We start from the raw sequence: 60,948 nt of genomic DNA on the forward strand, positions 1-60,948 counted from the left end.
GATCCTGATATCTGCAACTTCAGAAAAACGTTGTCGTCTTCTCTTAATTTTCCGTTAACCTTGAAATCCACACTTCTGGCCCGATCTTCTTTATGGCAAGCAAGCGGTATTGGTTCTGTGCTTTGAGCCACCTTTGGGTGGTCCCCTGTTTGAACTAATTTTGAGTCCCATGCCGAGCATACACGTCCATCATTAACATCATATAAGTAAGCAGGTAGTGTTTCCTTCAGTACATAGCTGATCTGCACCGTTGCTGATATACCATGTGGCTCCTCAGCACTAGCTGCTTTGTCATCCATACCATTAGCCATACGTATCATCCTTCCTAAATGTGGTGACGATTCTAATGCTCCTCTAGAGCCCTCGGGCTGAAGGAAAGGATCTATTAAAAGCTCTCTTGCTGGAAGCCTCTTTGAGGCTGGGGCCAAACACTTTTCAATAAATTGACGTACTTCAGGATCCTTGATCTGCTTTAGAGCTTCTGGCTTTTTTCCCTAAAATGATATACCAAAATGAATATCAGAAAAGGACTACTACAACATTTTCCTAAATAGGTCTATGGATAAGAAGCACAAAATATACCTGTGTAACTTTCTTGTAAATTTGGGCTGCATTACTGCACTCGCTATATGGATACTCAGATGTGACCATCTCAAGGAGACACATCCCAAATGAATAGATGTCTACCAACTCGGTGTATTCTTCCTCATAAAGTTCTGGTGCCATAAACTCGGGTGTGCCTACAAACAACAAAACAGGTCATTACTCATGAACAAGCATTGGAACCATTTCTAATAAAAAAAGTCACAATAAACTTTATTAGACACTGACTTAATACCTGCAAGGACAAAAAACCTGGCCTAATATGCAAATAAAAAAATTTCAATTTTTCGAAAGGAAATTCATGGCGTACAACCAAAAAATGTGAGGCCATATAGATATGTGAAAATAAAGAATAAACAACCCTTAAAGAAGTTAACCTATGACACTGCGAGCATGGGCATGTTGTAGGATAGCTGCAAGACCAAGATCTCCTATTTTGACCTCTCCTTGATTCCCATTGATGAATATATTATCACACTTCAAATCACGATGAATAATGGGAGGATCATGACTATGCAGGTAAAGCAATCCGCGAAGAATTTGTCGAGACCAGTTTTTCACAGCTTTGATATCAACATGCTTGTGCCTTTTGCGATACCTGAAGCAGAATAAGATTAATCAAATAAAGAACGCTCCATGAAAAAATCATGGTATGATAGATCGGCATTTATTTATGAAACAAAATCTTCACCAACACAACATAACATGCTTAGAAGATGCAATCATGAACTCTAGCTTCAGAAGAACAAATTAAATCTTTAGTCAACTTTTATTTTGTAAGTCAGGGAGGAAACTGACTCTTCTGGGCTACAGTTTCTGAGGATGAACACCCTTGAATCTCATCATCCAACAATCATGAGAGTTTTTTGTCAGGAAATGCTAAATAGATAAATAAAACAAGTTTTTTCTTTTCCCTGATTAAAAACGAGTCATTGACTATTCATACACAATTTAAGAAAACAAACTGAATATCAACACTGAACCATGCTACCGACGAAAAAACCAGAAGTGGGAGTTGTAGGATCATACTGTCTGAGTGTCCCTGATGTGAAGATCTCTGTGATAAAATTAACTGTGCTTGACTGATTGTCTACCCAAGAATGATAGAGCTTTATGATGTTCTTGTGCTTCAATGTGCTTAGTAGATGCACCTCCGAACACAATCTATCTATATCCTCTGAGGTTTGTAAGAGGACACCTTGAACTTGGTTCCATGCAACCTCAATTCCATCTTCTTGATCAAAGGCCCTATATCTGCAATAAATATGTCAAGGACATACATAGAAAGCCCAACATTACACCTTGGATGTAACCTCTATCCTTACACCCAGAAAACAAGGATATAAAAGTATGGGATGTCCTTACATCTCAAGCGAAAACCTCTATAAAGATGTAGGTATCATTCTTTCTTGGCAATAGCCCCTATATAGAGTCCTTCAACATACAGATGACAAATCTTAGAAACTCTCCCATTGTGATTCCCACGTCATGTATTAGGACTAACAATTTACATAATATGAGAAGTGGTTCCTTCCCACTATGGAAAATGACAAAACATCTTGTGATAAAAAGAATTTGATTAACCCCGAAAATGTAAACATAGCATTTTTTAGGATACACAGTCTTGGAGGCGCCTTTTCCCAGCACTTCCTTGTACTATAAAAACAGAACATGAATCAGGATTACGCTTGCATCCAATGAACAAGATATCCTACTTCTATAAGTAATTTTTTAAGAACATAATTATGGCAATGAATAGAATTTCTTATTATGATAGCAAAGGCATGTCAATGCAAAAAGAAGAAGAATTGCTCATCTATGTACTATAGAAAAAAAATGGACACAGAGATAGACGCTGAATGAAGCTTCCATTCAATGAATATGTGGTTCTAAGGCATCATCTTCTAAAGATTGTTTTACCAAACTCGGCAAAAAGGAGAAGAATGGCGCATCTTTGTATTATAACATAAAGTGGAACACAGAGATAGAAGCTGAATGAAGCATTCATTTAATTAACAAGAGGCTCTAAAACATCATATTCTAAAGAGTGTTTTTAAGAAACTCTTGAGTACACAATTAGGTCAACGATATAGGACCTTTTAATTAGGTTAATAAAAACAAAACATGGAGAAGGTGGATGAATTAAGCTTTTACATTCAATGAATAACATAACTCTTTATGATGATTTTCCATCCCAACTTTTTAGGACATGATTTGGCCAATGAACTGAATTGCCATGTTAGAGCATCAATAGCAAGTGGATATAAAATCATATAAAAAGGGGAAGTGGAGGATAATTTATCCAGTCATGTCACCTAGAGTACATAATGTATAGAATTACCCTAATTAGAGAATAGATGGCATACAAAAAAAGGAAACGTGATGATTTATCTGGCACTATCACCTACAGTTCCTCATTAATTAGAATTATCCACTAGATATATCAAAGGAAAAAGAAACAATCTACCCAGTCATATCAACCAGAGTACATAATGAAATTATGAATAGAATTACCCTATAAGATGCAAATAAATACCAAAAAGAAGAAAAGGCAAGGAATTATCTCACGGAGTGCACATAATACAATTATGAATAGAATTATCCAATTGGATGCTTATGCATATCAAAAGGAAATGAGAAGGACCATTTATCAGGCCATATATCAGAGAGTTCATAGCCAGTAGGAATATCCCTATCAGAATGCAAAAACTATTTCAAGAAACCAAATGTAAAGATTTACTTATTTACACTTCAAAATCGCCTCAATTATATAATGAATAGAGACTCTCTATGAAAATATAAATGGCTTGTAGAATGCAAAAAATAGGCCATATAGCAGAGAAAGATGAAGATTTATTTACCCGGCCATATCGTCCACTTGGATCCACTTCTACATATTCATAATCTCCATGTTCATCTTCCTTGATGCTTGCGAGCTCGTGTAAGCACAAAGAACTACTCCCACATTTATGAATAGGCATCCTCGTGAATAATGTGTACAAGAAAAAAAATGCTTCTTTCTTGAGCAAGAAAAGGAAGAAATTTTAGTTCTTTCTGGTTAGTCTTTTCTCTTCTTCCTTCCTTCCTTCTTTCGTAGTTCTTTTTCCTTCTCTCTTCTCTATTCCTTCTTTACTTCCTTCCCTCCTTAGGGTCTTCTAGAGAACAAAAGATGAACTGTGATGAAGATACTTGAGGCATGTGCACTGCCGGCGCCCAGTGTGAAAGAGCCCGAAGCAGGCCCTATTTCCCTCCACCTCCGATGTGGCTGGATTAACTACCAAGCATAAGATCATGCCTGCCCTGTTTTTGCCCAGATCTTAGAATCTTGGAAGACGATTTTTATCAATACATAAGCCCGTTGTGAAAATGTTTAGCGACTCAAACCCGTAAATATCTTAAAAACCCTAACCCTAACCCTAACCCTAACCCTATTATTAGTTGCGAGTAGAACCGAGAAGACGACGAAGACGAGAGAGATCGCCGATTCAACTCAAAATCCTATGTTCAGAGAAAAGAATGAAAGAAGATGGGACAAAGCTTAGAACCCAGCAACCTTAGCCCTGATCTAATCTAATGTCACAAGAGATAGAGCTCAAAGACCCTAAGCCTGATTTTTGGGTCAGTGGAGAAAGAAGAAAATTAGACGGCAATATAAAAAAACCCAATAGCTCTAATTTTTTGAGCCAGACTCAGATTGGAAGAGAAAGAAGAAGAACGAGATCCATTTATAAATCCAATGTATGGACCGCGACGATTGGATGGATATGATCAGAGTGGAATATTGGAAGGCTGTATACAGAGGAACAGGGAAGTCGACGAGAATAGATGGAACTGAACTGACGGAGAATGGGAAAGAACCAGATCTGCGAAGAGGAAGAGAGATGTCTTCAGAAAGAACGGATGGGGGGAAGAAATAATAATGGTGAGAACTGATGGCCTACCTATGGCTATAATACATACTGTACAAAGAAAGAGACAGAGTCAGAGACAGAGACATAGACAGAAGGAAGGAAACGAAAAAATCCAAATATATATATATATATATATTAATTATTTAAACTAAATAAAAATATTGTATTAATGCATAAATGATTAAAGGAGACTTTGGAAGGAGACTGCTGCATTATGCATATATGTAATGATGTATGTACATACATATGTACACATACATACATACATACATACATATACATATTGAACGAATGAATGTATGTATTTGAATTTTGTACATATATGTTTGTATGTATGTATGTATCTATGTACATATTGAATGAAGCCTCCTTCCTTCCTGGCCTGTTTCTTTAGCACTTCTTCTTCTTCTTCTGTTCAAAGTTCAAACTCTGTACACATACACACGTGTATACATACATACATATATGATATATATGTAGACAGAAAGAAAACAAACAAAAAGAAGAACATGTGATGTTGACGAAATCTCATAACTGCATACACTCTACTACTACTACTATTTACATACATACATACATACATACATACATACATACATATGTACTAACTAAGCCCACCACCACAATCCATCCCATGCATGCCTCTCGCTTCGAACCCACCACCTTTCCACATCGAAGCCCCCATTGGGATTGATAAATTACTCATGGCACCAAATCTCCCTCCCAAACAAGTTCTCTTATCAACCGTAAAGGAGCCCATCACTTCGATACGCAAGTGATGAAAGTGCCACGAGGATCGCCTAAAAAGCCTTGTACTATATATGTATATACATAGAAGATAGCAACATTGTCTTCATTGCGCAATTTTCCTTTATATTCCCTTGTTTCCTATTTGTATATCCTTTGTTGCTAAAAGAGCCCATCACTATGATGCACGAGAGATGGAAGCGTCACGTAAAAGCCTCATATTATTTGCATAATCTTCTATTGCTATCATGTCTATAATGATATGTCTAAATTGTACTATGGGTATATATTTGACATTTTCCCATAATGACGACGACGTTGCGCTACCCAACTCTTGTCAATCTCTCACACTATCCCTGGCCACACCCCATCACCGCCCAAGCCATGTTTTCAAGACATTCTTGGTGTTAGGAAACGAGTTGCGACCAATGTAAGTTGCAAGCGCAATATATCCAAGATGAGTGTTAAATTAGGGAATTAAGATAGACAAATAGATCATCCTTTAGGTGAATGGTTGACCATGTTTATAGTCTATATGAAAGGACCAATGCACTCTTGATCTTCCTTGATGGTTTACATTTTCCTTGTATCAAGTCAAGCGTGCATAATTTCTTTTGTTAAAACTTTCATTGTGTAAGATGCACCTCACAAATGTTAGGGAATGATCACCCTTGTTCATCCACCGAACTTTGTGTTCCACATCCATTTTATCACGAAATTGATATCAATTGATCTTTCAGTATTTTTTTATCCATGAACTAATTAAGTGATTCAAGTCTCCATACTTATCCACATTGTGTAACTCTTTGACGTCTACTTTGTGATGCTATAAGTACATGCAATGCTCTTGAACAAGATTCACCAAAATGACTGCAATTTGAATGATTTGATATATTAATGGTGCTATATTTGGATAATATACATAGTATTAGCTGGATTTTATGTCGTGTGTTATCTAGATTTGAATTGCTTATATAATGGTGCATTTACGAGAGTTGGATGAGAATGTTGCTTCGCATGTAAATCCGATTCCCATATCAATATGGGAGTTGAATTTCTGTATTTGCTTTGCTACTTGCTATTTCAAGTCATGGAGCTTATGTGAGTCTTAACATGCTTTGGAGTTTATGGAAGCCACCTTTCATTCGTTTTAAGCATTCCAATGTATTAATGAAGATACTCATCTCGTGGCTCAAGTCATGCCTACACATTGTCGCCTACTGCAAACATATTTTTTTCAATAATTGGAACATGACATCTACACATTGTCTTCATTAGACTATCAACTGCATTTATGCTTCGACAACACTCGTGATCGACATACAATCCGCAAATTTTAATAAAAATCGACCATAATGATTATTATGGTGAAAGCAAATGAGCACCACATGTAGGCTATGCAAGCCAAAATCAATGGTTGATAATTCAAAATATATAAGGAATATCCATTTCATGTCACATTTCCATGAATGAACACGACCAAACATGCACATGTTGTCAAATCTTCAGCAATAAAACTCAAGATCGTTGGTTTTTGTGAATACCATACTTTTTATATAAGTAACAATAAATATGTTTAATAGCTCAAATTGGACCAAGGGATGTAATTGAGACAAACGGTGTCATTTGGTAAATATGTTCTATTAGGAGTGAAATGGTAATATTGTACCTAACTTTGTAAAATCTTCAAAACATTATATCAAACCTAACTTGGTTACTAAGGATGATGACTTTTTATCATGTTGTTGGTCCTCATGTTTACACGATGAGGTTGCTCTTCATAATGTTGTACATAAACAAATGCACATGTTATGTGGATCATTGTGTAGAAAACAAACCACATGGTAGCAACTAGCATGTGATAACATTAAGTATCGCCCATACATGTAGTGCAATTCTCTCACATTGGACCTAATTACTCTTACATTTAATGCAATTGTCTCTCCTCATGTTTCTCTATGTTATACCAGTACATGGTTGTTAAAATAATGAAATCTATGATAGCATGTGACCCCATCAGTACATGTGACTAAATGTTGGATGAAAACCAAACAGAGGGTTGCAAAAGGAAACCTCAGAAATAGCAAAAATTTGTAGTCCTATTTTGTGGGTTTCTCGTATCCAAATACTACATACATCATGAGAATAATTGACACCCTATAATATCTATTGTGACCTCGAATTATTATTGTACTTTATCTTGATGTTCAATAATGCACGCATTGTATAGTAACTAGTCATGTCTTCTGCATTTCCATCATATAAGGTATTGGCATGTCCTTTTCCCTTTTTAAATCCAATACACATGGTAATACAATGCAAGTGATCTAGAAACTACCCCTATCCATCCAAAATGAAATGTGAAATATATACAATTAAACCATTTAGTCTTATATACATGCAAGAGGTGCATATGATTCATAAAATCACCATCTACACAAAATGTCCTATTGTGCTCTAACTAAACTTTGATCTTTTTGGAAACATAAATACGAAACCTACTATTATAGGTGTAACCTTCTAGCCAAGTCTATGGCTAATTTCAATGGATTAAGGGAAGGATAGTCAAGAAACTGAGCAAACAAATTGTGAAATATTGTTCATAATTATAGTTTTTCTAATTATTAAAATTGAATGACTTGTAATTTTTGCCTATTTTAAGCACAATCGTTAGGTTAAGGGTCACTTGCACGATAATAACACATCATGTGAGAACTTCCGGTATATGTTTAGTTTTTCTAGTTGAATGCTTTTATGGTTCCTTTATACTATTTTGTTGGTAGTATCCTAACAAGATGGATGATGCTACCCTTACAATTATTAATTCACTAGTGATCATTTCGTGTGTTGCTTGGTAGACCTTGTAGATAATCAAAAGGTTTAAATAATTTAAAGAATTTGATGGAAGGAGTAAATATATAATATTTGTCAATTCTCCAATGAGCAACACAAAAACAAATTGTAGTTCAACATCTTTCAGCGCCATTCAAGGCTTGAAAAATGTGTACAAGATTCTCATTAATATATGTATGCGTTTACTTTTAATGGAATAGTATTTTTCTTTACAATTGCTTGAGTATGTGTGATGGACATGATTGTCGGTGAAATGCTCTTATAGCACCATTAGAAACACTTAAACGTTACCATTGTAACGAACAATTGTTTCAATAAAAGGTCAAATGTAGGATGTTTCGTTAACTTAAAAGGTTGATTAGGTGGCAATCTTGTGGATGCAACCGTGAGTACATTGGATACTCATCGAATAACTTAGAATATGCATTTTCATTTACTCATATTAGAAAAAATGATTTAAAATGCTTTCAAAGATTCAACAACTATATATGAGTGTCCCTTTCCATCTACAACCTTGAGTTATGGAGTAGTGCACTATGAGAAGCTTTAGAGGAGAAATATTCTAAAAGATATCCTATATGTCCTCTTTAGGATTCCATGTTGAAAAACATATACCTTGTGTTTTTTATTCTTTAAACAGAATATATCTAGGGCAACCAATCATCATAAAACGCTTTAGATGTCCTAGCTTTTTCGCATATTCCATGACAAGTACACATTAGACTCTTTAATCATACACTTATGCTTACTGTTATCAAATTACCTCACACATCACCTATGGCAACACCATCATGAACGTAACTTGTATACAAGTTTTATGGCATATATTCCCACCTTTTTATGCATGTAGCATGGGCATGCCTCTTCATTCGAAGCAAACCACTGGCTCCCAAGGTAGTTATGAGCATGCTAGCTAAACTTTGCTTCAGTGGCATGTGACACATAAAGACGTCACTCACACGGGTTGATTAGTTGCATCTCACCTATTGAGGCAAGGTAGGGCAAATTGGTTGAGGTCTTCATGAATTAAGTTTTATATGCGACTTCCTCTTGTCTAGTGTCTTGTAAATCGCTCTTGTAAATTACCATTCATCACATTGAATTAGTGACAACGACATGACTTGTATGCATATAAATTGGTTTCTACTAAACTCGTTGCAAATAATGAAGAAAAACAATGTAAGATTCTTGAAAGGGTAGAAACATGAAGTTCTAAAACCACACTCTTTGAAATAAGAGTCAACTAAAAAATAGAAACCAACATTATGGTAATTATGCCACATGACACTCAATAATTCATTATATGGATATAATCCAAAAACACAAAAAACATACTAAAATATATGCTACATAAATTTATTTTATATGAGATGGTGACGTAATATGTGAATTTTCATCCAACATTGACATAACCTATTGATAATAATTCTTGTTTGACATCGCCATTCACATTATTCTTGAAAAAGTAGTGGTCTTGTCAAGCATAACATTCTTGATCATCATATTTAACTAAAATTTGTGGTGTGGTCCTTATTTTGGGTCCAAAAACGATCAAATGTGTGTATGTATGTTGTTTGTCATCTTAGTCATTAAGATCTTTACATTTTAATACTGAGTACCGTAGTCAACTTGGTTCCTACAATATTATATATATATATATATATAATCATATTCCCTAATATGTATAGACATTGTGCATACTTTCTAAGATACTCTTAACATACTATGGCTTTATTTGTCCCTTAGTTATAAATAAGGAAGACCTAGAGTGCTTCGCATTGATTCGTCCTGAGGCGATAAGTAAGAAGACATTGTGTGCAAAATCACATTGTGGCACATAATCTTAACTTTGCTTCTTGATTTGGAAAACAAACTTTTTCAAACAAAATTGATGAAATATACATAACAATCAATTTAAAATGAATGATGTTATGCTACTTAAATTAAATAAACCATATTATAAGCTTTTCAATTAGAATCATGAACACAATACAACGTGTTGCCAATAAAAAGGACCCATTTCTACAAAATTTGTAATTGTAATTTTATATTGTTCTGCACACATATGTCTATCATCGACATGATAAACGAAATTGACGAAGATCCAATTTTCTTGTAAATGAACATATTGACAAACAAACAAAGGCTATCCTTATAAGCTAGACATCAAAAGATAAGTGACAAAGACAAACTTGACGAGGCATAATGATTTGCACAAGAATGTGAATTACAAACGAAAAGTGACAAGTGATATAAGAATAGTAATTCCTTGCAAATGAAAATCTATGCGAAGTGAAGGTTCAAAGAGTGACATTGACAGAGATAGAGATAGAGATAGAGATAGAGATAGAGATAAAAACACACCGGGAGACAAGGAGATAATAACTTCACCTTGACACAAATTACTAGCAGGCTCTTACATTTATAACTGCCACTGTAAATGACAACTTCAAATCATCACATGCTACCTAATGGATAGAGACACAATATGTTGGATTGGACAAATACAATGAATTCCATGATGCATGACCCAAAATCAACCACTCTCTTTAAAATAATATAAAACACATAGATACTTGAAATGTTGCATGTGACTTTCATTTTTTGTTTTCGAACAATTGCTTTGTTGAATAAGATACATGGATGTTGACAATTTCTATTTGTATATAGGTGAATGTAGTTGTTCTTTGTGTGGATAGTTTTAGATTATGTGATAAAAACTAGACAAGAACAATGAGCAAACTTTAGTTTCGTGAATGTGTACAAATAATTTTGTTAGGATGCCTTCATGGATATATCTCAAATACTATTTAATTCGTTAAGCATGCACGCCTGACAATAAGATCATTAGACATAGCTCTACACCATCTACCTCAAATTTATGGAGAGTTGAGTAAATGTTATCCCATATTTAAAACAATGAAAAATAAAATAAATAATCAAAGTGGATATGAGTAAGTGATGCCCAACATGAAAGCCACCAATAGTCCAGGGGTTGAAAAACTAAACTACCCTATATTTGCTCCTCACTTTTGTTGAGAATGATTGGTTGAATTACACAAACAAATCCTTTCTTAACATAGTATGATGGCAGTCCTATGAACAATGAGATATCCATTGGGTAGCAATAATCAAGCGCCTAGGTATTGGGAAGATTGTATTCTGTTGTTGAAAAATTGGACATAGGAAATAAATTTTCTACCACCAAGCTTAAAACCATCTATGCTCTTGTAGGATTTTATTAGTCAATGTTACCCATGGTAATGCATACATCTTCCAATGGAAGTTGATGACTATAAGGTTGTTACATGACAAAATCAGTGACAACATTCTCATAAACTAACCTTAAAAGCCATTGGAATAGCAAGTTTCATTTGTGTGTAAGGTGTGAATACCAGCCTATGGTTTAAGTTGAACTATTTGTATGTGAACACTATTATAAATACCAGTAAACATGGTTGTAGAAACTAGAAAAGATGGTATTACTAAAATTCTAGACATCATTCTACCAATAATAATGAGCTTACAACATATGCACTTGATCCCATCAAGTTGAGCATTTGACTCATAAGCAAATGCCTAAAAGTTTTGAAATTGTTTATTACATGCAATACTTACTCCCAACAAGGTTCTTGGACATGAATCCTATGAAAGTGACAATCACCTAACAATTGGTTGTGATACACACAATACCACTATCACTCCCCAACTTCACATACTACTTTAGGTATTTAAATAAACAAGAAGGAATACTAAAGAAATGTGTTTAGGCACAGATAAATAAGACAATATCAACTGAAACATAATGCAAAGTATTACCTTTACATAGTTGTGGACTGCCTACACATTATTGGGAATGCCTGAACATCAGGCTGTGTTGATGAATTTACAAAATTCTTGATTACAAATGTTCATCCCCTAAGTTAATATTATTTAACTACATAAAAAAAAGATCACACTGATAAAGGCTTGTATTCAGCAATTAACTTTTCAAGTGATTACAAATACCTTTTAGCTTAAGATGATGATACCAACATTTACACTGCAAGTTCACCCCTTTAGAAGGTAATACCAGCAATGATGGCTACAATAGAATACAGTGGTTTATGATATGGTATAACATACTTGAGAATCACTTTTGATCCATAATTCTCCTCACAACACTACTCACATCATTACAACAGTACTGCAAAAATGGAGCCCAATCAAAGATTCTGAATATACTCACTTACCTTATTTTTCAAATTACTCTCCGATTTCTCTCATCCTTTTAGAGAGATAAAAAAGGAAAAATACTTTGAGACTTTCCAAAGCTGAACAGTAGTTTGGGCTTCCCCATTTAAAGCGTCTAGAAATCAGGTTGCTCATTCTCTTTGAAGAGGCAATGTGCCCCCAATTACCATTTTTCTTCTTATGTGCTTCCCATATGTTTTTTGGTATGTATGCCAAAAGACGGAAACTATAAAAGCAAGATGGAACGAGAAAAAGAGAATGAAACATGCATGCAAAGGCAATCGAACCTCCATGACAAACAAATACTTGTTTCTTTTTTTCCAACCTACATTTATGTTTCAAGCTTAAATTCACGATAAAGGATTCTCAATTTTTTATATTTTCAGCCTAAGGCATAATTACAGCCTTCAATCAACAACAAAAGACCCTGGCAACAATGTATGGAAAAATATATGCAAAAAGAGAGCACCCACACAGGATGGAAAATACCCAAACAAAAGACCATACTCACTTGCAAGCTTTTGCTTAGAATACACTGAAGGATAGACAATAGTAAACAGTAAAAACAATTCTTTTAAGGGGGTGCACCATAGTACCCAGGAAGGACATTACTTGTATGAAGACCAGATTGAACACCTTGAGAACCACCACCACCACCATAGCCACCACCACCTCCATATTGAGGATAAGGGGATGAACCATATTGAACCCCGCCAACCCCGACGCTTCCATATTGTGTTCCACCCAAACTACCATAAGAAGGTTGACTAGTATATGCCGAAGCCAGGCTAGAAGGATATCCAGATAAACCAATAGACGAGCCCCCTCCCCCCACACCTTGTAGCTGTGCCCTTGGATACGGGGCTATATTTGGATTAACTGAATATCCAGGTTGAAGTTGAGAGACAATAGGTGCAGTTTGTGGAGTTGAAACTTGTGTTTGTTGTGGCTTCTCTTTTTGCCCTTCCATCGCTAGCTTAACCACCACATTACGACCCTGCATATATAACAACAGCATAGACAAAATAAAACAAGATATACAAAAGTATTATAATAGATTACACATTGAATGTAGGCAAGGGTATACTAGTTTGCTCGGAAATACTGATAAGGTTTCAAAAATGACCAGAATACCTTCTCGTAACACAGAATTTTGTAGTATATAAGGGGTACTCGAGTGATTTTTGTAAACGTCCAGTAAATACCCAAGTTATGGGTATTTTGATGACTTATAAAATAGCTCAAGTGCATAGAATGTAACGACATATGTGGCATTACCTCGATCGTTTTGTTAGTATCCCCAAGGGCCCTACGTGCAGCTTCAATGCTCTTAAACGTCATGAAAGCAAAGCCCCTATACACAACATGATTATACTTAGAAGCAAGCACAAAAGAAAGTACAAATATAATATCCTCCATATTTGGTTACGAAATGTGGTCTAATATGTTTTATAATACGGAGGTGTTCACTGAGTCAATCACGAGAAAGGACTGGATAGTCGTTTTAAAATCTATTATGCACTTTTCATATATATATATATATATATATATATATCACCAATATGAAGGGGAATTTTGGAATATGGAGAGTATGTCGCCCTGCTGAAAATATTGGCACCTTAATTACAGCATACCGTGATTTATTTGTACTTTTATCATAAGCAACAGAGCCTTCTTCAATCTCTCCATATTGAGAAAATATGCTGATTAATGTTTCGGTGGTGGTCTCATAAGATAAGCCGCCAATAAAAAGCTTCCTCTGAGCAAGATCTCCGCTGACAACAGGACCATGTGTACCACTGACTGCTAGATTACAGACAGCAATCCTTCCCTGTGGTCATGCATCTAAAACCATATCAATACCTAAACCATCATTCTCATATATTAAAAAGGCATGCGTGATCTTTGTCAAAACTATATTCCCGTATATCCTCCATCACTGATCTCTTCTTCACAAAATTGGAGAACCACTTTTTGAAAAAGCATGTAGACATAATGTCGATCAGAAGGGAGAGCAATTTTTCTCAATTCAGAAGATGAGGTACACTTATTCAATGTCTGAGAAACAGAAAGCACAATTTTCATAGGTTTGCATAAGAGAGAATGCTACTTACATCTATTATCTTGCTTGGTTCTTTCAAGGCCCTCTGGGCAGAATCCATGTGTTTGAAAGTTATGAAACCATATCCACGAGATTTTCCAGTACTTTTATCAACAATGACTGCACCCTCTTCAATCTCACCATATTCATGAAAAACCTGATACCATATAATCAAATTTAGCTAAACCTCAAGTAGAAACCATAACACAGTGCCTGTCCTTTCTCGAACCTCTCATATATCCATTTATCTATCTCTATATATCACCCAAGTTTTGTGTCGACCAAGTCTTTTCTTACATACAAGCATATCCAATCCGAAGTTGGCAGGTCAAACAAACACTCATCTTCACCACCGAAGATCAGTACAAAACATACTAGATGTAATCAACTTGATCACCAAAAATCAGTTCAAACCATACTATATATATTACATGCATTCATGCCATCCATGCACTCACATCACGCAAAGCTTCCGAGGTAGTTTCCCAGGCCAACCCCCGCACAAACAGCTTCCGATGGGCAGGATCCTTGCTGGCAATATCCCTAATTTCTTCTGCAATCGCAGGGTATTGACAACCTCTGCATAGCATACAAAAAAAAAACACAAAACCACAAGCATGACCAGTCAATCATATTCACATGCAGAAATGCCAAACTCTGATCACACATATGCCGAAACAAAGGTTTCTGAGAATTTACAACAATCCTTTAATAAAGGAAACAGGATTCTCATGTTTCCGTAACACTTTTCCATACTGGGGATCCACAAAAAGAAGCTTCAAATTCAACATGTACTCGTATATCTATAGCAGATGCTTACCACACAGAAGAACAAGCAAGCATGCAATATGGTCAACTGAAGTTAATTCACAACTAGAGAAGTTTTGTTTTTGAGATCATAAGTTGTGGAATTCTCTATTGCTAGGTGGCACTGTCTTATTAAAATATTTAACATAACAAACATGTGGAAGGCAAAGGTTCTTACTCTTCGCCATCCCATGGCTAACAGCCTTAATCTTTATGATTACACATATAGACTAAGTAATTCAATAAGGCCAGAAATATTGATATCTTAAAGGTATCTGTGTGCTCAAAGCATTAATTAACCCTTCTAATAAAATACTAGTTGCGCATCTTCCCTTATAAATGATGTTATCAAAAGATTGTCTCTAGATGAATCAAGTATAGTGACTACCTAGAAGCAGGAACCTTTTCACTGGATAGCCAAAATTGAACAGGTGACATGGCCTTTGCTAGCATGTGGAAGATAATGCTAGAAGTTCCATATACTTAAAATGTCAGGCAAATCCTTCATAAAAATCTAAAATATCAACCCAGTGCATTCATAACCCTCTTTCACAATCTTCATGTGCACTGAGAATTTGTATAGGTCTACTCATATAGTTCACGCAAACTCTCATTCTTTCCACACACACACACACACATTATCAGTATGAGCAAGCCTTTTATAAAGGCGGAAATACATTGCATACACACAGACATGCATATACATATACATATCATTATGAGCAAGCCCTTATAAAGGAGGAAATACATTGCTAATGATCCTCTTTCACAATTTGCTGTCCTTACAAATATTTCCAAGTAATATCATACGTCCCACACACACACATATGTCTTGGAATTTCTCACATACACAAAGCATGAATCTTTTCTACAATTTATTGAGTAAATACATAAGCGCATGTACTTTGCATCAGGGGGGCAAAAGCAGAGGGATGAAAAGGGTACAAGACAGAGTAAGAGATAAGAGTAAAGTATCTTACACATCCGCGAGAAGATCTACAAGCTGTTCTTTGCTGAGAGGTTCTAGAAGAGCCTTAATATCATCTTTAGAGAGTTGCAGAGAAGACCCATTCTTGTTTTCTTCATCTACCTTCCTCTTCTTAGACTCTTCTCCACCATATTCCATGATTTCCTACTCTCTCTCTTATTTTTTTACTTTGTCGGAGGAAAAAAATCAGAAGAAACCTGTAAAGAGCAAGGGGGGAAACAAACCCTAAGTTGAAGGCGGAAATAAAAGTAGACAGAGAGGCGAGGTGAGGACTGAGGAGGAATGAAAAGAAGCAAGAAAAGAGGCTCTTTCTTCTCTTCTCTTCTCTTCTCTTCTGGGTAAAATGGTAATATGTTTATTATGTACATATTATTATTGTTAACATTACCGGAAGTCATCGGATTATTACAACCGATGGAATATGCGATATCTGATCAGAAACCAATCCATCAATGAATCACTGAATTGGGGGGGCGTGGGGTGTGTGTTTAGGGTTCCCAAGACATCATCCCTCATCTCCGGATTCATTGATATGGACCTCCTATACAATCCCGTGTGATAAAACGCCAGTGCAAATATGATGGACATGCTACCAGCTTGCCAACCTTCAAAACCCTAATACCTCCTTTGTCAACCTCCCTGAAGTCTCCAACAACGAGGATTGCCATACCATGTATGCCTTATAATAATCGTCAATTGTGTGTCCTTGAACCCCATATCGAGTAGAAAAATAGATAACATTCCGAATTACGCCAATATAGGCCACAACCCCCAATACCGTCGATAATTATTGAAAGGTTGTCTCACAATGTGGAAAAGGCATTCTCAACTCCAGAATCCTTTTCATTATCAAAGAATGGCTACCATAGATCAAAATATAAGGCTCCCCCATTCTAATGAAACCTACATTAACCCATGATTGAGTTGCATCGAGGAATATTTGCCTAAATTTTTGTAAATGTATGGATTACACATACATTTAGTAAGAAAACTTAAAGAAGTTTAATGATTGATTTTTCCATTTGCTTTTATATAAAAGCATATTGAAACATAAAACCAAAGTAAATGGGTAGTTTTAATCAAGATGAACATGTCATCGATATGCTACATTCTGTACAAAAAGGTATGTTGTTGTGAGGGTTTATGAGAACATGGGACATAGCTTTAACCTATCATGATTGTTTCATTTATGACGAACAATTCTTGGAATCCTGTTTCCGTGTTGTCTTGTTTACTTCATAATTCTTCTAACATTTAGAACCTTAATTATTTCTTCAAATTTGTAACATCATACTTGCTCATGACCAAGGTGCAAGAGATGAAGATGATCACATGGTACACTAGATTATATTGCAATATAAGCGAGAGATACTCACATACTATTGAACTCCAACTATTACCATTCAACCGTATCCATAGAACGTAATAAACGTGTTCGTGCAAGCATTCAAACGTTTGAAAAGAGAAAAATGTGTGTTACTTTTTTTATAATCATCTTAATAATGTATCACCATTACTAATTAGCTCATCCTATTGGAAAGTTGCTAAACTAGTGGTGCCTATGTCTTGGGTTCAATTCCCAAATTTCTCATCTCTCTCTCTCTCTCTCTCGTTAGTGTTATATCATAGCAATTTTTTTTGTTTTTCATTCCTTATTATTAGAAGTTAGTGTTATATCATAGCAATTTTTTTGTTTTTCATTCCTTATTATTAGAAATTGGCTCAACCTACTAGTAAGTGGTCATGCTTGGGTTCAATTCCCGATTTTCTCAAATCCTCTTGTTAGTGTCATGTCATGGCGAAATTTTATGTTAGTATCATGTTCCTTTTTATTTCTTTTTTATCTTTCTTTGTTATTCGAAATTAGCTCACCCTAGTGGTAAGTTGTTAAGCTACTATTGCCTATGTCATGTTTTCTTTATATTCTCGAATATACGTTTTATGACTCAATCTCTATAGTTCATAATCATTTTTTTGTAAAGTTCTAAAGTGAGGAGGATAGAGATGTCTTGATTCTTCAGAAGCATCCCAAAGGTATGCATGTGATACAATGCAAATATTGCAACCATACTTATGTTGGTGGTTCACAATGGATTAGAGTCCACTTATTGGGATTGAGAGTGAATCAATATATAATATAGACCATAGTCAATCCAATCCAACTTCGAGATTATTTACCATACACGTTTGATTGAATCATTCTCGAATGCGAATGCACCTATGATACGTATGGTCCATTCTAGGTCCGTATCATTGAATCACTCACACCAATGAATTCTTAAGCCTTGACATCAAACCTTGTACACATCCAATCCACATGGCCAAATATACAAACTTTATCATTGTCCTTGACAAGAGGGAAGTGATGAAGGGTATTTATTGGAGCACTATATTGTATTGCAATATGTGAGAGATACTCTTTACAATGAATTCTAACACCATATAATTGAGCCCTGGAAATCTTCACATTGCACCTAGCTTGCATCCAATTCACATGGCCAGAATAATCCTTGAATGCATAAATGGATCAATAATATAGTGCAAATAGCTAATCTTCTCTTGGAACTGATGATAATATAAGAGTGCTTCATGCAAGGCAAGCTCAAAACATTGAAATCCAAACTTCATATTTACGATGACAATATATCATTGAACCAGAATGATGCTACAAAACACCGAAAATTTTGATATTGGTACATCTCCAATGTGCATTCTTAATATACAGCTTCTGAAAAGCAATCCTTGAAAGTAAACAATCATATCTTTTATCTAGGGGAGGATCATAGAATGGTGTACTCGTTTCTGTAATCACTAAATGCCTTGCCTCCTGATTACCCATTGCCCCTTGAAGGGCACGGTATCTGTGTGCAGGTACCTTGTGCCTCCCGATTCTTTTTATTATTATCATTTTATTTCTTTCCTTATCTTTTTCTCACAGTGACCTCTCTCCCACAGCAGATATATCACGAGAATGCTGAGAAGGAAACTTAAAGCATATTATTCAAAGGTCTGAAACTTACTTAATAATATCCATGCTTGAGAGTTATTGGTATTTAATGTCACATTCTTGTTACAGAGTTGTTTCCATAGTGCATCCTCACTGGATGATAAGACGGGAAGAATTTGAGAAACATCAGGGAAGAACTTTCCTGGAGATGCAACCTCCATGGATCCTCCACTTGCAAAAGCGATATCAGCAACAAGTATCCATATAAGGTCAGCATCGACATTGCTTAGAGCAAGTAGTGTTTGAGTTGCAGATTCTTGCAATAATGGCACTCCACAAGCAAACCCTACAGTAACTGAAGCAAGCTGTTCTAGCGAAGATGCCAATGCTGACGCAGAACTTTTATTACTAGCTATTTCACAAAGGCAAGAGAATATAGCCTTGTGTACTTTTAACCTAGATGCCAAAGCAAATTCTCTATGAAGATTGGGGCTGTTTCCTTGGTATGGCAATAACTTTCTATGCTGACCTCTTGATTTGGGTTCAATTTCCGTCTCATCAAATAGAAGAGATAATATCATTGGTGTTGCATCCTTCTGAAATCGCCTAGTAAAAAACTCTCCCCCACAGCTACAAACTACACTTGCAATCACTTTCAATGATTGAACCAGAACCTATACAGTTCAACCATTAGGACGCAGCAAACACAGAATGGCTGATCAAACAGCATTGAAAGAACACATTCAGAACTTACAGAAGGGAAAGTGTGCTTTAGGCATGAAACAAGATGGGGCCAAACATTGTTCATTGTTGGAAGGAGCTTTGGATTATTAGGTCCATCCAAATGGGAGACATCATTGTTGCAAATTTTTTCTCTGATACTCTCTCTTTCCTCTTTTGCCTGCTTTGTGACTGTTTCCATACAAGCCAATGCAGCAATTCCAATCTACAAAATTCAAATACATTTAGAAGACTTGAACATTCCATTTTATGGAAGAAAGATGATTGCTTACCTCAATAATTTCAAGAGCCAGAAGGCATTTATGTTCATCCTTTGAGGCCATCAAGGGGGAGCTGGAGTTAATGCACAATATTAGAGTGTCTTGGATAGATTCACATCGTCTTTCATTCTCCTTCAGTGCAGAGATAATTTCATCACCGTTACCTAAAGGAACAGAATCGTGCCTTTCTTTAATATACTCTTTGTCACCTGTGTTATAAAACATTTATAAATAAGGATAACATCAAAAGTAGATAAAGAGCATTTAAGGTCTCTATTGTTCAACACAATTATGATTGCAACATAATTGCAATCTAGAATTACTTTAACTCGGTTTGATAGATGTGCACAATCTATATTGAGTATCTAGACTCAAGTAGCAGTTGAAAGGGTATTTGGTCAATCATTTTTCTTGAATTTTCAAAGACCATATGTTTTCTTGGTTCATAACATACTAAATATTGTCCAATGATATTTCTAGACATTGACACACCTCAGTTATCTCTTTACACGAAGCATCTTCCATTCTTGCATTTATGAATTCTTTATTTGTTTCATACTGCATTCTAAATTTATATCCTACTTCTCCCAAAAACTGAATATGATTTATTCACAGCATAAATGCCAAGCTTTTCATCATGAAAAGTCTATGCAATTCACATCACTGCACAAGTTCATACTTGTTTCACGAGATGATTTTCATGTATCTGATCAGTTCTGTAGTGATGGTGCCATGATCCATTTGATTTGTGTGGCTTTCTTGGTAGTACTCTAGAACCTTAGAATCAATAGAATAAATAATGTGGATCTAGCAACCTGGAACCAATGGAATGTTTAAACATAGGCTAGAGGGACACAATGTGACAACTAAGCATAATGACATGCATAGTAAACTACAAAATTTTGCGCAGCATGTTTCTGCTCCCATGCTCTTGCATGCTATCATCATTTCCGTTTAGTGTAGCTGTATGTTATTTCAGTTGTCTGTAAACGAGTTTTGGTTCAAGATGTCAGCATGCGCAATGCCATTCATTGAAACATGCCATTTGAATTGGGCTTCCTTATGAAGATGGTTGAGATGTAATATTAATAATCTTGACAAGTCATCGAGTAAGTGTTCAAAGAAATGTTTTAGGGTACGAAAGAAAGAAAGAAAGAAATTTTAAGAACTTTAAGAGGCCAAAATCTACCACCTCTTCCACAACGTGTACTGCTTCAAAACCCTTGCTGGGCTAGAGGAAAGAGACTCTGAATCTGGAGAATCCAACAACCACGGGAATCCCAAAGGAACAGAGGGAGAAAGCTATTATGAATGGCCTTAGATCTGGAAAAGTGTGAGTCCACTCCATCACTTCCACTTGCATTTCAGCTTTAATTGCATAGTTTGCAAGCAGTAGCATGCCATGAAATGCCATTGTTAATTTTAAAGCTCATACTTATCATTTTGAGGACAAGGGAAATAAAAATCTCATTCAAACCAAGGTCTACTATCATTAACTAATGTGACTAACCTGCTGAAAATTGGATATAAGTTAGCTTACTTATCTTTAAATAGAATTATCGAGAAAATGGACGACGAACCAATGATTATTGTGATCTCAGGCATGGATCAGTTAGAATCAACGATTGGGCAAGAATTTGATAATTTAATTACACAAGATAGAATTGTTAACTGGAGGCAAAACAATAAATAAGAGACTAATGGATGAGTTTTCAAGCTGCATGTATTTGACTTTATGCTTTAAATAAAAGCACTGTTCAGTATCACCACCTCAATCCTTGAATTGATGATTTACTTGCTTGCTTAGGAAATGCAACTGTTTTGATTTAAAATCCGGGCACCACCAGTAATAAAATAAAATAAACAAATTATGCTCGTATGCCAGCCAGTTTTGACCTATGGAAGCAAATAAACATATCCCCTTGTATGTGACTCCTCAGAAGGGGGCCTCCTATTCTGTAGTAGAAATCTCTACGTGAAAATCATGCACGCACATATGTTTTCACCTTTCTTGGTGGAGATTCGAGTATGATACTTAAATTATCAGGCCAGTCTAACAAGTCATCATACTTCTTGAGAATTACCTTGTACGCTGACCATGTGAGAAGTGAATCATTGCCAAATATGTATTCTGAAAAAAGATATCCTTAAGGCAGCTTTCTGAATGTGTTTTGGTCACTGGCTTTTTGGCGATTCTGTCTGGATTACATATTTTATCTGCTACCATGTTTATGAATGATGTTTATCATCCTGTATTGGGAGATTTTGTTGCTAATTTAGTAAAGGATGTACCTTTGTGAGCAAGATATCATTGCTACAGTATTCTGAAGTAGGAGACCAAGTCTTCTTGCAATTAGCCAAAAGTAAAGAAGCAATCAAAATTGTCACGTCGTTTTTCTGGTCCTAAACCATTATAAACAAGGTTGGCAAAGTGGCATATAAATTTGAACTACCTGTCAGGTGTCAGAGAGATGCATCCTGTGGTCTGTGTAAGTAGATTCCGGAAATGTCTTCATTCAGAGGATAAACTTGTTAAGGAATCAACAGAATGTTCATGTCAGAGGCAGAGTCCTTCAGAAAATCCTTGAAACTAGAAGTCTTGGAGGGGCTAGACACGGTCTGACTCTGAATAGGAATCTAAGTATGACGAGGAAAGCCTTTCCTGATTTTTTCAATGAGGATGACTAACAATTTCTTAAAGGTGGATTCTCATGATCCATTTGTCATGCGTATCTAGGTAGTCCTGAACGGAGAGCTTAATTGAGCTTTAGCACTTCGGAACAAACTGATGGGTCCAAGATAGTTAGGTTGGTTTAGACATGTGATGACTAAGTGTCTCATGCTTAGTGTGAGCATCACTATATTTATGGCCTATGAAAAAGTGGATGGTCTACTTTGTTTCACCTCTCTTTCTTCCAGAGTGTGATAGATGATTTTCACATGCGGGTCACCGAGATACTTAATAGAACATCAAGTTCACTCAAAACTTATTAGTGTCACCTAGAAATAGTAAGTATCAATGACTTTGGATGTGTATCATAAAAGAGCAAATACAGATTTCTCGGTCTAAGATTTAACAACAGGATTTCTTTATAGGTTGAAGTATGTGGTATATTGATTGGCATTGTGCACTAGCTGAAGTACTACAGACTGTAAAAAAATATAGATCAATATTTATGCCAAAATATTTGATAAATGCTTACACAATGTCTTGTAAGAAAGTTTTTGTGTAACAGAGTTCTTTGAAAGAGCCTCTTCCAACATGTATGAACCTTCACTCCTAGCAGCTTTAACAATCTCTTTCAATGCCTGCTTCAGCAAAATACATAAAAGAAGAATTGATTTGTGTGGGCTTGAGAGCTAACAAGACAGAAAGATCAATAGATGAATTCTGGCATTAAGTCTGCAGAACACTAAAATGACCCATGAGACCAAACTTTCAATCATCATTTCATACATGAATGAATCTCTTATACACGTAATCCATGAACATGAACAAAGAACCATAGAAAATACAAGGGAGAGATGTGTAGAAGCTTGATTATATTACTGTCATTATCATGAAATATACTCAGAGGAAAGAGATCTGAAAATCAATACAAAAGGCTCAAGATAATGACAAAGAGATAGATCTAATATCAAGGAAAGTTCTTACTCTCAGCATTGGTAATACATTCCCAGGACAACGCTGTCGGGACGGAATTTCAAGTTCTAATGAGATATTGCGCATCTGCAAAAGAGCATTTCAAACAAATGGAACAGTTCAGATCCATAAGCTGTTTCAAATTCAAGGAAATTTTTATCCGTGTGCATTACTGGCTCTTTCAGCAAAGACACGAGCTCTCGTCCAGCTCCCACATAGCGGAGTACTGCAACAAGCATGTTCGGTGCATTTGGATGGAGATCCATATGCCATAACTGCCTGCATAGGGAATCAATGATGTAGTCGGTGCTACCGATAATCAAATCTTTCACCTATATGAAATCGTGAATACAAACATAAAGTAAAAAAAACGTTCTGAAAATAGTCTAGAATTAAAATAGGAAAAAGCATTCCAAAGTGGAGTCTAAAACTATGATGGAAAAACCTACCGAAGGATAGCCACATGCAGAAGAAATTGCATGCAAGGAAATATCCGCTGCACTGCTAAGGGAATAATCAGGGCATCCAAGTTGCTCCAACAGAAGATACAATACAGACCTTAGAAAACCCTCTTCTTCAAAGTGACGTCCAATTGACAATGCCAAAACACCTATGCCTTCTATGAGAACCTGAATACGAGAATGGGCAGGAACTCATTACGTCATACATTGTCTTACGCATATGCATTAATTAACAAACAGCACTCCAGAGTAAAACATACTTGATGCAATAATGCAGTATCTCTCAATGTATGCTTGTGTGACTGCAACATACTCTCATTTGCATCAGATATATCCAAATCGGTAGGGAATGGAAGCTTCCAGATCGCATCTGACATGAACTCATGTAGAATGTCTCCAACACACTCTATTAAATATTTGGATGGCAAATTGCACACCAAATTCTCCCACACCTTCCATGGTTGTAAGTCAATTGCATCCGTATGCTTAGAGTAATGAAATCCGGGAATTGATGATAAAGAATCAATCCAAAGTCCTGATGCACCATAGAAGACTTCATTGAGTACAGCCGTCATAGTAGCAGCTGTTCTCTGCCACTGTCCAGATCCAATTAGTCCTCTGGAACTTTCAACGTGCACATCTTGAGCAAGCCTAAATGGAACCAATAGTTCTTCCACCAAAATGTGAATGTATGTTGTGCCTCCTGATACTGAAAAAGCAAAGGCAGATATAGTCAAAGTCAAACAAGAAGAAAATAAACATCACAAAAATATAAAGAATTGAGGACCTTTCAGGATAATATTTTGAGTGAGAAAGAGGCTGGATAATTTACATCTTAAATTGATATTATAAAGGAAGATTATTGTGTCTAAACTCGTTGATAACATCTCTAGTTTGCAAATTTTTATCTGAACAATAGTACATAGCTATATAGTCCAAATAAATTCTATATAAATAAAAGAATAAATGCAAGTAATAAATAAGCAGGGGGAACTCACAGCCTTCCACAATATTCAATTGTGGTATTTCTGCACATCTAGAAATACCCACAAATGAAGTATTAAATAAACAGCAGGACACCGAGTTGTGGTATCTCTATATCTCTAGGAATACCTTCTGTCTTATTTTCATGAATCTATCCTTATTATTAGTTGCTTTACTTGACTAATGTATTATTACCTGATTTACTTGACGAATGTATTATTAACTGCTTTACTTGACTAAGTTTTTTAGAATTTATGTTTTGAAGCCACTTACAAACCATAGAAGCTAGACCAAAAAGTCGAAGAATTCCTGCAAGCTCACGGTAAAGCTTACAGCCAACAGTCTGATTGAACCATGGAGGCATTTGTGGAAGCTTCTTAGGTTCATGTATTTCATTTACAACTCTATTTTGGGATATTTCACTTTCTACTGAAGAGGAGGATCTATGAGATAAACCCATATAGTTTACTTTTCCAATTTCATCTGTTGTCAACTCCAAAATTCCTGAAACATATCCTGGAGATTTAATGTCTTCAAAGTTTAACTGCTTTAGTGAGCCAACCAAAGTTGTATTGAAGCTGAAGCACTGAAACATAACCTTTAGAAATTGTGTGGTTGTAGCCTGTTCAAATTTTTAAAATTTTATTTATTTCATACAAAATCAGGAAATTAAAACATAATGTTTCAAGGTTCTTTTCGAGCAGAACTTATATAGGGATCAGAGTAAAAGATACATACTGGAGACTGAAAAATACATTCAGCAACACCTTCTGGACCACCAAAAAGCATAGCTGCAAGAAGCTGCCGACAAAGGAATACAATTACACTCTCATCTGCTGAAAACAGTGCTTTTGGTAGCCTTTCAATCAACCTGAAATTTTATTAATATTATACCAGCAAATATCCATACAGCAATACAGAATGCAGTCAATCAACCGAATAAATATTATGAATTCCTACTTCATTATTAGAAACCACTCTCATACATTTCAATACTTTTACAACAAAACAGATGTATACCTGTAGATAACCTTTTTGATGTCACCTTTGACGCCTTCACAAACACCAGATTTCTCTTTGGTTAAAAAATAAATATAAGCATCTGCTGCAGAGGCAACGTGCAGCCGTTCATCACATGCCATTGCCAGCAAGCATTCCTACACATTGTACAGTAAATGTTAGTGTATCTCTTTATATTTCAGGTGAATCACATCACAGCCCAATTTCTAAAGACAGAATATACATGCCAGAAGAGTTGGCATGAAGGACTCCAAGGTGAGCTGACAAGTTATTATAAGCATTGCAACTCCTTCAGTAATTGCAAGCCTAACTACTGAAGAAGGATGTCTACATAACTGCCATTACAAAAAGAGAGTTATTGCGTGCACTAAAAAAAGAAATTCCTCGATAAAAAATACACTTACTGCAGGGTAGCAAAGTGATAATAGAGTGTGAATCCTTTTAATGGTGTATTCCAACCATGCTTCATGTCTTTCCACACGCAGCTTTCCAGAATCTTCATCATTATCTGTTGGCGTGGGGTCCTTTTTTCTACATTCTGATGTTATTCCTTGAAAATCAAGTTCACTTATCTCAGAATGCATAGTCTGTTTGTTAATGTTTTGCGTCTCATTTCTTATTCTTATTGTATGCAGCATTGAAAATGCTGTCTCACCAGCCTCATACCTAATAGGAGGTCTTATGACAGAATGGTTAGAGTTTTTATTTTTATGTAAGGCATTTATATTCCTCTCATCAGCCAGTACTAGAACAATGAGTTCAGTCAAAGCTCTTAAAGCTTGTGCAACTGCCAAGGAACTCCCTGCTGCGCCACTTGGGTATGAGAGTTCTGACATGCCATTATTCATCTTCTTTGAGCTCTGCACAGACTTCACAAGACGACTTGCAATGCCAGGTAAGAAGAAAGCCAATGCATCTGCAGTGCCAACCTGAGAAATATTAACCACATATTAGCACTAAGAAGACCATTTTTTGTAACATAAAATCACATAAAATAATTCAAATAAGCACATTTTACCTTCTTTTCATTGAGGATATTCTTGCTAACATCTATTAGGGTTTCAACACTTCAAATGGTATTTCGTAGGATATAAAATAAAACAGTCTACTTTGTTATGAACCCACATTATTCTCCCTTAAAAATTCATTGAAACTTTTAAATCCACTTGGTTTAACAGCTTCAATTCATTCACAAATGTAATAACTGTCCAATTCAAAGTATATGATTCATATTCAATGTTCTCAACAGGATTTCACAATGTTGCCAGGCATAAACTAGAGAGCCCATTATTTTTACTTTTAACGTTCCAATTTACAGTCATCACCTTTACAAGCAAGACACGAACTGTTGCAAGAGCATCAACCCGCAATTTAGCACTGCCGATCCCTCCTCTCAAGGCCTCTGTCTCTGAGATCTGAAACAAGAAAGTGAATACAACATGCTGTGATAATTACTATGTTGTCATTACAAGTGCAAGGAAATAACTACATACTTGAAGTAAAATTAGCCATAAACTAGCAACATATAAGTTACGGGTGCAAGGAAATAACTACATACTTGAAGTAAAAGAGATAACAAATGGCCAACAGCAATAGACATGGTTTCTGACTGGAGAAACTCAATCAGACATTCATCATGTCCATCCACAGTTTCTTCTTTTCTCTGTTTCAATGTGTTCTCTGTTGTAGATATTAGATCTACTTTAAGACCACCATCTCCAAGAATGATATGGGCAGGCAAAACATTTGAATGGCAATTACAAGAAGCCCTGCCACATTTTGTTAATCCTCCGATCAATGCCTTAAGGCACTTTACAGCTCCATGGCGGATTTCTTCAGAGGCTTCGTCTGTTGACAATGATGCCGTTGCAGTGAATTTCCTCAACAGCACATTCATCTGATGTAGGACTCTATATCATTAGTTATATTGAAATCATTCAGTACAAACACTGTAAGCATGCCAATAAAAAGGTGATAACAATTTGAGATGATCTGGTGTGCGCACTGGCTTTCTCATATAAATCATATGAGAACATTTTAAGATGTATCCTCTGCTTCAGTCTTACAGGCCATTTTGGCCTCTTGACAGACCTTAGTATTTCTTTCTTACTTACTTTCTTTCTTTTTTCTGTTGTCTCCCTTTGTAAGAAAGTAAGTTCGGAACATGATTGAGTAAAACTAATTATTATTGTTGAGAATAAGGTTGGGATTAGGATTGTTCATTTCTTTATAGAGATTATTGAAAAAGTACATAAATGCTCATGGGACATTAAACTGGATCTATGGGGCCAAGCAAGACCTTCACCTATACTTGGGAGATGGACAGACTGAAGATATTATTGTACAGAACAATCATCCTTGAGTGGGTTTGATAAACCAGAACAATGTCACTAGAAAACCTAGCTTAACAATGAGCTTTGAACTGTGATTACCTAGGTTCAATACTCAAAAACCCATGTGATTGTTCTATACATTAACAACATAATGTGATAGAGTTTTCACCAGTGATACCATTATTTAGCTGTTTTTCTTGCACATTAGAGCTACTATGCCTATGTCTTCAAGCTGAGCTTTTACCTTGGTCCAGTAAACTTGTACTTAATTATTAAACCCCACAAAATCTACAGTAATACGCAGACTTAACATTGTACATTTTTTTGAGTATTCAACCTAGGATTAATGAGATTTGCACAGTGATTTAGGATAAATTATTTACATGTGTGATTTCTCATAAAAAGCACTAGCCGAATAATAAATTCTCATTGAAAAGATGACAGTTTGCTTATGTTGTATTGCGTATTATAACATGTTTGAAAAGGGATTATTCCAGTTATTAAGTCAACAACCAAATAGAAACTGGATTTATATGATGACAGATGCACTACAAGTGTATGATGAAATCTTCAAATTAAGTGAAGATAATTTAGGCCTGTCGTAAAAGAAATTATATTATTATTTTTGTTGACAGAAAACTAAAGATCAATCCTTTTGGTATAAATATACAGCCCAATAGAAAAAGTGTTTAAAAGAAAACATGCATTGATATCCTAATCATTAAGGGCATCCTCTTTGAATGATTCATGTAAAATAATTAAGGGCATAACAAACTTTTAAGTCACAATAACAGAATTGCAATGTGTAGGTTATTGATATTTTTTTATGTGGATCATTCTGAGACTACTAGAAGACTTTACTGTCCTTTGTCGTGAGGATCCATTCCATGATCATTCTAAAACTATAACTATCTTGCATTCTCAAAATTTTAATAATGTCTGTAATAGATTTCACCAATTTTGAGAGTGCATACTCCATTCTCCATGAGTCTCTATGCTCTCAGCATAATTACCACAGTTCAATCCAGAAAGAATCTAAACGATTATTTTCCCATCCATATTTCTACAATAAAGGACCGATTCTCTTCTTTAGCTTCCTTCTCTTTCTCTAAACAATCCAACCAACGATAACACCTACAACCAATTCACTTTGTGACCGCAACTTTGCATGTCATTTACCCCCATGATTGCCTTGTCACTCGATCTTCTTGATGACTTTCTGTAAGTTTTCTCTTCAATTTCCTTACAGAACAGTTCCATCCAGCATAGCCACGTCACTTGCTTTGAGTTTGAACGACCAACCAAAACTCAATGGAGCCATCATCTCAAGAATAGACTACAGGAATGTTATCGAATACCATGGGCATCAACAGGAATAACTTGAAAATTGACATAATTCTCCTGCTATGAGAATTGAAATAACTTGATAAACATATGAAAATCTATAAGGAAGACAAATTAGGTACAGACCTATGAAACTATCACCCTACAAACTATCACCGCCACATTTGGTTAGGTCAAGAATTAGCACAAAATCTAAATGAACGAATTTGCCAAAAGTTCCATGGCCTAGTGGCTTCCTTATCATATTTCCAAAACAGGCTCACTAGAAAAGGTGGAAAAAAGACAGCCACCATGATCAATAATGAGTACAGGTAATCTCCTCATGACTTATATGAGCTCTTGAAGAATTGTTGACTGTGTACACTTTTTCCTATTACATTGTATAGAATATCTTATCTAAATTATGTATACACCCATTCCCTTAAAAACTGTCAAATAGGTAGTCGTATTTCCTAGTGAATATAGCAAAGTGCACGAAAGAAACATTCCTGGTGATTAAAAGTTTCTCATCCACGGGAACAGGGTTTCTTTTTGGTGTTTTTCTATTTTACTCACCATGCGGTATTTAAAAAAACTTGATTTTAGGGTAATCTTGCACTTTAATTATTAAAAAACCCTTTAAAATTTTGAAATTGAAGGTAAATTGGCCTCGGAGATATTTCTCAGGAGAAAAAACTTCGTAAAACAGAGAGGTTGTTGTTTAATTTGTGCAAACCTTTTAGTAGAGTTAATTTTTTTCCAAAAATCATCAAAATTATACAATTTTATGCAAACCTTTCAGTTTAACTAAATGAGAATGAGAAAGCACCTGTGTTTTAGAAGTTATGGCACATCTCAGTAACAGCTCTTCTAAACACAAGAGGACCCCCTCCGCAATCTTATCACCCACAAAAAAAAATTGCTCCGCATTCGCAGTCTCAGACCGACGTTTCACTCGACACAACACTGAAGCATCGAGAAGAAGCTGCAATGGGAAAAGAACATATCTGCAGAATGCATGGCCATGTTATCAAGTATTCATATTCATATACATAAACACACAAAAGCAACGTGCATATGTTTGTATGTATATATCCATGTATTAACATGTGTATGCAATGAATTGTGCATACGTTGTGTGCATGTGGAAATAGATAGGTGGTACATATAAATACATGCATGTATACAAACACATGTATATTGTACATATATGTATGCTCATTCACGTGCACATACATACACACGTGCATACATGTGCACATACATAAACGGATACATCTATAAGTGTCAATGAGGAACGGAGGATTTGTTACTCTAAGCAAAGACGCAGGCCCGCAGGAGGAACAATTGTTATGGCTTCGCGGAGAGACCAGAGCATCGAAGACGAAGGAGAAGGAGAAGGAGAGGGGATGTGGGTGAGGTCTGAATGATCTCTGGTGTGGAGTGGGAGCTCTAGGAGTCGGGAACAGAAGGGTTGCAGTGTGGAGAAAGCCGTCTTCGCTGCCGCTGCCTCGGCCTCGGCCGAAGGAGATACAGTAGTAGCCTCCATTCTCTCTCTCTCTCTCTCTCTCTCTCTCTGATTCTCCTGTGTATGTATGTATCTATGTATCTATGTAGCTCCGAGTTCTCTCCTGTGTCTGTAGGTGCTGTTTCTGTAATTCCCTGAATGCCCCTGTCGTTCTTTTTCTTTTTCTTATTATTATCATCATTCTTCTTCTTCTTCTTCTTCTTCTTCTTCTTCTTCTCTATACATATAGCCCTCTCGATTTTCCCATTATTCCCATTACACCCCTCTCCTCTTTTCAAACCCCCCACCAAAATACATATTGCTCCCTCCACTCCTCTCTCTCTCCATAGAAAACTCGGGAGAATGAATGAATGAACAAACGAACGAACGAAAGAGAGAAAGACGATTTCACTGTCAATTGATGACCTGCACTAAGACCTAATAACCATGCACATCTTAACATGTGTGTCTCATCTCTAAGATTATCATGTAAATGATCTATCAATCCTACATGCTCAACATACAACGGGAATACGCAGTTGGCTCATTGTTATGGAGCTAGGATGGACAAATATCTATAATTGGTGACACGTGCAAAAGAGGGTCAACCACTCTCAAGCATATTGACAGAGTGAAGTAACTTACCTTGTGAATCATTCTCTCACATACACTCTCATACCTTGTAAACCTTAAAAACATGTAAGTGAAACAACTTAACCATCATTCTTAGGTACCATAGAAATGGCTTAAGAGCATGTTATATCTCATTCATGTGCATGTGTGTGTGAGATACCACAACAACTCCGTAGGTAGAAAGGGAAGTTTATTTGGCTTGTATGGGGATGTTTCCCCAATATGAGGTAGATTTAATTCATTTAGTATTACAACACATGGGAGGGTTTACATTATCATATTGTTACTAATGAAGTGGTGGAGATAGCAAGTGTTGTATTGTCATCATGTTTTAATAACAAACATAGATTTATGAAGAAAAAGAAAAAAAGGAGAGGGAGGGAGGGAGGAAAAACCAACAGAGGTTGTACATTTGGGAGAATCTAATGTGGTTGATAATCAATCTCAAAGGTTACCGGAATTTGAAGATGCCAAATGATGGTTATGTATTCCCTCAAATTATGGATTTATTTGCAAGAAATTACAAGATATACCATTGTTGCATGGATCATTGCCATTGAAAACAAAAGTTGCACATTGGGTGGATTGGCGGTTAAAGGATGGTACACACTTTTTACAAGTCACTACACATATGATGAATCATCATGCAATGACATCATTATCTTAGCTATCACCATAAGCATAAAAGGTATGGATTGTATGTAAGTCAAATGCAAGATGGGGGGAAATATTACAACGTGGTTGGCATTCCCATCCGCCATTTCGTGCAAAGGTATTCATATGAAAAATTATGATTAGTGGGTTCCCATTAGGTTCTACCTTAAAGAGATGAAGATTAGGGTTGAGCACTTGTTTATTTTGCACCATTCCATTGGAGGACAATACACATAGATTCATTAAATGTCCTATAGTGTGTACCGTCTGGAAGCATTTATGAGACATTTGGCAAGTTTTACCCCATTGTTATTTGAGATCTTAGCAATGTGTTTTTTCTCAGTATGTTCAAAATGGTTCAAATGATGAGATGGAGATATTGTTCCAATTTTTACGTTATTGGGGACTACAACACAATTGGAATATGTGTAATGCATTCATGTTTAAAAGTGAACACGGGGTGAAAGCCTATATGAAGAAGTTGAAAGGTGTTCTTATGTAGAATTTATGGACGTTAGAGCACGTGGAGATCATTTCCTCAAATGCATATTCATGTTTTCTATTGACATTACAAGACGTCCCTCTCCCTACATAGGATAGGTAAGTAGAGGAGACTGTGAAGTGTCGCAACTGTGGATTTCACATGCAATTAATATAATTGTGTGCTTTTACCCCAAAAAAGGAGTAAAAACCAACGATCAAGTTCAAGATGGAAAAATGAGGAAGGAAGAGATAGAAAAGTTACGCTCGAACTTTTGTACCTCTTTACATTTTAGTAGTTAGATATTTGCGTAAAGGCATTTCTTCAAGGGTTATTATAGATCCCTTCATCCCGGTTATTTTGCACTAACAGTAGCATAATTGGAGAAGCTAGACAAGTCAAAGTATATTGCTTTTACTTAACACAATGGGCGTACACTCCTAGTGCATCAATGTAGGAAAAGGTTAGTCATAATTCACGAGTTTCAAATAAAGTCAAGAAGATGTTGCGAAGCGAGGTTTTAAGTAGGTTGCATGGAATGAAGGGATGATGTTGTGACTGTACAAATTTTATGATGTTATTGTAACTATTTCAAATACGGGAAATACATATATGATTCCACATATTAAAAGGTGCACCAAAACAACATATGTGGGTTGTGCTTGCACAAATGTTTATTGATATAATATTATTGAGAGCTAGGAATTCTATTCATGACAAGGTGTATCTCAATGAGGTGGAGGTGATAGTAGACCGAATCAAATAAGTTTGAATTTCAATTGGAACTCATATTAGCAACCACAAATTGATTGAGATGTTACATCTAGTGGAGGTGGAGGTGGAAGATCGACATGCAATCAAGGAAGAGGTAGAGGTAGACAACAATGGAATAAACAACACAACAAACAAGGTAATCAAAGTCCTCTCATGTGCACATATTGTGATGAAATAGGTCACCATGCATGAGGCTATTGGTATCATGAAAGTAATATTAAGAAAGGAAAATTTGCACAAATAAGTTTGCATCAAAAGATAAAATGCCATCAAGTAGCTATGATTATATGAGTACACATATAGTGATGATGAGAATGCAACAAATTCGACCACATTTGAATGATATATGGTACATCGGGCATTGGTTTCGTCTCTTCAAACCACGTGTCTAGAAATAGTGTTTTGTTTAATCAAACAACTAAAATGATTGTGCCTAACCAAATAATTTTGGGAAATGGCATGTGTTATATTGATAAGAGTAGTGGCGATGTTAAAATTGTGCATATTGTGCTTGGAGTAACCCAAAATTTATTATTGGTTGCTCAACTTGTCGAGAAACAATTTGATATGTTATTTCCAAATGATGGTCGTAAAGTTACTCACACTAAAAATAATGTATAGGTTGTCATTGGAAGTAAAGTCGACTCATGCTTGTCTTAGATAATATAAACAAAAGTGTTTAGTTACTTTTGAGAAAAATGATTATTAGTTGCAGCATGGAAGATTTAGCATGTAAAAATGATTATTAGTTGTGGCATGTTGATATTCTCATAACCATAGAAATTGAATGTTTGTTAGCAAATGGTAAGAAGCGATTGGAAGATATGCTAAGGGGGTTGATTTTGAACAAAACATAGACAAATGCATTTGGTAAGTAAAAACAAAATAAATTATGGGAAAGTCTATTCTAGAACCCGAATCATTGGACATCTTCTTACATTAAAGTTATTGACCACAAAAAACATAAAGAGCTCAAGTACCTATCCATGTGTCAACATGCACTAAAAACTAATTGTATGTTAGGATGTCTCATCAAATATGTAAGAAAAATCTAGTGACAGATATCATAGGAAGATCATCATGAGTGAGATTGACAAATAATATGAAGCATATTACCTCAAGTGACGTGAAGATCGTTCTCTATCTATGCTTTATTTGATAGTTGGGAAATCATCTTCCCTAAAGTTAAGATGAATAGTGGGTGGCATGCTAAAGATAAATCATACTTAATTGATAGTTGTTGAAACACATTGGAATATGTTGCATAAGCTACTATTAAGCTAAGAAATGTGTGTGCTTGGTTTGGTGAATGATTAAGACCCACCATGAGGATCAAATTTACCACGAATGGTGTCATAGTGACGTACATGGCCATTGCTTGGTCATTAGGAAATCATTGTCATTACACTTTGACCATTATAGTTACTAAAGAGTATTAAGTTTAGCACAGTGCCACTTCTCAATATGCACTAAATATACATCATTAATTCAATCACATTCGATCAATTATTACTTCTTGAGCTCACAAATTGAACAAATTGTTTTAATCGCGAGGCTACATTCCCCTGTTAAATATGAACCCAGATCCACATAATATCAAAACGATAATTACTAAATATGAATGGCAAAACATGGTGTTAATGAAGTAAACCAAAGAAAGGAAGCCAATAACATGGTTTGTCTTGTTGGTCTATAAGCAGAGGAATTATTTTAAGCTATAATTACAAATATATCCTCATCGGTGACATTGTGTGGTCTTGGCAAAATCATTCGTAACAGCATTGGTTCCTCATGTCTGGCTCACAGTAATAACTTCACACCGGTATGTTATATCACAAATACTTCTTTAAATCCTTCTGCATTTGAGAAAACAAAATGTCAGAAATCTCCTATGTACTATCTATGTTATGTTTTTTCCCCCCCAACACTTGATGTGTGGCAGATCATATTTCAGAAAATCTTAATATATAATCCCCATATGATTTGAGTGATTCATAAGATATTTTGCTTTTACCTTTTGACAAAGGATATTCATCCCATTATATTAACCGAAAACAAAAGTAAATACAAACATAACCATCGCCGTGGAAGAGTTCAATATGGATGTTTGTGAATGAAGAATAATTCAAATTTGAAAATGTGAACAAACATCTTAAATTTACCTCGATTTTAGATGGAGGTGTTGTTGGTCCATATCGTTCCACAACCTCCCCATTTTTATTCACCAAAAATTTGGTGAAGTTCCACTTGATAGCATCAACAAAAAGACCTCCCTTTGCATTTTTCAAAAACTTATAGAGCGGTGATGCATTGCTTCCATTCACATCAATCTATATATGTCACAACAGATAAATCATTCTTCCTGGCATTTATGCTCATAAATGGATGAATTTTGAAAATACAAGGGGTGGAGATAAAACATTAGGGATATTTTGGTTAACATTCCATGCTGCTTGAATCTGCCAAATATATCGACTAAATAACTTATATTTGTATGAAGAAACTACCTTGTCAAAGATCGGATACTCGGCCTTGAACCTTGTACACACGAAATTCTGAATATCCTCATTCGATCCCGGCTCCTGCCCACCGAATTGATTGCACGGGAAGGCAAGGATCTCCAATCCTATATAAATCGTAAATTCATGAACACAATAAGGGTTGATTCCCAATAAGAAATAATCGTGAATAAACTGTGGAATGCTTTTAGAAACCTTCCCATTGCCAATATTATAAGTCTAAATGGAATTATATGCTAATTTAGGCTCGGGATGACGATATGCGAAAGAAAGTATGACACAAGATAATAATAAATGTTGACCAAAGGGCCATTGCCAATCGTAAAAATTCGTGGCGAACAGGATGCAACTATGACACTAGATAAGAATCAACATTTGACAAGATGGGCAATGCCAATCATATTAACTCGTGGTGTTAAAAAGATAGATAATCAAACCAATTTGAGACATGTATACTTAGCTGCAAAAGCCCATAAACTTAGGTGGTTCTAATCCACAATGTGAGAATCATCATAGTGTGAAAATGTCTTGAGACTACTACTGTGTTATGTAGATAAATTTTAGATTTTAATCTAAACTATCAATAAACAACCTTGATCTTTGTATTTGGTGTAGATTTCTGTGAGCTCGGTGTAGTTGGATGTTGTTAGACCACTGCAAACAGATCCTTTGTTAGTAACACATCATCATGATATGTCATGACCTGACATTCAAAAAACTACTATAGAAACATTACTATGGAGGAAACTCTTACCACCTCCAGCATTCTATGGTAAGGCTAAAACTTAGTATGCTAAGACTCTTTTTAAGTATTTCAATGAATAAATAAATTTATTTGGAGAGCTGCACACGCACACGCCCCAGTTTATGCCCATTGCTAACTAAGTGTAAATAGCTCACTGATTTTAAGCATATAAATCAATTGATTACTTATAGAACTTTAATATATTAAGAGATAACAGGAAATGTACCATTGTGATGCCACGTTGACGATGATCAAGACTTTCCCTTTGTAAATGCCAAGATTCACATCATTTCCTCTGGAATCCTAAATAAGAAAACACAGGTTTAATTAAATCTACCATAATGAATTTACCTTGAGTTTAAAATTTTATCGTTGGATCTCAAAGAAAAAATCCCAGAGTCAATGCAATCCAAAGAAATTTTATGCACATCAATGGATTTCTAAGAAAAATTGTTTCAGATCTCTGGTTCTTTGACAGACAATTGTCTACGTGATTCCAAGAAAACCCACTTAAAAACTGAAGTCTTGGCAGAAGAAATTCAGTACAAAGTTTTTGGGGGAAAAAAACCAATTTTAAATCTATGTCCCCCAGAAAAGCTTACACAAACCTATACATTTGGGAGTCTATGTCTCTCTGAAAATACTATGCAAACCTATATTTTCTGGGAAAACCTACGCAGACGATTCCCAAGAAATCCTCCAAATATATCTTCCTGTAGACAAATACAGTTACAATGCATGTTTCACTGAAAGAGCACATTTGAATCTAATTTTTTCTATGGAGAACCAATCCCATCTACGTGACTCCAACAAACCCCGCTTCAATCTAAAATTTCCTGGTAATGCTAAAAGAACTATTTAAATCTATGTTGATCTCCTGATTAATTAATAGACCCCTTTTAAGTCTGTGTTTGCTTGATTATAAAAAGGGAAATGCTTGAATCTGTGTTTGCATATAATGGAGCACCAGATTTCAATCTATATTTTCCTGATAAAAACCCATCCGAATGACAAGAACAGAAGGAAGTTTAGATCATTGCTTTTGTATTCAAATCTAGACATTTGTATTTTCGAAATAATCATTTAAATCTGATATTGGGTCGGGTCTACTACGAAAACACTTTACACTATGGAGGGGATTGAAGCGCATTTAATAACATAATTGGTTTGAATCCCAATCTTGCATCGAAGGAAACAGAGGCTATACAGGTTCGATTTCATACCTTCACCGAGATGTCATAGATGGAGGAGGGAAGAGAAGAAGAAGCCATGGTCGAGAAATCAGAGATGGGGGGAGGGGAATGGGAGACGCAAGATATATGAACGAATGAATTACGATAGAAGTGTTTGTTGACAGAGAGAAGGAAAAGAAATGATGCAGATGGAGAGAAAGAAGGAGGTGATGATGATGATGATGGTGGAGGAATATAATCGATTTGAAAGCTAGGTCTTCGGAATGCTTACTTAAATTATATATGTAGATATATATAGTTATATAGTTATATGAATGTCTGTGTATGAGTATGTATGTACGTATGAGTATGTATATAGGAGTGTGGCGTGAGGGGATGGATTGGGTGGGAAAGGAGGTCGGTTTAGGCAGCAAAAAGTTGGTTTCTATTCCTCTTTAAGTTTTTAAGGAATTCGTGATGATGTGGATAGATGAGATAGAGAGTGTGTGAACTGATTGATATCAATCAATGGATGAATTTTGGGGTTTTGGAGTATGTATGTTAATGTAATATGTATTTGATTCATTCAACCAATATGAATGTAGGAATTGATGGATGACCAAACAAAAAAAAGTTATACAACACATATGTACATACAATTCAATGAATTTATATCAATCAATGCAATTTGGGGTTTGGAGCACCTGATTCAATATGTCTCTAGGAATTGATGGATGAGCAAACAAAAGTTATACATACATAATTATACATGCATGCATACACACGTATACATTACATACATAATGATAATACATATACAGATGTGAATCATCAATCAATCATCGGATGGCAGCCCATCGTACATTCGTGCCATATACATTCATGCCATGTGTCATACATGCATGATGCTCTCCAGTAATTCTGACTCTCTTGAGACTCTCCGTAGATCCAATTCCCTCCCACGAGAGCGCGCAATGTTTCAAATGGTAGATTGGATTCACACTTTGTTCCCATTCGGTCGATACAAGAAAACTCTATTGGTCTCATTATTCTACTTCAATGGGAAAATCATTGTGCTTTTTCCACCGTTGACATGTATGTAGAACAATATCTATTGTATGTCTACACTTCACAATCGGCAACAAAAGTGTTACTATAAAATGCAACATCCACTCCTAATCTCAATGATGAATCACATTGTTGGCATTAATGTGAGAAGTAATTGTTGCTCTATTATGAGCCATGACAATGAGGTTGGCAGTATGTATTAGGATCCATATGTATATCTCATAATTACCGATGCATTGTTGATGATGTGCAAACATAGTGAGAATCAACAAGTCCTTACTTCATTACATCTAGATTTTACAAAACTAGTAATTAGATATGCTTGGACAACAATACCATGAACAATCAATCCTCCCATCAAGAAACGCTACAACTCATGAGCATTTGTTGGGTCGTGATATTTTTAAGCGCGCAAAATAGCTAGGATACAAACCGAATGAGATAAATGGAAATGCATCAATTTCTTATTCAATGTAAATGGACTATTTCTTGGCAATTGCAATGACTTTTTTCAAATTCTTATTTCGGTTATGGTTGGCCAATCAATTTGGGAGTTCCCTGCATGACCCACCAATTCGCAACCAACTATGACAAATTCCTCTCATGTTGCTCCTTGCACTCACTCTATTGACTTGAATGTTTTTGCACCCTTTCTCTCTTTAGACTACATCTTTGCCAAACAAAAATGGCCAATTGTGCCACCCCACCTATAGTTTGATATTCATATTCCATTTGAAACAAGAGTGAGTTGAAATGAACACAAATTTCAAGTAACATCATCCCGAACGATTCTCTCCAAATAATGAATAAAGAAATTGTTACAAGATGGTTTGGACATGATTGTGCCCATCCAACACGAAACAATAAAGAAGATGATTGTGCCCGTCCAACACAAAACAACAAATAACCTTATTGTATCCTATTATCAAATTATAGGAAAATGTCACAAAAGTTAGATCTTTCCACTAGTGAAGGCAAATGCCGATTAAATGCTATTTTACATGGCACACGTACTTTGAAGCTAAGGATATTTGAACCATAAACGAGTCAAACAAGTTCACATTGTTCTGGTGGATCTATGGGTTCCACGTGGCCAAACTCTTCCCAACCTCATCTTTGAATATGGTGCCCTCTTAGTGCCAACATGAGATGAAATGAAATAGTGGCAACGCATTTTAGAGATCAAGGCACATACAAAGAAATATACATATTCACAACAATTATTGTCTCTCTGATGTGAACATGCATATTGCAAGAATTCACGTATTGGTCAATGTCTAATGCTACAACTTTAGTGTTGGGTTCTATTTTGTTTTATATTGACGTGTGCAACTTCGAGAGAAATGGTTGAACGTGTGCAACACTTCAAAAACATAATTCCCTCCAATAAGGATTACCTTTTGGGTTATAAAAGACAAAAAACTATACATTTGTAGGGACATCAAAAGGAACATTTAGGCAATCACAAAATGATATGTAAGCACAATGTGAATGCATTGACTTAACAATGGTATAACTGACTTTAGCATTCCCAACAACTTAACGTAAGCAACAAGGCATTGCCTTATAGTGCATTCGCTCATATTTGTAAATGTAGTGAAATCTATTCACATGTGGATGCCAAAAAGAAATTTGAGTTGTGACCGACAATAGAATGCTAAAAGAAACATTTTGAACATTATATTATCGCAATTCAAATGGCTCAACAAATTTTACAAGAACATTGTGGTTTCAAATAAATAAATAGAAGGTTTTGCACCAAAACTTTTTTAACTATGCTTATCAAAGTAATTAAAAACAAGAAGTTATTATGGTAAATCCATTAGAGTATGTACCACATTTTAACTCTCAAATTTATATACTTCCTAGTGCTTCATAATTATGGGTTGAAACCTAGAAGAGCCCTTATCTTCTAGTATTTTGGCATTTCCCACGATTATAAGGATAACAAACTATCAAACCTTTTACCGATATAGATATAGACTATTTATGGCAAATTCCCAATTTCCAATTGGCATTTTTATTTCCCTATGTTTTGAGTTTGTTTGTATAGATTTTATGACCTCATAGGATAACAATTGCATATTATTTGCTTTGTCCCATCTCAAGCCTCCTCAATAAACTTTAAGTATTAACGATCGATTACAGTTTGTTTCTTCAATTGTGTAGTATTTGCTTGCTGCACATAGTTATTTAACGGATAATAGTTAACCAAAAGAAAGCAAGCCACAATATACAATGATTTGGTTTGTTGGTAATAGGTATAGGGAACAAAATTATTAAGCATAAGAAATTGTGTTAAAAGGCTTTAATGGCGAATGATATCCACATCTTGATAACATTGCCAAAGTCCCCCTGACATTTGGTTGGATACTTCACAAGAATTTTTTTATATCATTCTGCAATCATAGGTAAACCATCAGGCAATCAACGAGGAAATTCTCTCGTTAGTACTAAAACATTTCTCAATGAACTATTTCCAACAATGAAGTTTACAATTAAGGCAAAATTCCAGAGTACAAACATTTTTTAATTTACCTCGAAATTGGAAGGAGATGTTGTTGGTGCATATCGTTCCACAATCTCCCCATCTCTATTAACCAAAAACTTTGCGAAATTCCACTCGATGTCATCACCTGCGGTACCTCCCTTTGAGCTTTTCAGAAGCTTATAGAGAGGTGAGGCGTTCTCTCCATTCACATCTATCTATCATCACAATTCAGATTACCTCAACATAAACAAGTGCTATGTGTGCATACTACTAATAGACAATTATTAATGGAAATCTCAACAGATATGTGCAATTAAAATTATAAATGAATTATGTTAATTCTTCTTGATCAAGGAGAAGGCATACTATACCTTGTCAAAGATGGGATATTCAGCTTTGAACTTTGTACAAACAAAGTTCTGGATTTCCTCATTTGAACCCGGCTCTTCCGCAGAAAATTGGTTGCATGGAAAGGCAAGGATCTCCAATCCTGTATAAACACACTACGGTGAACCTTTGGTTCATAGAAAAACAAGATGCAGCAGCTGTAGTTCACATTCTCAGAGGACAAACAACCTTCCTCTTTGTACTTGGTGTAGATTTCCGTGAGCTCAGTGTAGTTAACTGTAGTAAGACCACTGCAAAGATGAACGTTCAGTAGATAGCATGTTACATTTATCACAAAAGACAAAGGTTGAATGGTTTGAACCCACAACCTTAAGCTATCACTGATTTATATCCATTTTTTGTAATTACAGTCTCCAGGTTTGGACAAATCAATGTAGTAATCACACATTGTGCTTTGGTATGTGGTAATGACATCCTACAGAAGAAGAGAACACATACCAGTATGATGCCACATTAACGATGAGCAGGACTTTCCCTTTATAAATGCCAAGATTCACATCGTTTCCCCGGTTATCCTAAAGATTATATATGCATGACCAGACTTAAAGAAAGCACCACAAGAAAATTACTTTAAATTTATGCCATTCTAAACAAACCCATTTCAAGCAGCTCTGCATACAAATGTCAGAAGAAAATTAATTCAGATCTATGGCTTTCCAGGAGATCCCATTTAAATTATTCCAGCACGAGTCCATTCAAGCCCTGGTGCTAATGATACAAAACCATCTAAACGGTTCCACGTAATTTCGTTTCCAAGACACCTATTTAAGTCTGAGGATTTCCCATATTTTAAAATCTATAAGGAAATTTGCTTCAAAAACCATAGTTCAAATGCATAAGAACACACGTATTTTAAAGCTGTAAGAATATCCATATTCCAAATCTATGTGAGCGCACATGTTTCAAATGTATTAGAAAACCAATCTTTTAAATCTATAAGAGAAAATTCATTTCAAATCTTAGCCAAAACCCACTTCCAACACCAAACATACTTCAAGACTATATATAAGAGCACCCATACTTCAAATCTATAAGAACACCCAATTTTTCGAATCTACAATAAAGCCATACATTTAATATATAAGAAAATTCCATATTCATAATTTATAAGAGCGCTCCATATTTTAAATGTATAGAAATAAGAAAATGGCACCCGGATTTCAAATTGATGGAAACACCCAACATATATGTAAGAATCGATTAAAAAACGTATTTCAGACCTACGAGATAAAATTCGTTCCTTTATTTATGAGAAAACCAAGAAATCAACATTTACATCTAGGCTTCTCTGATCGAACCCAATAATGAACGAACTTGAGCCAATCCAAAAACATGAAAACGAAAGACAGAGATCGTCGATAAAATTATATTTGATTCAAGTGCATACCTTGACAGTGATGTCGTAAAGGGTGGAAGAAGAAGCCATGACAGAAAATTAGGCGCAAGAGATGAGAAAGAGGTATAAAGATGAAGCAACGAGCTGAATGGAATGGTTCAAGAAGTTGGGTATATATATATATATATATATATATAATTTGGAGACTGTGTCCTATCGTTCTGTAGTTTTCACCATATTACGATAGATACCCTCGGTCAAAGGCTTCGTAACTTATGTACTCTGCATAAATCAGATTGCATGATATTATAATGTTGACATGAACTAGAATGACATACAAAAAAAATGTTGACATGTATCACAATGGTGTTCTAAACACTCATATGACACACGTACAAATGTCGACATTATCCTAACTAAGTGTCTTCTAAGCACCACTCTGACACAAAAATGTTGACATGATTGTAGTGTCATTCTAAACACCAGTTTATGACACACAAATTATGACTTCATGGAAGTCTTGTTGTAAATACAACAGCTAATTGGCCATACATGTGATTTAATGTTAATGCTTAAGAATCCACATTCCTTCCATAAATTTGCCTTTAATTTCTTGAATGAAAATTAAAATGTTTAGAATGGCTACATTACTTCACTTGGTCACTAATTAAAACACTAAGATTTCTTAGTTTGATGTCAATTTGAGAGAGAGATTGAGAGAGAAGAATTAGCGTCTTTTAAGGGGCCAAAATGGCATATAAAACCAAACATGATATTACATCTTAAGTGTTGTCTTGTCTTTGAGAACAACAAATCAAAGCACATACATATTACTAAGTTTTTAAAAAAAGGCAAAAAGGTAAAAAGAGACTAAAAGATAGTCTTACCGATACATGTAAGATTCTCAAGTTAGAAATATTGTAATTTTTGTCTTCAAAAGATCTATAACATATGTAGTTGGATCCAAAATGGAGAGGTCTTCGAAGCAAGGGAAGCACTTGCGATGGTAGAGATAATGGCTTTATTTGTCAATGACAAGGGTGGTTAGATCATCGTCCATGGCCTACGTGCACAACAAATTGCTATTTCCCAAATCTATTGTAATCCCTTTGCTATGTCCTAGTCAGGAGCTCGTTTATGTATCTATTGATTGACTTGTAGCATGAGTAAGAGTGATGGGGCTAAAGAAAGTGGCGATGGTTCTTTGTGTGATGAGCTTGTGTGGCGCTGCTGGAGAGAGAGAGAGAGAGAGAGAGAGAGAGAGATTATATTATCGTCTTTGGAGGTCAAATATGACCTATGAGACTAGATGGAGAGCTACTAGTAGCACAAGCTTTGGTTGATGATTCTTTAATGTTTCTACAAGCCTCACGAGAGAATCTTGAGAAGGGGATGCTTGTATGGAACCAATTTGCATTGGCTTTCGGATTATATATTAATTGGAGGAAGTCTAGTCTCATCTCATGTATTGAAAGCGATTCGGAATGTTTAGGATGGCAAGGATCCATAGTGAAGAAAGGCTCTATTTTTTACACTTGGGCTATCCATTAGGAATGAATGTTACAAATGGTCAATTGATTGAATGGATGTCTAGTGAGTTGAGGGATAAGTTCATGTATTGGAAGTCACAATCTTGGTCATTTCATGTACACGAAGGTTGTACAATGTATTATGGAACCGACGATATTATATTACTTGCCATTGTTGCCATTGACAAAGAAGGCTTTGCGTTCAGTTTTGTAACCTCTTCGATATTTGTTATGGAAGAAGAGGGATAAGATGGGAATCACTTGGGTTGCGTGGAATCATCTAACAACCCCTAAGCGCTTGGGGGAAGCTGGAATATTGAACTTATCTATGGATATGATGGCTCATAGATTTTCATTATTACAAGACATGTGTTCAAACTCACAAATGGATATCTATTGTTCAATATTTCAATGGTAAGGTTGCCCAATGGAGACCAGGTGGTCATGGGTTCAACCCCTACATTCCACAATAGATGGAATCTAGTGAAATAAGTGATATTTATGAAGTAATAGAGAGGTGAGGAAATTGGGTTTCGAACCCAAGATGTAGTGTGTGTGTGTGTGTGTGTGTGTGTTGTTATTGAACTTAAGACATGGTTAATATATTAAAAGTAATGGTTCTCACAAAAAAAGGCATCATGAGAGTCTCAACATGAATTCTTGCAAAATGCCATTAACTTCCCTTGTGGTTGTGGGAAATCATGTTTGCCAAAAATAAGTTTTTATCTTTAGAGCTTAAACATAAAAAGAGGGGAATATAGAAATGCAGATAATTAAGAATAATAGTCATCAATATTATCAACTATTCATAATGTCAATAATGAACTTATGCATCGTAACTATAATCACATTTTTTATGGAAGTGTGAATTCACTCATTTTGACAAGTTACAAATCCTTATATTACAAAAATTGTAAATCTTATTTTTATTAATATTTAAATAAACAAATTATTATTCAAAATTTCAATGAGGCAATTGACACAATATGGGTCACTCTGAAAGGCATTGTTCTTGATAAATAATGAGGTATTCTATCTATAAATAACTATTGTCCTCAATGCATAATAGTTCAAGTAATAGTTGAAGGAATCCTCAAGGAGCTATCCCTCTGACTTTATTTTGATGTGTTTATATCGCCTTTCTAGCAATGTTGATTTTATCAAGATTGACAACACCATTGCTAGCATCACAATAGTTGAGCTGTATCCATAAAAACTGTATCTTGAATTTTCAGCCACAATGTATATGAGAGGTCTCATTGGCGTGGTTTTCAGGTGATAGTTCTCTAATTTCACAAGATACGAATAGTTGTACATTCTCCTTTCTTTAAGGGTCATATAGTAGCTCATAATGAAGAAAATCGTCAGCGAGAAGTCTCATTGATATTTCCTAGTCGACATTTTCTTTGGAACAATATAATTAGGTGCCATGAAAACAAGGATATATCTGTCAAATCAGCATAATTCATCGATGACCATAAGTTGCCATCACCATATACAAATCTTGGGCATAAGGGCGTTGGTATCATTCATAGAATAAATCCCACTTTGCTCATATCTTCAGAAAATATCTTGAAAACTAAAATCCCTTCCGTCAACATCTCCCAATGAGATCCTGAAAACTGACATCCATCCTTTAATATCTTTGAGTGATGTCTCGGAGACCAACACTGATGAATGTGGTGAGAAATGTCTTATATTTGCTGAGACCACCAAAGCATCGACCAATAACGACATGATAACTAGGTCGATGCTTTACCCTAGCCCAATAGCTTGATAAGTTTTTCCTATTCTTGATATACTCTTTATATACCCCAAGAAGCTCAATCAATCCCAATATAGGTAAGAACATTGCATCTGCCATGGTGAATGTATCACCAACTAAAAATTGTGTGGTTGTTAGCTGTTCTTCGGCCATGTCAAGCAGCCTTCCTAGTTGACTAATATTTGCTTCTAGTGCTTCTGTATCTTTCATCATATCATCAGATGCATATGCTCTATGCAACTTTAAATGGTATTTGCTTGCAAGAGCTGGTTCCTTGGCCATTTTTGCAATAACTACTTTTCTCTTGAACCGGCTGAAGTATGTATGGATCCAAACAGGAATGTGTCTTAATGTGAACAGATGAGGGTCCCATTCATTTAGTCTATGCATCCATTCATGTAGTTTCTCCTTATTCACAATGTCTCCACCTAGTGGCTCATTGACTCTGTCTATGAACCTGAAATGCCCACATAATAGCTCTCATTTAAGGAAAACAAGTGTTTCCACATGACAAAACTCCCATAGAACCTTTCTCATTAAGATAGATCAGGGTATAATGTGCTGCTTAAGTATCAACTAGCCAACAAAAGGTATATCATATAGTATGAGTAGATATATGGTTAGAAAACTTACTCCAGAATTGCAAGGGTGTCAGTCAGAACAACATTCCCATTGCGAAACACAGGCATTCTACCATCTGGGTTAATATTGAACAAATCTGCATTCAAATCTTTGCCTGTGACAGGATTCAAACTGTGTGAATTGTAATCCAGCCCTTTCTCTTCTAAGGCCAGCCTGACCTTTTGACTGTTGATCGAGAATGCATGATGATAAAGCTGCATATTCCCTGCTATCTTCAAAATGCATATCACTCAATTCCTCCTGAAGAATAACACATCCACCAATGTATGCAGGAAATCTGTTGACTCAAAACAGATTACTGGAATCCTTGCTCTAATATTGATCTGTATTCCTGTAATATTACACAAATGTGTTATAGAAATTATATCAATGGATAACAACACATCATCTACAATGCAAGAAGTGGTTTCATATTGTCATATTATTGACAAGCACTGATGTTACAAAACATGTTATCCCAACATTCAAACAGTGTTTGGAACAAAGGTGCACTCATTTGTGGATTTGAAATATTTATAGATGGAACAATGTCAATCAAAATATACAAATTGTTTGTTGAAATAATATGAAAGTTGCGGTGTTTTCTCATAACTCCCTATGGTTTCATGAATGAAAAGCAAATTCGAGTGATTAGTGCAGAAACATTTTCCTGAATTTTGAACCATTGGTTTATTGTATATGGAAATGTCAAGTGTGTACCATTATATATTGAGATTACAGATGACAAGGGTGCATCAAGGGTAAAAGGTAAAAAATTGAGAAATTTTTGGGTTTCTCAGGTCACTGGTGCAATCAACAAAGAAAGCCAGTAAACAAAAATGCATATAATGTTTGCCAAACTCCTGTAAATTTGTGGTTTCTTTGGTAATTCTGAACATTTCATGCATGACATCGAAACAGGGCTGAAAATCTTCCAAGCCCACAATAGATTATCATTAACTTGAATAATGCCCTCCATTTTGGAAGGAATCACAGAATTTTGATATATTTGATGACAAATTTGGAATTTATAACACAGAAATACGAATTAAATAAACAGCTGAAGCCACAGAGCTCATGTACACAAATTCTTGTATAATTCATGGTTCCTCATCAATGTTAACTAAAAACAAATGAAGCAAAATGCACAAAAAATAATTAGATAAACGACTGATGCAATGTATTTCATATATCGAAATTACTGTATAATTCATGGTTCCTCTGCAACACTGGCTAAAAACAAATGGAGAAATTTACACAAAACAAGCTAAATGGAAAATTCCCATGGTATATATTTCACGGTTTTTCTTCACAACTAACTGAAAGAAAAGAAGCACATTAGAAAAAAAACGAAAACAACTGAATCCATAAGAGTTTAGGTATGAATGAGCCATAATACACACCACAACACTAACTAAACAAGAGAAGACAATAAATTATTTAATTTTTTATGATTCTTTCTCAAAACCAGCAAAAAGAAAAGAAGCCTGAAACTCACAGACAGAAATTATTTAATTTTGTTTTTCTACAGATCTGAAGGAGATCAAACAAAATGGCCATTCACAATCAAATATGAGTCGCGTTTGGAACACAGAACCTTCATTCTAAATGGCGCAGAAACATAACGATCCATATTATATTTGAAGAATTCAGACGAAAAATGAACAAGAAAAGCAAACAGTAAATAAATCAATCAATGGAACTCACAGAATTGTTTGGTGATTTTGAAAGATCGATCTGAGAATCAGAATAAAACGGGAATTATATCTATTCTTTCTTTCTTTTCTGCCTGTCTGTCTCTTCTGTCTTTTGCAGAGCCTCGGTAGGCCTCTCGATGTTTTCTTTATTTCCCCAACTACCCCTTTTTGGCTTTTGTTATTTACCGAAATGCCCTTTGTTTTTGTTATTGGGAAGGGGAGCTGCCCAAGACCAATTCGGAGAGATAACCAAAACTTAGGGGTATTTAGGCAAATCGAGAAGAATGTGGAGGCCTTTTTGGAGCCCTTCTACTCACTTGAACTACGACAAATGTTGTGTTAATTTTTAATAAATATTAAGGTTATACATTACATTAATTAAGTCGGCGCTACGTTGAACTAGTGTGAAGGTTTCGTTCCACCAAAAACAAAGTTGATAGTATCCTCGGGTAAATCCTAGTCTTTGGAATGTTGTTGTCTTCTAGATATATTAAACCTAGTTATCCCAATTAGCATAATTAGTTATGGCTCTTGTAGAATGCCAAACCTTTTTATGTTTCTAGAGTTGAGTCAAAAGGATACATTGAACGTGTTAGGATGTTTTGCATACCAATCTTTCACCCTCCTATTCCAATCAATCTCTCTTTATGAAGATCACATTATATTGATTGTTGTCTATGTGCATAGATTATTATTGATCTTTATGTCTCCACCAACTATTCAACTTCTAATTGTTCTAAATGGGGGACTGGTGTGATGCCTTACCAAATCATAAAATTATGTATGATGACGTTTTAATACATTTCAAATAGTTTAATGTTGATGAATTAAAATGTAGTAGATATAATTTATTGTAAAATAATGGCATATTAACCCATCATCATGAATCAAAATATCTCTCTTTCCACCAAGACAACGAATCAAATATCGAAAGTTGGGAAATATAAAACGGTGCATCAAATTTTTGGTCTTTTTTTATGGTGGGTTTGTCTTGGTGATTGGTTGTAAGTAGCTCCCCACCCAAAGCAACATAAATGTAGGAAAAAGAGTTCCAGCTCATTGCAAGCATTATTGTTTAAAAAAGCATATGTGTAATCACTATTGATTGAAGGTGATTCTTCACAATACATACATACATATATGATGCATTCTTGTTAAAACAATGAAGATGTTGTCATTAGTTTATTGGAATACACAGTTGATGATTTTTTGACTTTATGTAGGTCGTCATTGTTTTTTGCCCTAATCTCGTTTGTCAACCTATTTATACGCAATCTCCGTAAAGGTATTGACATTGGACAAGCTGAATTGTAATTTGTTCTTCGGTGTTGTTCCTTTCTTTTGTTCCATATACTAAATATAATGTCATAGTTATTGTCCATGGTTTTTTTTTTGTGTTGATTTTGGAATCCAATAGATGCTTGTAATGTTTGAAACATTTTGTTACTTCAAATTTATTCATGTCGCATTGCTCTTAACTAAACCTCCTTGCATGCCAAAACACTATTTTTATATGTGTTTTATAGCAACATCATGGACATGAAAAGGCAATTCAATTTGTCAAGATGATCTATACTTTTAGGGAGGGGCCAATGCCTGATATACTATGTAAGGAGTTATCAAGCCCTGTCATTACCAAATGATATCTTAGAACAACAATTAAAGAATTCTTGTGGTTCTACAACCCAACCCATCTCACTTAGTAAATCAATAAGGCATGGGTGCAACGTAACTCCTTTACTATTTACAATTGTCTCACATCTTATTTTGACAATGTAGGTAAATGGGTGGAAGATTTGTTTGGTTGGGTTATGTCTACCTTCAAGATTTCCTTGTGTTGCACACTCTTCATCGAACAACCTGTTTGGTCTGAGGATCAATATGAATGAACAAGTTACAAGACCTAATATCATGTACGAAAATGAAATTGCATGACCTTGGTTATGTAGGGGTGATAGTTCGTTGTGGTATGATTTACCAACATTTAGGATAACATATTGGTATGAAACTTTGAAATGTGAGTCTCATTCAATGGATAATTTGAGAAATGTGCATCATATCTACATATTGTGAAGTTGTGCAATCAATAATGACTCTTACGGTGTCATATTATATGGTTATTACCATGAGCTATTGACCCATTAACAACTTCAATGTGATTTTTTTAATGGTGAAGGAAAGAAAGTTTGGGTCTTTATTGGGTGGCATGGAAGCATGTTTGTAATTTTCCTAAAAGACTTAGCAAGACAAGAATTCCAAATATATATGAACATATTGTGGCATGGAGAGCCTCATTCCTTAGAGGCATGGTTGAAGGAAACCAACCGTGGAAGAGTTGGTAACTTACTTTATTAAGAAGTTTGGGATCAAAATTGGAAAAGAAAATACAATTGACTTGTGATGGAAAATAGTCACTAGTGATCTAAATGATACATGTTATAGGTAATTGATAGCCAATTGTTTGAAGAGATTGTTGCATTACATATAATGGCTTCCTCCATTTGAGAGAGGGAAAGGGGGGGAGAGTGAGAGCGATTTTGCATAATGATCCTTATGGTCAGTTTTTGGTTCTAGAAATCACGTTTTTTGGTGAGGTTGTGTGGGTGGTTGGGATTTATGCCCCTAACCAAGCCATTCAACGCATTGCATTATGGGGCTCACTCCTTCAAACCATATATGTGGGTCGTCCAAGATTACTTATGGGTGATTTTAACATGTGTGTTGATGCATCTCAATGTACGTCTGAACATTCAATCATAGATGATCTAGAGCAACTTGGTTGGGATTCATTGGCCATGGAGGTTTTGAAGTTGGATGTTTGGACATGGTTGCATGGGAATGATCTGGGTTTTACTTTCCAATATGCTCAACATAGACAAACATGAAGTTGGTTAGATAGAATGTATGTGATGCACGATGATTCTTTTTTACTGACATCACTTTGTATGACAATTCTACAAGATGTAGGAACTTCAAATCACTTTCCTATTTGTTTGGAGGTTTGGGGTCATGTAATTGACATGTATAAATCCTTACTTGGAAAGCCTCTATTACCCTTTAACTCTTCTCTTTTGCTTCAACCTCACTTTGATTCTCTCATGGAGCAAATTTTGGTAAATTTTTCACAATAAGTGAATCTTAAAGGAGTTAAAGCATGGGATATCACGTTACGAAACATTCAGATCATTCATCGTATGTATGGAGTAACTAATGCTCAATGAAGGTGAGGTCTTCTTCGACAATTCTCACAAGTTCTCTCCAAGTATAATGCATTGTTGATACATGCACCATTAGATGAGGAGCTTTGGGATATCCAAAGTCAATTGCAAGTTATTATTCCTCAATTGCAATGCCAAAGTTATCGTTATGCGAAGATGTGTCAACTAAGGGATGGGCTCATAGATAATCAATGTCAATCTCATTTGTTTTTCCAAGCATTACATCCTACTTATGCTCGATCTAATGCAGTATATGTGAAGCAAGGGGATGAATTGATAGTGGATCCTACTACAATAATTGACATGTGTGTTCATTACTTATAAGGAGTTGATTGGCCCACAATTGTTAATGACAAATGAGACGAGTAGAGCACGATGTGAGTTTTATGATGTGGTTGGATGTATTGTGCATGACCTCATTAGTCATGAATTGGATGCAGATTTCCCTGAGTATGAGGTGGACACAGTTTTAAGGCATCTTCCTTGTGGTAAGAGCATTGGTTGGGATGGCTCAATAAATGAAGTTTTTAAGAGATATTCGAACATTTCTTTGATGGGGGGGGGGGGGGGGGGGAGGGGTATAAGATATTTACAAAGGTCTTGGCAAATAGATTACAAAATTATTTGCCAAAGTTGATACACCCTGCCCAATATGGTTTTATTTCTTTGATGGGGGGTGTTGGAAGCAATGTCGTCTGTGCGGAAGATCTTGAAGCACTCGATTCCTGTTTATTCTCCTGCGTATGACAGAATGTAGGTCGTTGCACAGAGAGAGAGAGAGAGAGAGAGACACAAAAGAGTTTCTTATTTCATAAAGCAACCATACAACAACCAACCTCACAAAGAGGTTACAAGGTCACTATATATAGTGACCGACTTAGGGCAACTGCCCTTTATGCTAATTACATAAATGGCCAAAACGGGATGGTGTGAATACGTCCATTATACACATGTATTCGACACTCCCCCGTAATGGGCGTATACATGGGTTATCTAAGATTACAGGTATAGACTTAGGTTCTCGGACATATCAGCTTTGTTCGAGTCGGCAGGATCCGAAGACAGAAGACCGAACTGGTCGGGTCGGAACAGTTGAAGCCGATCATTAAGGAGCTGATGTCGGTTGTCGGGAACCATCCTGCTCTATGTCCGGCTCTAACCGGACTGGTTTGTCGTTACGCCCATCTGATGCCGAAGAGACCGAAAACGGTCTGCCGAAAGACACTTGGTCATTCCATCTGCGACATTGTCGGTTGTGGATATTTTCTCTAGACCGATTTTCCCTGAAATGACGCAGTCCCGAACGAAGTGATATCGAACGTCGATATGTTTGGAGGCGTTGTGGTGAACCGGATTTTTCGACAAGGCAACAGCACCTTGACTGTCGCTGTAGACAACTGGAGCCGAGTCATGTTCGACTTGTCGAAACGTGTGCGCCAGCCGACCGAGCCACAAAGCTTCTTTTGCTGCGTCGGACGCAGCTACATATTCTGCTTCGGTCGTTGAGGTCGCTGTGCACTCCTGAAGTTTCGACTTCCACGAGATTGCTCCATTGCCGAATTTGAAGCAGTATCCGGTTGTTGATTTCCGACTGTCTATACAGCCGGCGAAGTCCGAGTCGGTGTAACCGACTACGCCTGAGGTTCGGTTCGGTCCGAAAAGAATGCCATGGTCTTTTGTGCCAGCCAGATATCTGAACACATGCTTGACTGCGTTCCAATGCGATCGGCCAGGATTGTGCATAAATCTGCTAACGACTCCTACGGCATGAGAGATATCAGGCCGTGTCGCGACCATCAGGTACATAAGGGAGCCGACTGCCGGTGCATACGGTACCGACTTCATATCTTCCCCCTCCGGACCGGATGTCGGGCAGTCTCGCTGAGAGAGCCGAAGATTCATAGGGAGCGGGGTTGAAGCAGATTTGGCTGATTGCATGTTGAAGCGTTCCAAGACACGTCCGATATAGTCGGTCTGAGACAAAAAAAGGTGTCGTTTGTCGCGATGCCGACTGATCTTCATGCCGAGTATGTGTCGTGCCGGACCGAGATCCTTCATGGCAAACTTCAACCGCAGTTGCCGAATGAGATCGGCAAGTTCGCCCGCGTGGCGTCCAGAAATTAGCATGTCGTCCACGTAAATGATGAGGAAGATGGGTGATCCATCTTGAGCTGTGTTGGTGAAGAGACAATGGTCCTCATCGCTTTTTGAGAAGCCGATCGATGTGATGAAGTCGTCGAACTTCTTGTACCATTGTCGCGGTGCCTGTTTGAGGCCGTATAGACTCTTCCTGAGTCGGCAGACTAGATGTTCTTGGCCAGTCGCCACGAAGCCTTTTGGCTGCTCCATATAAATTTCCTCGTCTAGATCACCATGGAGGAATGCTGTTTTGACATCTAGCTGAATCAGCTCCAAGTTGTCGGCTGCCACTACGCCGAGTAGGAAACGAAGGGTTGTCATTTTCACCACTGGTGAAAAAATCTCGTCGAAGTCGACGCCGTATTCTTGTCGGAAGCCCTTCGCAACTAGTCTGGCCTTGTACTTTGGGGTGGTCGAATCAGACGTCTCTTTTAGTCGATAAACCCACTTGCAAGGAAGAGCACGTCGGTTCCTAGGTAATTCGACCAGATCCCAAGTCTTGTTTGCCCGAATGGAGTGCATTTCCGACTCCATCGCCAGATGCCAGGTGGCTGAATCGACGGATGTCGATGCTTCTTCGTAAGACGTCGGTTCGCCGGCGTCGGTGAAGAAAATTCCAGGAGAATACCTCTCCGGAGGTTGCGACAGTCTCTCGGATCGTCGAGGCATGATTGGACTGGTCGCATCGGGTATCGTGGTTGGATGGTCCGAAAGCGGATTGTTCTGCTGTGCCGAGTCGGAGTTGTCCGAGTCGGTAGTGTAAGGTTCAGCTACCCGTGAAGCTGACCGTGTGTTGAGAGCGGGGCCTTCTTGAAGGGTCGGCACATCGGAAAAGGTTACCCTTCGGACTTCGATCGGTTTTTCGACTGATGGATTCATGGCCGACTCGTTGAACACAACGTCCGAACTTCGAACGATTTGTCTGCGTTCGGGGTCCCAGAGTCGGTATCCCATTTCGCCGTTGGATCCATATCCAAGGAAAATGCATTTCCTGGACCGAGGTGCAAGTTTTCGGCGATCATCTTTCGGAATAAGGGTGTACGCCTCGCATCCGAAGATCCTCAGCTTGTCGTAATTCGGCTTACTGCCGATCCATAGTTCCTGAGGAATTTGAAGTCCTAGAGGTCTACTTGGCGACATATTGATTATGTGTACTGCCGTGAGTAGAGCCTCTGCCCAGAAGCCATCCGACAGTCCGGAGTGTTGGAGCATGGAAACTATCCTTTCTTGGATCGTCCGATTCATTCGTTCTGCAATCCCGTTTTGCTCCGGACTGTGTGGTGCCGTAAATTCACGTCGGATGCCGCGTTGTCGGCAGAATTTGACGAATTCATCGGATTTGAACTCTCCCCCATTGTCTGTCCGAAGGCATTTCAGCTTTCGGTCGGTTTGATTTTCTACCATAGCGAGCCAATCGGTGAAGATCGAGAAGACCCGATCTTTGGTGCGAATTGGATAAGCCCACACCTTTCGAGTCGAATCGTCAATAAAAGTGACGAAGTAAGAGGCACCACCTAGAGACTGATGCGGCATTGGGCCACAGACGTCCGAATGGACTAAATCGAGAGGTCTCGTTTCTTTTGGTGCTGATGTCGGGTGTGATGTGGCTGCTTGTTTGCCATACTGGCAATGCTCGCAGAATTGATGGTCGGAGAAGGAGAGTTTGGGGATGTATCCGGCTCTAGATAGGTGCGTGATGCCGGCCTTGCTGAGGTGTCCTAATCTTCGGTGCCATAGTGATGACACAGGAATATCCACCAAAAACAGGTTACCCTCTCTGAGCGTAACATGTAACGGATACAGGGAGTGTATCTTGGGTCCTCTAGCAAGCAGGAGGTTCCCCCTGTGGAGTGTCCACCCTCCCGAAGAAAAACCGGCACGAATGCCGTCTTCATCTAGTTGTCCGACTGAGATCAATGGCCGTGAGAGCTCGGGTACATGTCGGACATTGTGGAGTACAAGTGTAGAGCCACCTGCAAGGTTGAGCTCTACTGTGCCGATTCCGATGATGTCACAGTGTTGCGAGTTACCGACCCGAACTGAGTCGGAGTGACGGATCGTGTATTGCCGAAATTGGGATCGATGAGGAGTCACGTGAAACGACGCGCCCGAATCCAAGAGCCATGTGCTCGATTCTTCAGTCGTGAGCAGAACTTCTGAGCCAACTGGATTTTCGATTGATAGTATGTTCGGGTCGTCTGGTAGCACATCAGTTGAGAAGCTGACGTAATTGATCTCCTCATGCCGGCCACTCTTCTTGTTGTTCTTGTTCTTGAGTGCGCGGCAGTCGGCTTTGATGTGTCCGGGTTTCTTGCAGTAGTTGCAGATTCGGTTATCCCGTGACTGGCTCCGTCTTCGCTGATTGTTCGGCGGTCGTGAGGAATCTCTTCCTCGTATGTTCGATCGGTCTGTCGAACCTTGTACTACGTAAGCGTCGTCCGTTGAGTCTTTGGCAAAAGACTTTCTCCGAGCTGCTTCGGTCAGGATTGCGCTCGTGACTTCGGAGTATTTAACAGCCGTGGTTGACGCGTTGCACACGGTTGTGACGAAAGTTTCCCATGATGAGGGAAGGCTACTCATGAGTATCATTGCTCTGAGTTCATCCTCGATTGCCGTCCCCTGTGACGAGATTTGGGAGCTTATGCTTTCGTACTCATTGAGGTGTGCTTGAACCGAATCGGATTCTTTCATCCGCAAGTTGTAGAGGCGCCGGATCAGAAACATCTTTGTTGCGGCGACCTTCTTTTCGTAAGTGTCCGACAGTGTTTTCCACAGTTCAAATGCTGTCGTACACGATTGCACCGTAAAGTATACCGATTCCGATAGGTGCATCCGAATCGTGGCGCGGACGATTCTGTCCAGCTTCTGCCACTCAATTGGTTTGTATCCTTCTGGAGGTTCTTCATTTTCGATGGGATCGATTTGCCCCTTGACTATGAGATAGTCTTGCATTTGTTCCTTCCAGAAGTTGAAGTTCGATCCATCGAACTTTCGTAGACTCATTTCTGACGAGCCGGATGTTGATGCCATCAAATTCGGTTTTGGTTAACGAAGCTCGGTTCGGAGTTGACTACGGACCTTGTTGGAGTGCAGCCGGTTGGCTCACCCGATATTGTTCTAGTCGGGTTTGAACCCGAGTCGGTTCGGCTTCGGAACTTGCTCGAATTGACTTCGGTAGCTTGAGGGACAGAGCCGACTGGTCTTCCCGAATGTTGCCGAGTCGGAGTGAGCCCGGTTCGCTTCGGATATATATGCCGAATACCGATTATTAAAACCGATTATCTGGACCGATTCTGCTTCGGGTGACTGCAGCAACGAGAGAGATGGATCTAACTGATCCTCTCGAATGTCGATCAGCCTGATGAAGGACGAATTTGGGGTTGTTGTCTTGAGACCGATCTGCACCGAGTGGTTACAGCGAGCGGCGTTTGATGACCTCTTCGGATGCCGTTTAACCGAATGGAGCACGAATCGTGTCAATGTTGCACGAGGGGATTTCACCTCGAGCGGTTACAATCACAAGGAACGGAGTACAGCCTGCTGGCTTACTCCAAACAAAGATGATCTAACGCGATGAGATGCAAACCTGGTTTTTTTTTTTTTCTTCTTCCTCTCTCTTCTTCGAATGACGCAGGAAACCGAATGCTGAGACGACGGCCGACAGCGGATTGAGGGACCGACTACTGTGCAGGCTCTGATACCAGATGTTGGAAGCAATGTCGTCTGTGCGGAAGATCTTGAAGCACTCGATTCCTGTTTATTCTCCTGCGTATGACAGAATGTAGGTCGTTGCACAGAGAGAGAGAGAGAGAGAGACACAAAAGAGTTTCTTATTTCATAAAGCAACCATACAACAACCAACCTCACAAAGAGGTTACAAGGTCACTATATATAGTGACCGACTTAGGGCAACTGCCCTTTATGCTAATTACATAAATGGCCAAAACGGGATGGTGTGAATACGTCCATTATACACATGTATTCGACAGGGGGGGGGGGAGGGAGGGGTATAAGATATTTACAAAGGTCTTGGCAAATAGATTACAAAATTATTTGCCAAAGTTGATACACCCTGCCCAATATGGTTTTATTGCAAGTAGGAATATATTGCATAATCTGTTGAATGTTCAAATGGCCATAAATTATGCTCGAAACACTCATCAAGAATTGATTATTGTGCAATTAGATTTGGAGAAAGCTTATGGTCATGTTAATTGGTCATTTGTTTCTGGGTTAATGCATACAATGGGCTTCGGACCTCGTATGTCTCTCCTCATATTTTTATTAGGACAGGATGTGGTGTCTCAAGTAATGCTTAATGGGGGAGTTACATCAAATATTTCCCTCACAATATCCGTTCATCAAGGATGCCTTCTTAGCCCATTGTTGTTTGCTATTGTTAATCATCCCTTGTTAGTGATGTTATCAAGGCTTGCAACAAATGGTGACATTGTGGGTCTACACCTTCTGTCTGGAGGGCAACTAGTAGCACAAGCTTTGGCAGATGATTATTTCATGTTTCTACAAGCCTCACGAGATAATCTTGAGAAGGGGATGCTTGTATGGAACCAATTTACATTGGCTTCAGGATTACATATTAATTGGAGGAAGTCTAGTCTCATATCAATCACTCACATAATTAGATGTTAATTAACCCTTGCTTCATTACCTAATTATTAACATGGTATCAAAGCGTGTGGTTTAGTACATCCACTATGCCCACTCGACCTCGTGATTGTGTGTTCGAGACGCCGACGAGAAATGTGGTTATCCACTACGGTAGTGCCGCTACGTAGAACGTGTATGTGACCAAAGGAAGAAAAGCCAAGAAGGAAGACATTGCATCAACATAAACACACAAATGGGTAGCCCGCTCCATAGTGAAAAGCTAGACCGGAGCAATTATTCATCTTGGGAGTACAAGATGAACCAATACCTAGTTGGCCAAGGGTATTGGAGCTACATCAACAGTGCACTCGAAAACAAACCCGACAACACAAATGCCAACTACCCAATGCGGGAGCAAGGAGCGAGTTGGGTAATGTATTGCTTGGCAACATGTGCACGACCACATGCTTAGCCACATTTGAGATGCCAAGATGCCTAAAGAAGCGTGGGCGAACTTAAAGAAAATCTTTGCCGCCAACACGACCGCACGCAAGCTTCAACTCCGGCAAGAGTTGAACAACATACAACAAAAAGATATGCTCGTGTCATACTACACCGCCAAGAACAAGAGCATTTGCGACTCACTTGGCTCCATCAACCTAAATGTCGACGAAGACGAGATGGTTCAAATATGCTTGGGCGGTCTTGCACAACTATTCGACTCATTAAGGACGACAATATTAGTGAGGGAAAATCCTCCTTCGTTCTTTGACCTTCAATCAATGCTATTGGTTGAAGAGAACCATGTCCGAATCAAGAGCAAGTCATCGGAAAGAGAAATGTTCTTCTCGAATTCGGATGGTGGCTGAGGACGAGGTCGAGGCGGTAGGAGAGGTCAATTCGACCCATCTCAAGAAGGGAACTCAAACCTTCAACAACAAAACGGAAGCCAACGAGGAACCTTTGAAAGAAGGGGGGCTTCAATGCCGAACAAAATCGGCAAACAATGCCCATTACTTGCAACTATTACGGCAAAATCGGCCACCGCGAAGAGGAGTGTCAGAAGAAGAGAAGGAGTCGGCTTCGACAAGCCGACAAGTCACAAACTATGCCACCAACTCTGAATACGACGACTAGAGTAGACTATTCATAATGAGACATAGAGCGAACCGAGTGTGCGAAGCATGCCAACTCGGTGAACAACATCGACTCCCATTCCCGAAGGAGAGCTATGTTTAAGCAAAGGCATCCTCAACGTCATACATTCAGATGTATGGGGACCGGCACAAACACCGACAATCGGCGGATGCTGATACAACGTCACCTTCATCGATGACTACTCGCACTATACGTGGATCTTCTCGATGAAGAAGAAAAGTGAAGTGCTCTCCCACTTGTGAAAGCTCAAGAGCCAAGTCGAACAAGAAATCGGTCGACACATTCGATGCCTACAATCGGATGGAGGCATTATGCATGAGAAGTACATGGTGAACTTCTATTAGGCCGAATCAACATCCATGGCTGTCTATCTCATGAACCGGTGCACCACCAATGGAGTGCGTAAGCTAACTCCATACGAGCTCCTTGTTGGAAGGATGCCGATCTTGTCGCACCTCAAAGTGTTCGGA

At 37.1% G+C, this 60,948-nt stretch overlaps 6 protein-coding genes across 11 annotated transcripts in view; all 6 read right to left on the minus strand.

Moving 5' to 3' along the window:
* Window positions 1–3,944, minus strand: part of LOC147866909 (putative serine/threonine-protein kinase WNK9) — a 6,548-nt gene extending 2,604 nt beyond the window's left edge. Inside the window, exons 1-6 of one of the 2 annotated variants that reach the window (XM_087317447.1) lie at window positions 3,465–3,944; window positions 2,222–2,259; window positions 1,633–1,857; window positions 981–1,201; window positions 583–740; window positions 1–494 (exon numbers count right to left, since the gene is read on the minus strand). The exon at window positions 1–494 is cut by the window's left edge and continues 5 nt beyond it. In XM_087317447.1, the coding sequence (XP_087173573.1) occupies window positions 1–494; window positions 583–740; window positions 981–1,201; window positions 1,633–1,857; window positions 2,222–2,259; window positions 3,465–3,584 (1,256 nt within the window). In that variant the 5' untranslated portion in view covers window positions 3,585–3,944. The remainder of the gene's footprint in view (window positions 495–582; window positions 741–980; window positions 1,202–1,632; window positions 1,858–2,221; window positions 2,260–3,464) is intronic. The other variant, XM_087317448.1, reaches the window with a different exon arrangement.
* An 8,697-nt stretch (window positions 3,945–12,641) lies between these two features.
* On the minus strand, window positions 12,642–16,473 carry LOC147866910 (UBP1-associated protein 2C-like). The gene is made up of 6 exons (XM_087317449.1): window positions 16,236–16,473; window positions 14,907–15,027; window positions 14,462–14,605; window positions 13,982–14,178; window positions 13,626–13,701; window positions 12,642–13,344 (listed from the first exon to the last, which is right to left on the minus strand). The coding sequence occupies exons 1-6, from the start codon at window positions 16,379–16,381 to the stop codon at window positions 12,922–12,924; spliced, it is 1,107 nt and encodes a 368-aa protein (XP_087173575.1). The 5' UTR covers window positions 16,382–16,473; the 3' UTR covers window positions 12,642–12,921.
* A 2,745-nt stretch (window positions 16,474–19,218) lies between these two features.
* On the minus strand, window positions 19,219–31,526 carry LOC147866911 (ARM repeat superfamily protein). Of its 3 annotated transcripts, none has more exons than XM_087317451.1 (17): window positions 31,269–31,526; window positions 30,785–30,962; window positions 27,858–28,196; window positions 27,625–27,714; window positions 26,704–27,228; window positions 26,527–26,634; window positions 26,300–26,436; window positions 26,018–26,150; window positions 25,553–25,901; window positions 24,556–25,004; window positions 24,284–24,463; window positions 24,008–24,166; window positions 23,847–23,921; window positions 23,395–23,500; window positions 20,204–20,355; window positions 19,945–20,136; window positions 19,219–19,864 (listed from the first exon to the last, which is right to left on the minus strand). In XM_087317451.1, the coding sequence occupies exons 1-17, from the start codon at window positions 31,502–31,504 to the stop codon at window positions 19,241–19,243; spliced, it is 4,032 nt and encodes a 1,343-aa protein (XP_087173577.1). In that variant the 5' UTR covers window positions 31,505–31,526; the 3' UTR covers window positions 19,219–19,240. The 3 variants fall into 3 exon arrangements, with proteins under 3 accessions (XP_087173577.1, XP_087173576.1, XP_087173578.1); XM_087317450.1 differs by having other exon boundaries at window positions 20,204–20,400; XM_087317452.1 differs by lacking the exon at window positions 31,269–31,526 and having other exon boundaries at window positions 20,204–20,400; window positions 27,858–28,209; window positions 30,785–30,920.
* Window positions 31,527–35,598: 4,072 nt separating this feature from the next.
* On the minus strand, window positions 35,599–38,626 carry LOC147866912 (putative phospholipid hydroperoxide glutathione peroxidase). The gene is made up of 6 exons (XM_087317453.1): window positions 38,492–38,626; window positions 37,495–37,571; window positions 37,116–37,177; window positions 36,512–36,630; window positions 36,167–36,334; window positions 35,599–35,860 (listed from the first exon to the last, which is right to left on the minus strand). The coding sequence occupies exons 1-6, from the start codon at window positions 38,537–38,539 to the stop codon at window positions 35,837–35,839; spliced, it is 498 nt and encodes a 165-aa protein (XP_087173579.1). The 5' UTR covers window positions 38,540–38,626; the 3' UTR covers window positions 35,599–35,836.
* Window positions 38,627–41,525: 2,899 nt separating this feature from the next.
* Window positions 41,526–43,940, minus strand: LOC147866913 (putative phospholipid hydroperoxide glutathione peroxidase). Its single transcript, XM_087317454.1, has 6 exons — window positions 43,795–43,940; window positions 42,846–42,922; window positions 42,576–42,637; window positions 42,371–42,489; window positions 42,047–42,214; window positions 41,526–41,907 (listed from the first exon to the last, which is right to left on the minus strand). Exons 1-6 carry the CDS (start codon window positions 43,831–43,833, stop codon window positions 41,884–41,886), a joined length of 489 nt encoding a protein of 162 aa, XP_087173580.1. The 5' UTR covers window positions 43,834–43,940; the 3' UTR covers window positions 41,526–41,883.
* A 2,684-nt stretch (window positions 43,941–46,624) lies between these two features.
* On the minus strand, window positions 46,625–49,524 carry LOC147866914 (Glutathione S-transferase family protein). 3 transcript variants are annotated; one of them, XM_087317455.1, is made up of 4 exons: window positions 49,366–49,524; window positions 49,157–49,262; window positions 47,671–48,010; window positions 46,625–47,494 (listed from the first exon to the last, which is right to left on the minus strand). In XM_087317455.1, the coding sequence occupies exons 3-4, from the start codon at window positions 47,877–47,879 to the stop codon at window positions 46,909–46,911; spliced, it is 795 nt and encodes a 264-aa protein (XP_087173581.1). In that variant the 5' UTR covers window positions 47,880–48,010; window positions 49,157–49,262; window positions 49,366–49,524; the 3' UTR covers window positions 46,625–46,908. The 3 variants fall into 3 exon arrangements, with proteins under 3 accessions (XP_087173581.1, XP_087173582.1, XP_087173583.1); XM_087317456.1 differs by lacking the exon at window positions 49,157–49,262; XM_087317457.1 differs by lacking the exon at window positions 49,366–49,524 and having other exon boundaries at window positions 49,157–49,349.
* Window positions 49,525–60,948: the final 11,424 nt, after the last annotated feature.

Source organism: Azolla caroliniana, unplaced genomic scaffold, assembly GCF_043228905.1.
Source record: "Azolla caroliniana isolate FFs.n. ecotype wild unplaced genomic scaffold, voAzoCaro1.0.p SCAF_3, whole genome shotgun sequence".
Classification (NCBI taxonomy): Eukaryota; Viridiplantae; Streptophyta; class Polypodiopsida; order Salviniales; family Salviniaceae; genus Azolla; species Azolla caroliniana.

Coding starts and splice junctions, on each gene's coding strand:
- LOC147866911 (XM_087317450.1), bottom strand. CDS start 31,504: ATGGAGGCTACTACTGTATCTCCTTCGGCCGAGGCCGAGGCAGCGGCA. Junction 27,229..27,624: donor TTCGTGTCTTGCTTGTAAAG/GTGATGACTGTA, acceptor AATATTTCTCAG/GTTGGCACTGCAGATGCATT. Junction 26,635..26,703: donor TATCACTTTGCTACCCTGCA/GTAAGTGTATTT, acceptor TTGTAATGGCAG/TTATGTAGACATCCTTCTTC.
- LOC147866912 (XM_087317453.1), bottom strand. CDS start 38,539: ATGGCTTCTTCTTCTCTTCCCTCCTCCATCTATGACATCTCGGTGAAG. Junction 37,572..38,491: donor TCTATGACATCTCGGTGAAG/GTATGAAATCGA, acceptor TTTCTTATTTAG/GATTCCAGAGGAAATGATGT. Junction 36,335..36,511: donor AGTATCCGATCTTTGACAAG/GTAGTTTCTTCA, acceptor TGACATATATAG/ATTGATGTGAATGGAAGCAA.
- LOC147866914 (XM_087317456.1), bottom strand. CDS start 47,879: ATGCAGCTTTATCATCATGCATTCTCGATCAACAGTCAAAAGGTCAGG. Junction 47,495..47,670: donor GACACCCTTGCAATTCTGGA/GTAAGTTTTCTA, acceptor TGGGCATTTCAG/GTTCATAGACAGAGTCAATG.
- LOC147866910 (XM_087317449.1), bottom strand. CDS start 16,381: ATGGAATATGGTGGAGAAGAGTCTAAGAAGAGGAAGGTAGATGAAGAA. Junction 15,028..16,235: donor GTAGATCTTCTCGCGGATGT/GTAAGATACTTT, acceptor TATGCTATGCAG/AGGTTGTCAATACCCTGCGA. Junction 14,606..14,906: donor CCTCGGAAGCTTTGCGTGAT/GTGAGTGCATGG, acceptor ATATGGTATCAG/GTTTTTCATGAATATGGTGA.
- LOC147866913 (XM_087317454.1), bottom strand. CDS start 43,833: ATGGCTTCTTCTTCCACCCTTTACGACATCACTGTCAAG. Junction 42,923..43,794: donor TTTACGACATCACTGTCAAG/GTATGCACTTGA, acceptor TATAATCTTTAG/GATAACCGGGGAAACGATGT. Junction 42,638..42,845: donor GTTAATGTGGCATCATACTG/GTATGTGTTCTC, acceptor TCATCTTTGCAG/TGGTCTTACTACAGTTAACT.